At 37.7% G+C, this 72,089-nt stretch overlaps 2 protein-coding genes and 1 long non-coding RNA gene across 3 annotated transcripts; 1 reads left to right on the plus strand and 2 right to left on the minus strand.

Annotated features, from left to right (window-relative positions):
- Positions 1-15,899: 15,899 nt before the first annotated feature.
- On the minus strand, positions 15,900-16,518 carry LOC141632279 (uncharacterized). Its single transcript, XM_074444839.1, has 2 exons — positions 16,092-16,518; positions 15,900-15,961 (listed from the first exon to the last, which is right to left on the minus strand). Exons 1-2 carry the CDS (start codon positions 16,516-16,518, stop codon positions 15,900-15,902), a joined length of 489 nt encoding a protein of 162 aa, XP_074300940.1.
- Positions 16,519-23,230: 6,712 nt separating this feature from the next.
- LOC141626327 (uncharacterized) lies at positions 23,231-24,266 on the minus strand. Its single transcript, XR_012535928.1, has 3 exons — positions 24,193-24,266; positions 23,877-23,941; positions 23,231-23,629 (listed from the first exon to the last, which is right to left on the minus strand). It is a non-coding gene; the product is annotated as an uncharacterized LOC141626327 (long non-coding RNA).
- Positions 24,267-41,154: 16,888 nt separating this feature from the next.
- LOC141632280 (uncharacterized) lies at positions 41,155-42,941 on the plus strand. Its single transcript, XM_074444840.1, has 2 exons — positions 41,155-41,288; positions 42,359-42,941. Exons 1-2 carry the CDS (start codon positions 41,155-41,157, stop codon positions 42,939-42,941), a joined length of 717 nt encoding a protein of 238 aa, XP_074300941.1.
- Positions 42,942-72,089: the final 29,148 nt, after the last annotated feature.

Raw genomic sequence — 72,089 nt, forward strand, 5'->3', positions numbered from 1 at the left:
AATTTCTTCCCTTATAGATGATTTTCGCGACTTAGATGAGGAAAGTGGCTATTGTTTTGGTAGATGCATCCTTTTCACTCGCTTTTGTGTGCTTAAATGATAGGATGCATCGCCATTATGGCAAGCCCTACCTTGCCTTGCAAGAAGGCATCATACTTCATAGATGTCTTGTTGTGAGTTTAAGGGGCGGAGTGACACCCGCTAATTGTCTCACATCGGCTAGTAGTATTAATAAAGGTCATAGTTTAGTCACCTATTTACTCTGGACGAGCAAAGGTTCGGTTTGGGGATATTTGATGTGACTCATATTTGCACATATTTAGTCCCTGAACTAGCCTCGTTCCTATGCTTTCTTGCATGCAACAGGGTCGTTTCTTATCTTTAGCTTCCTACTTTGCATATTCTTTGAGGTTTTGTGTCCTTGATAGGAGAAGAATGCTAACCTTGCACATATGGAGCAAAATGGAGCTAAATGGATCGCATCTAATGACCAAGCAACAACGAGGAGACCAATACTAAAGGCCTAAGTCAATAAAATATGTATTTAGGCAATGATGAAGGACCCCCAAGGCTCCTCAACAATCCCCACAGATCATGAGGCAGCCAATTGAAGAAGAAGCCAAACTGACCTATGAGACGAGCGTCCTGAAGAGTAAGACGGGCGTCCCAAGATTCAGCCCGAGCATCCCATAAGCAGGACGGGCGTATTCCTTTACAGCATGAGCGTCCAATAGGGGCAGGTCGAGCGTCTCGTTGAGGGACTTACAAGGCGTTGATTTTCATTTTAGGGACTTAATCGTCATTTAAGCCCTTAATAATCCTAATACTTGTACTTAGTGTAAATACCCCATTGTATTAGGAGATTAATCATCAAGTTTTACCAAGTTCTTATCATGTTTTATTAGTATTAACCAAGTTTTATTACACAATTCAATCTTAATCACATCTTAATCTTCCCTTAATTATTCAAGTGTTCTTAGATTTAGTTGGGTAATTTGAAGACTATTTGGGTTTATTGGAGAATTGACAACTCTTCATCATTCATCAAGTTTTCTTTTATTATTCTTTGCTTAATATTTGGATCATCCTAAGTTGGTACAATTCCTTTTATCCTTTGCTTAATCCTTGTTTATTGTTTTACTCATCCATCATGTTTAGACTTGTTAATGTGATTGACACCCTTATTAGCATGTTTTCCATGATCATGAGTGCGTAGTCTCCTAGATAGGGTTAATGGGGGATTAGAGGAGTTAATCATGGGGTAGATCTTTACTTAATAAGTTCATATGATTTCCTGGTTGTTGTAGTTTCAACTTATGCACATGTTATGCTTGATTGAAACCTAGCATGAATATCTTATCCATTCAACAAGACTTGTAAGACATAAACTAACTCTAGGCTTGTTAGACCATGCATATAGTTGAATAGGGAGAATTAAGTCGACTTGTAGGGGTTGTAATGTCTTAACCGACTCGGCTCCGAGACCCAAAACTTCCTAGGAATTGTAAGATATAAACTAACTCGATTCCACTACAACAATAATGTGCTTGTATCTATGAAACTTGTTTGTGTGATCTCACCATGATTCCCTTATGATCCCATGATACCCTAGTGCTTTAATCAATTGGTTACAAACCCCATTTACTTGCTTTGCTTTACTTTCATTTATTTACCTTTTCTCAAGTAGTTTAGATTGCAACTCTCAAACCCAAATTGTGACACCAAAGACAAGTTCTCTATAACCGATAAATCAATACAATATCCATCCCTTGGGATCCGACCTTTACTTACCACTCTACTAAGAGTAATTTGTTGAGATTATAAATAGTATTTTGATTGGTAAGCTTAGACGACAAAGTTTCAACCGAATCACCTGTCAGCCAAAGACGGCCCTTTGCTAGCTGCCGAACCCAACCTTTACCAAACACTTGGAGTCTTAGGGTCGGTCCTAAAGTTCTTGTCGGTCTCAGGTCCGGACTCAGAAAAGGTCGAGTATTTCTTTGAAGTAAGACTGGTTCAGCAATATCTTGGTGATACTTCCAATCCACATCATCGCCCTTCCGCAGTTTCCTTCTAACTTAAAAAGTTGGTTCGATAGCCCATTTCAGATAAGAGGGAGAAACCCATGTTGTTTCTAGTGGATCTATCATATGCCAAATAGTCCTACCATTCCAAGCTTGATGCCAGGCTTGGCACTTAGAGTGGGTAACATCGAAGAGTGGCCCACGAGCAGCTTCAACGGCTAGAGGAGTCTGTCGGCGGCTGAATTGACGAAGTACTCGGTCGGGGAAGATATTAATGGACTGATCTAGGCCCAGCAGCATGATGTGCCTTGTTTTATCAATGTCTGAAAGACCCGTGAATGAGTTCAGAGAAATCCAAGGTAAGACCCAATGAATGTGGGACCCTACCCATATAGTCACCATCTCGCACCAATAAGCTGATGTTTAGCCGATTGCGCACACTAGTGGTCGAGAGGTGAAGCTGCTCGATTGATATTTTATGGATGGATGGGCAGATAATCTAAGTCTTTTAAAGAGCCACATCTATTTAGAAGAAGTAGTTGAAAATCTGAAAAAACAGAGAAGAAAAAGAAAAAAAGAAAAAAGAAGAAAGGAAAAGGAAAAAAGGAGGAAAGAAGCCGAAAAAAAAAAGAAAAAAGAAAAACCTTCAGAAGACGGGAGAACCGGTGTATGCAGCAGTTGGGTTGGATTTTCGAGCATCCAAGCCCCTAATAGTTTCAGCTAAGATAACCCAAGTCGGGTTCCGACGACCTTCCATTTGTTTCACGACTTGAATAAGTCGGGCCTCCCTTGACAAGTTGGACCCTCTATACTCCATTCAAATCAGTAAAGATGTATCATGATAAGACCAATGGCTCGACGATGGTAAGTAATCGGGAATGCGGGGTCGTTAGCAGTTTTGAATTTATCCCTCAGCGCGAGTACATTCACTCGCGCTCCAGTGACGATGTCATGAGCCTCACTGCGAGTTAAGCCCAAATACTCGCAGTATTTCTCTCCCAGCTTGATGAAAAATCATGAATTATGGGTTCACGAGTTCATCTCCACCCACCTAAGACGGTAAATTCTCCAGGAAGGGGGCCGACTTCTCTGTCCGGAAAGGCAAAGACGTGATGAATGGGGTCTCACATCTTCAAACACTCGTCTAGAAAGACGATTTGGGGTTTAATTTGGGTGTGAATATTTATTTGGTGAATTCCCGCGTCAAGGAGGTTTTGGGTTTCTCGCTTTCTGAAATCGGTAGCCGAGCCTTTCATGTTTCCGATCAATGACTGCATGATTAAACTTCAGGTTACGCTTGAGAAAAGAGGAAGATTTTTTTTAAAGATGCAGAGTTGTGAATCAAGCAGGTCTCCTTATATAGAAAAAATAAGGAGGCAACACATCTCGGAAGCCCTAGAGTGCCGCCCAAGCAAGGTGCCATGTGGGCCTTGGTTTGTGCGCCCTTGAGGCTGGATGGCGGGCCGCCTCGGGCTTTGTCCCAAGCTCATGATGATTTCGTCGTCTTTTGACTTATTTCGTGCGCCGGAATGGCTAATTTATATTTATACCCCTAGCGAGTCGATAGATGTTCACACACCTTTAGTAGGCTAAGTTTTTTTATTGGTCGTATGAAGTACGAGTCGCATCTCGATAGTTGTATTCCGGGAAGAATCTCGTTGGAAAAATCAATAATCCTCAGCGGAAGCTCTCTATCTCGAAATTCAAACCCGGGAAGAAAATCCCATTTCAAATATAAAACAACAACAATAACAACATCAGAGCCTTAATCCCATAATGATTTGGGGTCGGCTGACATGAATCATCCTTTCGAACCGTCCATGGGTGAACGCACGCCTCAAAATGCGAATTAAAAAGGGAAAATGAAAAACAAAAAGGAAGAACGAAAATGTAATGGAAATTCAAGGTAAACTTAGGGGTTTTAAAATCGAATTCCGGATTTCTTTTATAAAAATTTAAAATTAAGAAAGTGGTTGGTAAAAAAGTGTAATAAATGAGAGAAGAGTAAATAATTTAATTTCTTTAAATAAAATAAAAAAACACTAAATATGTCAAAAAAAACATCAAATACTAAAAATCCAGATGTATCCTTTCCCTCCATTGTGCCCTCTCTGTCACCATACTTTCCTCAAGCCCCAGAAATCTCATATCGTGCTCTATCACTCTTAACCATGTCTGTCTCAGTCTTCCTCTACCTCTAGGGACCTTTTCTGTTCTCCAAGTCTCCAACCTCCTAACTGGTGCGTCCATAAGTGTCCTTCTCACATGGCCAAACCATCTTAGTCGGTTTTCCATCATCTTGTCCTCTATTGGCGCCACTTTTACCTTTTCCCTAATCACCTCATTCCTTAACTGATCTTTCCTTGTATGTCCGCACATCCACCTCACGATGCGCATCTCCGCCACACTCATCTTTTGAATGTGATAATGTTTCACGACCCAACACTCGGAACCGTAAAGTAAGGTAGGCCTAATTGTCGTGCGATAAAATTTTTCCTTTAATCTTTAGGGCATATCTTTATCGCATAGAAACCCTGAAGCACTCTTCCATTTCAACCATCCCGCTTTAATTCTCTGAGCCACATCTCCGTCTAACTCCCCATCTTTTTGAATAATAGATCCTAGATATCTGAAGAAATCAGACCCCTCAACAACATTCCCATCGAAAATAATACTCCCCGCCTCTTTCGATCTCAACCCCGCAACCTTAGTGAACTGACACCTCAAATACTCAGTCTTACTCCTGCTCAGCCTAAACCCACGAGTCTCTAAAGTCCGCCTCCACAATTCCAAATTTCTCTCCACCCCCTCTTTTGTCTTATCAATCAACACAATATCATCAGCAAACATCATACACCAAGGGGTGTCGTCCTGAATATTCCTTGTCAACTCATCCATAACTATAGCAAAGAGAAAAGGACTAAGTGCGTAATCTTGATGCATCCCGATGGTAATGGGAAATTCTTCCATTCTCCCAACATTAGTGCGAACACTTGCACTAGCCCCCTCATACATGTCCTTTATGAGGTCAATATGTTTTCGCGACACACCCTTTCTCGCCAAAGCCCACTATAGTACTTCTCTTGGTACACTATCATATGCCTTTTTCAAGTCAATAAAAACCATATTCTAGTCCTTATTCTTGTCCCGATAGTGTTCCATCAACTGTCTCATGATAAAAATCGCATCCATAGTCGATCTCCCGGGCATAAATCCAAATTGGTTATCCGAGATGTCTACACATCTCCTAAGCCTTTGCTCGATTACCCGCTCCCATAAATTCATCGTATGACTCATAAGTTTAATTCCCCGATAATTGGAACACTCTTGAACATCACCTTTGTTCTTGTACAAAGGGACAAGTGTGCTTCTCCTCCAAGCCGATGGCATCTTGTTGCTCCTCCAAATCTTGTTGAAGAGTATGGTTACCCATTCGATCCCTTTCTCACCGAAGCACCTCCAAACTTCTATGGGTATACCATCCGGTCCCTCTGCTTTCTTTGACCCCCATCTTCCTTAACGCCTTTCTAACTTCACTCTTTTGTATTCTACGCATAAATTCCCGATTAACCATGCTTGGTGTTACCTCTACATCCCCAAAACCTTGTTCCTGATGTCCATTGAATAATGTATCAAAGTAAGAACTCCATCTAGCCTTTATTTCGTTATCCTGAACCAGAACCTTGTCGTCCATATCTTTCACGCACCTAACTGTCCCAATATCTCTCGTCTTTCGGTCTCTTATGCGAGCCAGTTTATAGATATCCTTCTCTCCTTCTCTCATGTCCAACCTGGCATACACTTCTTGGTTAACCTTTTCCCTCGCATCCCGTACGGCCTTTTTAGCGGCTCGTCTAGCCTCCTTGTACTTTTCAAAGTTCTCATCACTCATGCATTTCCCCAAAATCTTATAGCATTCACATTTAGTCTTTATCGCTTGTCTCACCAAATCGTTCCACCAAGATGTGTCCTTAATTGATGGTTTATTCCCTTTAGATTTCCCTAACACCTCCCTCGCCAAATCCTTTACAACATGATCCAATTTATCCCACGTTGCATCAATATCTTTCTCCTCGCAATCCGACCAAATATCGCTACTTCCAACCTTATCCAAAAACACTTCTTGGTTTCCCCCCTGTAGCTTCCACCACTTGATCCGTGGCTCACCGATTATCTTTCTCTTCCTCAAGTCTCTCTTACCCCGAAAATCAAGCACCACTAGTCTATGTTGTGTTGCAGCACTTTCCCCGGGTTTGGGCTTGCAATCGGTGTACTCTTTCCTCCACACATTCCTTACCAAAAGGAAGTCAATTTTACTAGCATTTCCTCCACTTCTATAAGTCACCAAATGAAAATGTATTTTCTCGAACCAAGTGTTCATTACACCCAAGTCATATGCCAAAGAAAAATCTAATATGTCACTTCCTGCTTCATTTCTCTCCCCGAACCCAAAACCCCCATGAATGTTCTCGAAGCCAACTCTACTAGTACCCACATACCCATTGAGGTCAACACCAATGATTGATTTCTCTCCAATGGGGACTCATTCTACAACCTCTTCCAAATCTTCCCAGAAGGCTCATCGAAAAGAAGCATCCAAACCTACTTGAGGTGCGTAAGCACTTATAATTGTCACCACCTCATCCTCGACTACAAGCTTAATGCTCATAATCCTATCACTCTTTCTCGATACTTCTACCACATCATCGATATAATCTTTATCAATGACAATACCCACTCCATTATAACTTTTGTCTTTACCCGTGTGCCAAAGCTTATAACCCCAAGGCGCTATCACCCTTGCTTTATCTCCGACCCACTTTGTCTCTTGTAGACACATTTTATGCACTCTCCTCCTTTTCATAACCTCAGCTAATCTCCCTGTCAAAGAGCCAACATTCCAAGTACCAAAACGTAACCTACTACCCTTCCTAAAGTCATGTCCTGATTTCTTTACCCGCTCTTGACCATGATTCCTAGATCGAAACCTATTTGACACCACACCCATACTTCGAAGTGGTACGCCGCTTTTGGGTGACGACCTAACAACCTTAAGCTGTTTCAAAAATAAAACAAATTTAAAATTTCCAGGTCGAAGACCTAAGCTGTTTTAAATATGAACCAATCTTTTGCAAAACATTGATGATTAAATTAGTAATATATCCTTACCGGATACTCCCGATTTCAAACTCAGAATCCGGGCCTACAGCCCAATTCTTCAAAAGTCGTTCAAATCCATAGTCGAAGACTCAATTATTTTCTGAAGTGATCTAATTTTCAAAGGTCGATGTTCTTGCTATGTTTTTTATGTGAGGTTTATCGCTGTATGTGTTGTTTTCCCATCTCTCGAGTATAGCAGGAAATGCTTGAACTGGGGGCTCTGAAGCCGTTGGCTTCAGAGACCATTCTTAAGATAAATGGATGACATCTACCGATGATTAAATTCAATTCAAGGAATAATTCCGCTGTTGTGCCGAACTACGATGCGGGTTTGATTCCGTCACAAGGGTTATGTAGGCGCCTAAGGATAAGGCTCAACCCACCCTCAATTCAAATGTTGGGTCGAGGACCAAAAATGTTGTGTCGATGGCCAAAAATAATGTCGGCTCGATAACCCATGGTGATTCGATGAACCGAGGTCAATATCAAACCCCAGCAAAGTTCCAGGTATGATCTCTTCTTATGGCCGGTTAGCTTATATACGCACGTCTAATGGACCCTAAACGACCCGCGGTATTCTCAGGCCGAGAGGGGCCTGGGTATACTTTGACTAGCGCCTTGTCCAAGCCTCAATCAAAGTGGGGGCGTTGTAGATACCCGGATTTGTTGATATTGGCATCTATGGAAATCGCGTCAAACACCCAATGATTATAGGATAACATGTATTCGTCAGTTTGCATTGTCGTTGGTTGCAGCTCATTTTACGATGTATGATGGGCGTCGTCGACAGTTTAATTTTAAATGAAATTTAAAATTATTTTCTCGAATTTATCTTATTGAAGATAAAAATAGATTTTTTTGTTGAGAATTTATTTGGATTTGAAAAATTATTTCAAATATGAGTCGTTTTAAATTGATTTGGAAAAATCGATTTAAAGTGGTTTTGGATGCTTGTTTCTATACAAAGCCTTTTCTGTGTGTGATTTGGACAAGAATACCGACAAGCAACACCGGCATAGCACTCACCATACCCCCCACTGATCCCAGGTTCGAACCTCCACAGCATCAGCTCCTCCACCCTTTTTCTTTGTCCTTTTGGCCGAGAATTACCCCTTCTCCAAGCCAAAAACCCGTCTCACTTTTTAGGCTACATTCAACCTAGGATCTAGAGCCTTCCAAACCCTCCAAAATATCTTCATTTTAGCATCCAAAACCGAGCCTTTATCCCCTCCACAAGTCATTTACAAACCCAACATTTCCACTCCTATAAATACCTCCCAACCATAACCATTTCAAAGGGTTGGAAAACATTAGTAGGAAACCCTCAAGCACACACCCCACATATCCATAGAATACCCTAGAATAAAGTAGTAAACCACAACAAAAATCGAATCAAACCTAGGTCGAATCCTTTCGAATAACCGAGTACTAAGTACTCGGCCTTTGCAAGCTTTCTAGCCGGACCACCCATCGGAAATCATCAATTTTTGTGCCCTTCTAGTCAGAAAGACCAGGCCTCACTTACATATTCAATAACTAGACTCTCTCACAATTCGAACATATATTTGAAATCAAAAAATCCTTGAGAAACGAATTCACAAATCAAGTTTCAGAAATAGCCTTTTTTTCCGAAGAAAAACGTTAGTTTCAGCATTCATGTTGTCGAAGACGGCCCCTCGAGATAAGATCTACAATTTGATATGACACGAGACTTTGTCAACGATACATGTTGGGTTGAGGGTAGAATATAATCCCGCCTTTTCCCTTTTATTTAATTTTTTATAGTTTTTATTTCGTATTCATATCATGTAGTTTTAATCGAACTAGAATAGTACGAGTACGAGTTAAAGTACCATTCCCACACCCGCGTTGACTCGATTTTAAAAGGAATAATTCATCTGAAGTGATCGATTTGCCACGCTAATTTACGTATCCTCGTATCAGAAGAGGGCAATTCATAGAAAATGAGTTTTTTTTCGACTTGTAAAACGTTTGTTACTTCTTGTTGTCTATCGCGCGTGGTTCTGCCCTTTGGCCTTATTTTTCTCGACTTGTTTTTATTAATCGGGGCACGATTCTCGAGACAAGACTTGCTAAAAAAACCTGTTTAAATTGAAGATTTAAATTAATTTGACAATTCTCTAGTTCATTAGACATTTTAGGACAGGAATGCTTTAGATGTAAATGAATCGATCAGCATGTAAATGAAATTTAGAACTTATTATAATTCAAAATGAATTCATCTTTCTACCACCTATTTCTCGTTAGTGCGAAAGTGCATGACTATCATCCTTCCAATTACACTCGATGACTAAATTTGACGATTTTTCGACTCGATTTTTACCTCGAAAACCGTGTAGAGTCACACGGTTTTTCTCGTTGTTTTGTTGCTCAATTTTCAATCTTTTAACTATCCTATTTTCATAAATAGTGGTTGTCTATTTTAAAACGAAGTTTTAATTTGTTGTTTTATGTTAATAGCATATTTGTTGTTTGCATAGATGAATTTTTTAGGTATTTTTTTATCAAAAAGAAGCTGTACAACATGATATTCGATCGAGTTGGTCAGTTCTCGGTCAAATATCCACGTTTTGGTTGCTGTTTTGTCTCGGTTTTAAGTTGTTTTTTCTTATGTAATTGGATACTCGATCGAGTGACCCCAATACTCAATCGAGTGTCCTCTGTTACAGTCTATAGTTGTTTTGTTTCATTTGTTTACATTTGCCGGCCTATTTGCTTGTATAATATTATATGCTTTGAACTATTGCATATCACAATAATGAAACCCAACTAGACCTAGGTTAGGCCTTGCATGACCTATATATCAACCGTGGCTAGTGGTTTAGGATGCCTGGATTCGCGTGCCTTGTTGCATTCGTTATTCGTTTGGTTTGTTGCTTTCGTTGTTCGTTGCATTCGTCGTTCGTTGTTTGGTTCGCGCCCTACTACCAGTGGACCCAAGGGGTAAATTCAAGCCAAATTGGACATGCCCATATTTGGTAAAGAAGATTTTGTCGGGGGCTGCCGTTCGGTTGACAGATCTGGATGGAGATGACTTTGCAAATCCTACAAATTTGGATCAGTTGAAGAAGTACTACTCTTGAAAAGGCCTCATTCTCAAATATTATGAAATAATATTCCAATTGCTTTGTGCTTAGAATAAGTCATAAGTTGTTGACATCTATTGACACTGCATGAAATGTTTTCAACGGGAGAACTATGAACCCGGTTTGATTCTGTTACAAAGCGTATACGTAGGCAACTCTTTAAAAGAGTACAATCGGAAAATTTGTAATGAAAAAATGATTTTTAGGCAGAAATCGGAATTTATAATAAATAGTAGTTTTTTTATTTATTCTTGATTTCCGAGCGAAGCTCATTACAAAGTTTATTTTGGGCTAAGCCCATCACACACAAGCAGAAGGAAAGCACCCAACGTAATAGAAGATAATAGATAGTAGAAACAGCTAAGCTAAGTCCTAGCCTAAGCTGAACCCGGGTCGCGAGGCCCATCAAGTCGAGACGATGTCTGACCCATCATCACCCTAGCCCGTTTCTTCAAAGGAGTCATGTTTTCTTCAAACGGGCCCAGTCGGTCTTTCACACTCGGTAGAGGACCAAGCAAGTCAGCCAAAGACGGCCCATTGCTAGCCGTCGAACCCAACCTTTGCCAAACACTTGGAGTCTTAGGGTCAGTCCAAGATTTCTTGTCGGTCTCTGGTCCGGAGTCATAAAGGGTCGAGAATATTTTATCGAAGTAAGATTGGTTGAGCAAGCTGTCTTGGTGATACTTCTAATCCACAGCATCGCCCTTCCGCAGTTTCCTTCTAACTTAAAACGTTAGTTCGGTAGCCCATTTCAGATAAGAGGGAGAAACCCATGTTATTTTTGGTGGATCTATCATATGCCAAATAGTCCTACCATTCCAAGCCTGGAGCAAGTCTTGGCACTTAGAGTGGGTAACATCGAAGATTGGCCCACGAGCAGCTTCAACGGCTAGAGCAGTCTGTCGGCGGCTGAATTAATGAAGTACTCAGTAGGGGTAGATATAGATGGATTGATCTAGGGCCAGCAGCGTGATGTGCGTTGTTTTATCAATGTCTGAAAGACCCGTGAATGAGTCCAGAGAAATCCAAGGTACGACCCAACGAATGTGGGACTCTACCCCAATAGACAACATCTCGCGCCAATAAGCCGACGTTTGGCCGAATGCGCACACAAGTGGTCGAGAGGTGGTGAAGCTGCTCACATGATAATTTTTGGATGGTTGGGCAGATAATCCAAGTCTTTAAAAGAGCCACATCTGTTTAGAAGAAGTAGTTAAAAAGCCGAAAAAAAAGAGAATAAAAAGAAAAAAAGAAAAAGGAAAAAAGGAAAAAAGGAGGAAAAAAAGCCGGAAAAAAAAGAAAAAGGAAAAACCTGCAGAAGAAGGGTAGATCCGGTGTATGCAGCAGTTGGGTTGGATTTCCAAGCATCCAAGCCCTTAATAGTTTAAGCTAAGCTAACCCAAGCCGGGTTCCGACGGCCTTCCATTTGTTCCACGACTTAAATAATTCGGGCCTGACTTTGACAAGTTGGACCCTCTATACTCCCTTCAAAGCACTAAAGATGTAGCATGATAAGAACAAAGGCTCGACGACAATAAGTAATCGGGATTGCGGGGTCGTTAGCAGTTTTGAATTTATCCCTCAGCGCGTGTAGATTCAATCGCCCTCCACTGACGATGTCATGGGCCTCACTGCAAGTTAAGCACAAATATTCGTGCTATTTTCTCTCCTAGCTTGATGAAAAATAAGGAATTACGGGTTCACGAGTTGATCTCCATCCACCTAAGATGGTATATTCTTCAGGAAGGGGGCAGACTTCTCCGTCCGGAAAGGTAAAGTCGTGATGAATGGGGTCCCACATCTTCAAACACTCATCTAGAAAGACGATTTGGGGTTTAATTTGGGTGTGAATATTTATTTGGTGAATTCCCGCGTCAAGGAGGTTTTGGGTTTCTCGCTTTCTGAAATCGGTAGCCCAACCTTTCATGTTTCCGATCAATGACTGCATGATTAAAGTTCAAGTTACGCTTGAGAAAAGAGGAAGATTTTTTTAAAGATGCAGAGTTGTGAATCAAGCTGGTCTCCTTATATAGAAAAAAATAAGAAGGCAACACATCTAGGAAGCCCTAGAGTGCCGCCCAAGCAAAGTGCCGTGTGGGCCTTGGTTTGCGTGCCTCTCTGGCCAGATGGCGGGCTGCCTCGGGCTTTGTGCCCAGCTCATGTTGATTTCGTCGGGATTTGATTTATTTCGCGCGCCGGAATAGCTAATTTACATTTCTACACCTATCGAGTCGATAGATGTTCACACACCTTTAGTAGGCTAAGTTTTTTTATGGGTCATATGAAATACGAGTCGCATCTCAATAGTTGTGTTCCAGGAAGAATCTCGTTGGAAAAATTAATAATCCTTAGCGGAAGCTCTCTATCTCGAAATTCAAACCCGGGACGAAAATCTTATTTAAAAAAAAAAAAATTAATTTTCAGGTCGAAGACCTAAGCTATTTTAAAGATGATCCAATGTTTTGCAAAATATTGATGGTTAAAGTAGTAATATATCCCAGCTGATACTCCAGATTCCAAACTCAGAATTCGGGCATAAGGCCCAATTCTTCAAAAGTCGTTTAAATCCAAAGTCGAAAACTCAATGTTTTTCCGAAGTGATCTAATTTTCAAAGGTCGATGACCTTGCTGTGGTTTTTATGTGTGGTTTATTGTTGTATGTGTTGTTTTCCCATGTCTCGAGTGTAGCAGGAATTGCTTCAACTGAGGGCTCTGAAGCCGTTGGCTTCAGAGACCATTGTTAAGATAAACGGATGACATCTACCGATGATTCAATTCAATTCAAGGATGAATTCCGCAGTTGTGCCGAACTACGATGTGGGTTGGATTCCGTCACAACGGATACGTAGGCGCCTAAGGATAAGGCTCAACCCACCCTCAATTAAAATGTTGGGTCGATGACCAAAAATGTTGGGTCGACGGCCAAATGTGATGTGGAGTCGATGACCCATGGTGATTCGATGTGCCGAGGTGAAGATCAATCCCCAGCGAAGTTCCAGGTATGGTCTCTTCTTATGGTCGGCGAGCTTATATACGCAGGTCTAATGGACCCTAAACGACCCGCGGAATTCTCAGATCGTGAGGCACCTGGGTATACTTTGACTAGCACCTTGTCCAAGCCTCAGTCAAAGTGGGGCTTTATAGATACGCTTATTTGTCGATATTGGCATCTATGAAAATCTCGTTAAACACCCGATGATGATAGGACAACATGTATTCGTCAGTTTGCATTGTCGTTGGTTATAGCTCATTTTGCGATGTAGGATGGGCGTCGTTGACGGTTTAATTTTAAATAAAATTTAAAATTATTTTCTCGAATTTATCTTATTGAGGATAAAAATAGATTTTTGTTGTTGAGAATTTATTTTGATTTGAAAAATCATTTCAAATATGAGTCGTTTTAAAATTGATTTGGAAAAATGGATTTAAAGTAGTTTTGGATGCTTGTTTCTATACAAAGCCTTTTCTTTGTGTGATTTGGACAAGAATACCAGCAAGCAACACCGGCATAGCACCCAAAATACCCCCCCCCCCACACTGATCCTAGGTTCGAACCCCCACAGCAGCATCTCCCCCACCCTTTTTTTTCGTCCTTTTGGCCGAGAATTACCCCATCTCCAAGCCAGGAACCCGTCTCATTTTTTAGCCTACATTTAACATAGGATCTAGAGCATTCCAAACCCTCCAAAATATCTTCATTTTAGCAGCCAAAACCGAGCCCTTACCCCCTCAACAAGTCATTTACAAACCCTTTATTTCCACTCCTATAAATACCTCCCATCCACCACCATTTGAAGGGGTTGGAAAACATTGATAGGAAACCCTCAAGCACATATCCACACATCCTAAGAATACCCTATAATCCAGTAGAAAACCACAAAGAAAAATAGACTCAAAACCTAGCTCGAATCCTTTCGAATAACCGAGTACTAATTACTTGGCCTTCGCAAGCTTTCCATCCGGACCACCCATTGGAAATCATCAATTTTCGTGCCTTTCTGCTCAGAACAAGCAGGCTTCACTTACATATTCCAAAACTAGACTCTACTACGATTCCAAAACATATTTTCAATCAAAAAATCGTTAAGAAACGAATTCGCATATCAAGTTTCAAAAACATCCTTTTTTTTCGAAGAAAAACGTTGGTTTAAGCATTGTTTCGTCGAAGACGGCCCCTCGAGATAAGATCTACAATCGGTACGACACGAGCCTTTGCCAATGATACATGTAGGTTAAGGGTGCAATATAATGCCTCCTTCTCCCTTTTATTTCAGTTTTTATAGTTTTTATTTTGTATTCATATCATGTTGTTTAAATCGAACAAGAATAGTACGAGTACGAGTTAAAGTACCATTCCAACACCCGCGTTGACTCGAGTTTAAAAGGCATAAATCATCTGAAGTGATTGATTTGCCTCGCTTGTTTGCATATCGTCGTGTTGGAAGAGGGCAATTAATTGAAAATGAGTTTTTTTCGACTTGTAAAACGTTTGTTGCTTCTTGTTGTTAGTCGCGCGGGGTTCGGCCCTTTGGCCTTATTTTTCCCGACTTGTTTTTATTAATTTTAGCACGATTCTCGAGGCAATACATGCTAAAAAAAATGTTTAAATTGAAGATTTAAATTAATTCGACAATTCTTAAGTTGATTAGACATTTTACGATAGGAATGCTTAAGATGTAAATGAATCGATCAACATGTAAATGAAATTTACAATTTCTTCTAATTCAAAATAAATCCATCTTTCTACCACCTATTTCTCATTAGTACGAAAGTGCATGCCTATCATCCTTTCATTTACACTCAATGACTAAATTTGACGATTTTTCGAATCGAGTTTTGCCTCGAAAACCGTGTAGAGTCACACGGTATTTCTCGTTGTTTTGTTGCTCAATTTTCAATCTTTTGACGATCCTATTTTCATAAATAGTGGTTGTGTATTTTAAAACTAAGTTTTAATTTGTTGTTTTATGTTAATAGCATGTTTGTTGTTTGCATAGTTGAGTTTTGTTGCGTAGTTTTTTTCATCAAAAAGAAGTTGTACAGCAGGATATTCGATCGAGTTGGTCAATACTCGATCGAGTATCCATGTTTTGGTTGCTGTTTTGTCTCGGTTTTAAGTTCTTTTTGCTTCTGTAGTTGGATACTCGATCGAGTGACCCCAATACTCGATCGAGTGTCCTCTGTTACAGTATATAGTTGTTTCGTTTCATTTGTTTACATTTGCATATTCACTTATGTAATATTGTATGCTTTGAACTATTGCATTCATGTGAATGAAACCCGACTTGACCTAGATTAGGCCTTTCATGACCTATATATAAGTCGTGGCTAGTGGTTTAGGATGCCTAGATTCGCGTGACTTATTGCTTTGTTGCATTCGTTGTTCGTTTGCTTTGTTGCTTTCGTTATTCGTTGCTTTGTTGCATTCGTTGTTCGTTGTTTGGTTGCTTTTTGTTATAGTTGTTTTATGAACTAACCTCTAATGTTTGTTCATATTTCTTATGCTAAGCGTAAGAATTTCAATTGTTTATATTAGGTCCAAAAATAAACGCATTATTATATTCTACCCCCGTAAAAGAAAAGGTTACGTCCCCGTAACCAACATAGCTTAAGCAAATAAATGGGGATACTTCTCTCTCATCTTCGCTTCAGCTTCCCAAGTAGCCTGTTCTACATTATGATTAGACCAAAGAACCTTTACTAATGCAGTCTCACCATTTCTAGTCTTTCTCGCCTTTCTTTCTAATATTTCCTTAGCCACCTCGACATAAGATAATCTCATCCATCTCAACTATCTCACCTGCTAATACATGAGTAGGATCACTCACATATTTCCTCAACTGTGAGACATGAAAAACAATATGAACTCTAGCCAAGGATGGTGGTGGTGCAAGACGGTATGCCACTTCACCAACTCTGTCTAAAATCTCATAAGGCCCAATATATTTCTGACTCAGCTTTCCTCTCTTGCAAAAACGCATCACTCCCTTCATTGGAGACACCTTCAGTAACACTTTGTCCCCTACAGTAAACTCAATATCACTTCTCCTCAAATCAGAATAACTCTTTTGTCGATTATATGCAGCTCTTATCTTCTGTCTGATAACATGTACCTGGTCAATCACTTTCTGGATCAACTCCGACCTCAATTTCACGGCATCTATTATGTCGTCCCTATAAACTGGAGTCCTACACTTCCTTCCATACAAAGCTTCGAAAGGTGCCATGCCAATACTAGCATGATAGCTGTTATTATAAGAAAACTCTATCAAGTCCAATCTCTCGTCCCAAGATCCTCCAAATTCCATCATACATTCCTTTAACATATCCTCTAACGTCTGAATAGTCCTCTTAGTCTGCCCGTCTGTCGCTGGATGGAATGCAGTACTCATCTTCAATGTTGTACCCATACACTCTTGCAGCTCTTGCCAGAACTTGGAAATAAATCTTGAGTCACGATGAGAAACTATATCTTTTAGAATTCCATGCAACTTCACAATATTTCTTACATAAGCTTTATCCAACTCAGCCTTTCTCCAGGTATCTTTCATAGGAATAAAATGTGCAGTCTTAGTTAGACGATCTACTATCACCCAAATCGTATTATTGCCCTTCTGAGTTCGAGGCAAAGCAACTATAAAATCCATAGAAATGCTTTCCCACTTCCATTCGGGCACATCTAAAGACTAAACCTTACTCTGTGGTCTTTTATGCTCACCTTTCACCCTTTGATAAGTCAGGCATCTTGAGACAAATTCAGCAACCTTTTTCTTCATCCCAGGCCACCAGAATGTCTTCTTCAAATCTTTATATAATTTATCTCCACCATGATGCACAGAATACGGTGTAGAAGGTGCTTCAGCCAGAATCTTTCTTTTCAACTCCTCGTCATCCGGTACACACCACCTCCAATCAAACCTCAAACTGTCATCTTCCCACACGGTAAAGCGCGTTGCCATGCCGTCCGCCATGGCATTGCGCCACCTCTCAACTTTCGGGTCTCTTTTTTTCTCTCTAATTTCAGCGTACAATTCCGGCTCAATGGTTAAATCCCCAACTGAATCACCTTTTTATCACACAAATTCCCACTCTATCTCACCTTGCAGCTTCACGCGCGATATAGCTGAGCTTAAAGCATGAATGAACTTCCTACTTAAAGCATCCGCTAAGACATTAGCCTTCCCTTTATGATAGACTATATCCATATCATAATCTCCAATCAACTCTATCCATCTCCTCTGCCTCATATTAAGCTCCTTCTGAGTATATATATACATAATTCTCTCATGATCAGAAAATACCTTAAAAGTAGCCCCGTACAAATAATGCCTCCACAGCTTTAACGAAGAAACAACCGCCCCCAGTTCCAGATCGTGAGTCGGATAATTCTCTTCATACGGTTTCAACTGCCTCGAAGCATAAGCTATCACCTTATCCCTTCGCATTAGAATACACCCTAACCCTTTATTCGAAGCATCAGTATATACTTCAAAATTATCACTCCCTTCAGGTAAAGCTAGGATACGGGCTGTGGTGAAGCGCTACTTTAAGCTTAGAAAAGCTGTCTCACAACTCTTATCCCACCTAAACCTGTTCTCCTTCCTCATCAAAGCTGTCAAAGGCTTAGCTACCTTAGAGAAATCTTTTACGAATCTCCCATTGTAACCAGCCAGTCCCAGAAAACTCCTTGGGTCGGCTACATTCTTCGGCCTCTCACAGTTAGACACCGCCTCAATTTTACCTGGATCAACAGACACTCCCTCCTTCGACACCACATGCCCCAAGAATGCTACCTTATCCAATCAAAATTCACATTTACTCAACTTAGCATACACATTATTCTCCCTCAAAGTCTGCAACACAAGTCTCAAATGTTTCTCATGCTCCTCTTTGTTCTTAGAATACATCATGATATCATCAATAAAGAGAACAACAAACTGGTCATGGTAGGGACTAAATACTCTATTCATCAGATCCATAAATACGGCAGGTGTATTGGTTAACCCAAAAGGCACAACCACAAACTCATAGTGTCCATACCTCATCTTAAAGGCAGTCTTAAGAAAATCCTCCTCCTTAACTCTCAGATGATGGTACCCAGATCTCAAGTCAATTTTAGAGAAAACTCCTACTCCGCTTAGCTCATCAAATAAATCATCAATTCGAGGCAAAGGGTATCTATTCTTAATTGTCACATTATTCGGCTCCCTTTAATCTATACACAATCTCTTAGTCCCATCTTTCTTCTTAACAAATAGAACTGGTGAACCCCATGGTGATATATTTGGCCTCACATAGCCCTTGTCCAACAACTCCTCCAGCTGCTTCTTCAACTCTTCAAACTCCTTAGGCCGCATTATGTAAGGTGCCCTAGAAATAGGTCTCGTCCCAGGTTTCAATTCAATATTAAAATCTACATCCCTCTTTGGTGGTAAACTTAGAATCTCATCCGACAACACATCATGAAACTCACTCACCACCGGGATCTCCCCTACGCCCTTCACCTTCTCACGCATGTCCCTCACATTACACAAGATTAATTCTCCTCCCTTCCGCAAACACGATTTCAGGGTTATTATTGATATAAGTGTCACCTTCGGTTTTAGCACAAATCCTTTATAAGACACCCTTACTCCCTTTGGTCCCTTCAAGGACACTTTCTTTTGGTGACAATCAATAAAGGCTATATTTTTACTCAACCAATCCATCCCCAAAATAATTTCAAAACTACCCGGAGGAAATTCTCTTAAGTCCATTGAAAATAAAACCTCCCCGATAAGAATATTTATGTTTTTATATACTTTGGTGCAAGGTACTGACTCCCCAGAAGGTATTTCTACTTCATCTTTTACTAATACTGGGTTAGCTAATTCCAATATTTTAACATGGTCACGTGATATAAATAAATGGGTTGCTCCCGAATCAAATAAAATATAAGATGGTTTAGAATTCGTTAGAAAAGTACCCGAAACCACATGTGCATCTCCCTCAGCAGCCTCCTTACCCATCATGAATAGTTTATCACTGGACTTGACTCCACCCTGCACGGTTGAAGCTGATGGCGTCCCTAACTTCACAGCACTGGTTTGATTTCCCCCATTGTTCGCTTTTGGTACAACCCGTTTCCATTGCCTTGATTACTGTTGAAGTGATTATGATAGTTTCTGTTATTGTTGTAGCTCCTTTGGTTCTTCCAGGATGCATTAAAACAGTTACTTCCATAGCTAGGTGCTGGTGTCCGGTACCCACTCTTAGTTCCTCTACCAAATCCGTCATTCCTACTATTCATTCTCGCAGCAGTCCTACATTCAAGGATCTTATGACCAAATCTACCACATCTGTAGCATCGCGGTTTGCTCTGTTCACTCGCCCCAACACCACGGCCATACCCACTGGTCAGATCGGTTTTGTTACTCGTCGTCAAAAGTTACCTAGACCAAAACAATATTTATAACTTCACAAACTACTCTACTCTTAGTAAAGAGGTAAGTGAAGGTCGGATCCCAAGGGACGGGTATTGATGTAGGATTTTCGATTGCAAATGGTTGTGTCTAAGGGTGCCACAATTTGGGTTGAGGTAGGATATCAACTAAACTAATCAATGTAAATAGAGTAATGAAAATAAGCAAGATGATTAAAATAAGTTGTAAGAAATTGATTAAAAGCACTAGGGTGTCATGAGTTCATAGGGGATTCATGGGATTTGATCATACAAACATGTTCTCTACTAGATGCAAGCACTTATTGTTATGATGGGATCGAGTTAGTGTATATCTTACAATCCCTAGGAAGGTTTGGGTCCCAGAGCCGAATTGATTAGATTGTACAACACCTACAAGTCGACTTAATCCTCCCTATCCAACTATATGCATGATCTAATGAGACTCGAGTTGGTTTATGTCTTACAAGTCTCATTGAAAAGGTAAGTGATGGGTAAAAAATGCAAGGATTCATAGGCTCGCATTTCATCAAACATAACATGTGCATAAGTTGGATTCGCAACAAGCAAGCAAATTAGTTATGAAAACATATTAGATTAAGCATCAATCAATCCCTGTGTTGGTTTCCCCTAATTCCCCATTAACCCTAGTTAAGGAAACTACTCACTCATTATCAAGTTTAACATGCTAACAAGGTTATCAATCATACTAGCAAGGCAAAACATGATGAACAAATGAAGATGATTAACAATAATTAAAAAGGGATTAAGAGAGAATTATACCTATAAAGATGATTCCAAATAATAAAGCAAGGAATAATAGACGTACTTGATGATTGATGGAAGGTTGTCAATCCTCCAAATAATCCCAAATAATCTTCTAATTATCCAAAATAAATGATGAACAATTGAGAAATTAAGGAAAGATTAAGAAATGAGATTTGTATTAACGCTCAATTAGGAATTGATTACAAGATTAAGAGAGTATTATAACTTGATTAGGATAAGGCTAAGATCCTATTAAGATGACATGCTAATCTAGGTAGTACAATGGGGTATTTATACTAGAGAATAGGTACAAGGATTAGGGTTACTAAGGGCTTAAATGACTATTAAGACCCTTAAGAAAAGTTGAGGAAGTGCTCCTCTCCAAGGAGATGCTCATCTCTATTTTAGTAGTCTCCAGGAAATCTGCTCACCCCGAGCGTCTAGGCAGTAGGAACGGTGGGTTTTGCAACAGAATCCGAGCGGATCAGGGGAGAGGCGCTCGGATTTGTTGGCCTCAAGATGAGCGTCTTGACATCAAGACGCTCGGATTGGTGGGCAGGGAGACGCTCGTCCTAGGCAGGGAGACGCTCGGATCCTGGGTCAGCAATTCTCTTTTCTTCTTTCCTCAACAATACTCGGGGATATTGTTGGGGATGCAAGGATCCTTTCATCATTGCCCAATCTACTTTATTATGTACATAGGCCTTCTATTTTCGTCTTCCCTTTGATGCTTGGTCATTGAATTTGATCAATTTAGCTCCATTTTGCCATGAAAATGCAAGGTTTCCACTCCTTTCCTACCAAGGGAACAAAACCTCAAAGAATATGCAAAACGAGAAACTAAAGATAGTAAATGACCCAATTATGCACTAAAAAGCATAGGAACGATGCTAATTCGGGGACTAAATATGCATAAATATGAGTCACATCACCCACCACCACACACGACCCCTCCTGCGGAATAGGATCTGAACTGGATGTATTTCTGCTTCTTACTTCCTTCAGCTCCCTCACTCGTAGTCTCAGCCTTTCTCATTTCTCCCTTGTCTTTCTTTTTCTCCTTTACCATATTAGCAATTTTTTCAGCATGTCCCGCTCTTTGATATACTTCCTCCACAGTGCTTGGCTCCCCAGGTGAGAGCCTCTTCTTGTATGCATGGTCAACCCCTTCTAAAATCTCAATGCCAACACCTCTTTACCATAGTTCAAGTCCGACACATACTCAGCTAGCTCCATGAATCTGTTATGGTAGTCCTCTATCATCATCTCTTCCGTCATCTTAAATGTATCAAACTCTGACCTTATCCTACTCCGAACGTGGTCAAGTACAAACACAGCTCTCATCGTCTTCTTAAAGCCTCTCTAGGTGAGATAAGGTTCCTTACCCTCCTACCAAGCTTCCCTGATCACTCCCTTATTACGACTCCACCATAGTCCAACCTTCCCATTCAAGTAGTAAGCAGCCTGATCCACCTGTATCTCCTCAGGGCTGTTCAACAGTTCAAAGAGGTTGTCAAACTCCCTGCACTAATCTCCCAATAAGGACGGTTTGCCTAGCCCATTGTACTTTATCGGATTATGACGAGCAATGGCAGCACTCATCTTAGCAGGATTCATCGTAGAAGTTTTCGACTTTAGAGAAGATGTATGTCAAAGCTTCGTTTGTTGCGATCGGCCTATCAATTTCCTCGTGTGACATAGTTATGGGTGTAGCTCTCTTTGGTGACATTTTTGGGTTCTATTAAGAATAAAGTAAGAAACACAAGTTTCGGTTTAAAAGAATTTCTTGGCACAAGGCATATGATAAAATTCCTGTATACAAAAGAATGTGTGATTGGCCGAGCGGGCCTTTGCCCGACCAACCACCATGACACGCCACCATACGGCCCACTCACGGCCTCCTTCCTCATTTGCATAAAATAAATATTCGTCATACATGCTTAGTCTCTAATTCATGAAATCTCATAATTCTATGCCTAATAGTTCAGGGCAACACATACCGCATATCTCTAGACATATGATTCTAAGCATGTAATTCACATATGTGCAACTAAATTCATATAAGATGTAACACGATCATTTAATTCATATTCCTTCAATTCATGCCATACGTCATATGCTAAGAAAGTTTCATGAATAATTATGCCATAAATTAACACATGCTCAAAGCAACTTCAATCCACCATTTTCCCTTTTATTTGTCTTAAAATTTCATACCTTTTGTTCTCGTCCTGCAAATAAAGTTAGTAATTTCGCAACTTCAGACCACAAATAGACCCTTAAGGCAAAGCATCCACACTAACTACCCCACTATCTTAACCTTCCTCGAGGTGTCCGGCTCAAAACTAAGTAGGACCAGATCAAGGACGTCTCCCTAACCTAAGAAGAGGACTCCTAAATAGTTTCTACCCAGGGTTCATTTTATTAGACTCATCCTAAACTCATTGGATTCATTTGCTTTAGGCCTTAGAAACGTTTGATCTGTTACCACTTTGTAACACCCCCATTTATTCAGGAGCCTTTGGCCAGACATTCCAAGATAAATAAAGGTATTACCATCTAAGTTGCCTGAGGTAGTAAGTATAAATACAAACATAACATAAGGTACTTTAAAATAAATACTGTTTAACTGGATAACTCAAGAGGTCTTATTATAACTCAACTGAGTTGTTTAAATAATTTAACTTACAAACCAGCGGAAATAAAATAAGTAGTGTCTGAATATAAACTAGGTGATCTCTAGACTCTAACAAAGGTCATACGTCTGAAGCTCCCTCCAAGCATCCAACACAACTCAAAAGCTAACCTGTCACTCAATCTGCTCCCCAATAATTGGTTCATCACAGGTGTTTACAGAATACACGGTAAACCCAACGGTTGAGTAGGATAACTAAACAACAAATAAATAAACATAACAAAACCCGCAACATAAAAGACAATAACCGAAATCACGCGCCTCATAGCCGTGATACACGACACACCCAACATCACAAACACCACTCAGGTCCACGGTTACTCCAACACCACCGTGCCTGGCCGACCACAATCACGCTAGTCCATGGCACTTCCACATTCCCGTTCCTGGCCGACCAATAATCACAATCGCAATAGCAATCCTCTTCCAAAGATGCCTATAAACAGAGAAACAACCAGCAGTGACAGTAATATAAATTATAAGATGCTCTTAAGACAATAATTGCAACAATAACTCATGGTGGAAAATTCTTACAACAACAATGCAATAATAATTCATCTTAAGCCAACAAAGCAATAATAATTCATCTTACGACAACAATGTTATAATAATAATTCATCTCATAGGAAATTAATCAATTAATTAATTTAACAAGAAAGTAAGTTGAGTAGATATCCTCCTACCTTTAGGAATCCTTCAAAATTCAATCAACAATTCTACTAGAAAGCTTCTTCCACAAATTTACCACCTAACAACAATAAGATTGTATACAATTATAACCTATTCTTTTTTGATTAAATTAAGATGTAAACTACCCATAACAATCGCCCAAAAATCCCGTCTCAACTCGTGAAAATTGCCCATCACACACGGCCAAGCCATGATGGTCAAACTGTGGTCAAGGTCGTGGTCCTCGGGTCAATGACAGTCAATGGGTGCGGGTCAATGGTGTTTAAACTTGAACAATTAACTTATAAGATGGTTTAAGACAACACATACCTTAAGATCTCAAGATTAAAAGATGATTGCTCCCTTCTCCTTTCTCTACCATTTTCTCCCAAGTTATATGTGAGTTTTTATGAGGCAATTAGAAAGTATGTGAAAGATGGTGAGAGTTTATATAGTGTGGGTTGGTGGAAAATTCTAGGAAGCTTACCATATCACTTTATTATTACTTTTATTATTTCTCTCCTAAAAATATCTAAGGTAGATAAAGCCTACACAAGTCAACACCTTCCCCCTTGGTTAACACCCACCCGCTGGTCATACTCCCTCCGTCCGGTTCTTACTTATTATTTATTTTTTAAAACTTCTGTCTTATAAATTAAATCATTAAATCTCGTGTATCACATTCTTAAATAATAGAATCTCATATTTAATAAATAAAATGCACCTACACCGTTGACTCGACCTTTGACCTTCACTAAAAATATGAGGTATTACATATATTACTAACCAGAAGATTAGCATGAGAAATATAGTCAACTAAAATGTGGTACTGTTAGGTTCATATACCTATTATTAGACTACTCTAATAGTAAACTAATTAACTTGTTAATTATTTGTTCTTTAGATCTAGTGCATGCATAACAAAATGAAAGATTTATAAGAAGAACAATGTTCCTTACATTGTTAGGTGTTTCGAAATATGTGGGCACAAGTAAGGTCACCTTCCTTCACTTGTTCTTGAGCTAAATATGATGGATGATCCTCCTAAGACTCCAAGTATAGAAGCCACTCCAATAAATTGCACCCAAGATTAATCCCAAAAATTCCTACTAATATTAACTAGATATTTAGTAGAAATATAACCTTAATAATACTAATGTTCTTGTATTACTACCTCTAGTAATATATGATAAGTGTAATAGTATTCTAGAGAGTTATTTGGTCTTGCATGTGAGGAAAGTTTAGAGAGAAGTATGAGCAAAACAAGCAAAACAAGAAGTGTCAAAAAATGAGCAACAAAATGCCCATTTTAAGACACCAAAACCGGTGGCCTCAAAGGCATGGGAGAATCTTTCCCATTTGTTTTTTAGCTCTTGTTTAGCATGTTTAGTGTATAGGGAACAATAGTGTAAGATATAGCATGATAAAAGTTACATATGACAAGTCACAATCATGCTTTAATCCAAACAAATAAAGACAAAAGAGCATCTTGTGCTCTCTTGTTTTGGCCGAAATAATGGACTTGTTTTGGTCCATTTTTGCCTTTTGTCATTTGTCCCACAAATGCTTATAAGTCATATGTTTAACTATCTTACATTTTTAATTATTAATGTAATCATTTAACACTTAAATATTACAATTAATAATATAGTATACACTCCACTTTTTGAGTAGTATACTACCATTATATCAACATATAATGGGTCCCATAATTCTTAGTTAGTTAAAATTACAACTTCTTGTAACTTTAAATAACTAATTACCTCTACCTCAAAACTTCTATTAATACCTCAACCAATTTAGTAATATAACACTTAATTACTAAATTTAATCTTATTTAATCACATTACAATAAGACGCAAAATTGCACTCCCATAATTAAGGAATTAATTAATTCGTATCGCATACAATTAATTAAATATCTATTTGGGCCTCATCCTATAGGTGTGACCTAAAGGGATCAACTGACCACCACCGTCACACGACAGTAATGTCAAACTCTAGTTAGCCAATCATTACCGATTAATGACGATCGATCATTTCGTATAAAGAATCATCCCTCACGTATTCTTAGTATGAGATTTAATTATGATATTTAAATCATGTGATCGCACTATTGTTGAGGACACATTTCCCAACAATCTCCCACTTGTCCTCGACAAGTGTGAGTCACCAATTCTCTTGTCCTATTACAATCTCCCACTCAATGCAAGGTGTCTTGCAGGTCGTACTTACATTTGATCATATCTTGAGTGGTTTTCTCGATCTGGAGATTAACTGTCTGACCGGAATTATCCATCATAGATACCTTCCGAGCGTGGCCACGCATTTTCAGTTAACTACTCCTCGAGTGGTTTTGAGATTTCAAACAACCCTGACAAGGGGTGGACAATTTCTATCGCCTTATTCCCTTCGTTCAGCCACAGTCCATCATAACCCAAAATATACCCAGTTTGACCTCATTTACGAAATCGTAGAGTATAAATCAAAGCTAATCAGAAGTTGTGCCAACTTGGGCGAATAGTCTCTAGTCAAAAGAATTGACTCATAGGAATACTATAGTAGCTCTTGCCACGACCAGGCTTTATGAATTACCAGAACTCTATAAGCGATCACTCGCCGACGATTGTCCCATACAAATCCGCCTATGTGATCGACTAGTCATCCCATATGACTCTATGGCACTTGAACTTGCCATCAATCGCATCACACTCTAGTCACTTGGAGACGTCACCTCATATAAGTAACTAGGGGCAAATACCATGTCAATCCAGTTCATTTTAATGGGGTTCAATTTGTCTCTACAACCCATTCGGATACGACAAGGTAGCGGGTGAGTTTAATAAAACTCAAACGATAAATGTGATTATCACATATGAACAGTCAATACACTATTACTAATTCATCTTTTATAATCTTTAGTGTATTATAACACTAGTTAAAATGCAATACAAGCTTGGCAAGTGGATATACCCGATATCCATATATTCCAACTTTATTAGTTGCTATTTCCTTCCATTCAATGTTATCTCTAATAACATGAATTTCACTAAGTATATGTCTAGACTTCATACTAGACCTGAGCTCTTTAACTTGAAAGATGCTCCCACTGTTATCACATAACTTGTGATAGAGTCATTTGTAGAGGGATTCACCCTTAATCCCTACATTGACGATTTTATCACAATTTACTTAGAATCCTTTTGTAGAATTTGCAATGCGTGAAACTAAAACACTTTTCTTAGTTTCTTTCTCCTTAGTCAATAACATTAGCTTAGGATTTCATCAAATCCTTTTAAGCTTGGAAACTAAAGTTTGTGCAACCCTTCAACACAAACTTAGTTTATCATCCAAACATGTGTACAAGTCATCAATTGTACTTTAAGGCTTTCACAAGCCCATCTAATGAATTAACTTATTATTGATTCATTATGTACCTAGCATATGGTAAATCACAGCACGTGCGTCTGTTGGCATACATAATAGTTCTAATGACGGAAACATTAGTAATCAATTTCATGTAATCAACAACTTAATGGGTTCAGTGAACGACTATGATTCCATCATAGTAATTCCACTTTCATCATCATGAATAAGCCATTCAACTTTGTTGTTGTACAACAGATGTGAAATATCTTATCCTCATAAGACTCTCAACTCTATGCCAATATTCTCTCACATAGATTCAAAATCTAGAATACTTTGCATCCCTTTCCATGTCTCCCAATTACTCTTACCAGAAGAGAGCATTGGTATATTATTCTCAATATGTAATATGTTATCAACATATAAGACATAGAGAAACAATTCTAGCTCCCACTTAACTTCATGTATATCATGATTCTTCAATCATGTGAATGAAACAATTCACTATAATCACATGAACGAAAAGTGTAATCCTTTAATGCTAGCTTAAGATCATTCTAGTGATCACTTAAGATAGCTACGCATAAGATGTTTAGGATTCTTAGATCTTCATCTAATATTTTGTATTTCAAACACTTCCTTCTCTAAATTCCCATTTTAGAAAAGCGAATTTTTATTTGCCATTCTTCATTAAAATGAAATGCGGCAATTCCTAACACTTTTTATCTTGATTAACATCTTCATGTAAATCTTATGCATTTGAGTACTCTGGAGCTCTATTTACTTTTGAGGAGACCCGCGCCTTAAAGTAAATCTACTCTTGAGTAATAATTTTCGGATTGTAATGCTTCGACTCGTATGTAACAAGGTCATGATACTATCACTTTCACAAAGTAATATTTTTAAACAATAAGACATGTGCGATAAACTCCCACTGAACTACGCTCTCATACTATCTTCATAGATAATAGTTCAATACCAACTCCCACTCTATAATTTAATTACTTTCACAAAGTAACATATCAACTATAAGAGATGTTTGTGATGATTTAATCTACTCCCACTCTATCTCTCGGAAATACATCAATATTTATGAGAGATAGCTTTGTGAGTCACAAATATATACATTTAACGGAGTATTAGAAGTTTATCTAGACTATGTATTAGCTTTCAAAAGGCCATCCTAACATGGCAGCAAGATAATATACGAGTCTTATCCATGTCATCTGTTTAATAGACTCTCTATTCTAGGTATCTCATGGTTGACCATCCGTTTAGAATTACTTGTCCGTTTTGGATTGCAAATTCCCAAAATTAAGTTCATCAACTCAAACCAACTCATATTAGTTTGATCTTATGGGTAGTGACGCTAGGTCATAATCCATCTTTAACAAATCAAATTTATTACTTAGATCTTTGCCACTACGATTGAGTCGTAATGCTTAGAACTTTATTCAATTGGTTCTCTACGTCATTTTAGAAATTTCTCAAATCTCTCAAATGCTTCACCTTTTATTAGATTAAGTAAATATACCCTTATCTACTTGAATCATTGGTAAAAGTGACGAAGTAGTCATAAATTCCTCTTGCGGTGATGCTCATTAAAACACATACATCGACATGTATTAGTCTCAACAAATCACTTGCTTGTGTCCCTTTACCACTAAAGGAAGTACAAATTATATTGCAAAGGAGACAAGATTCGCATATTCCAGATGATTGAAAATCAAATGGTCCAATAATTCTAGTCGACACTAGCGTTTAATGCGTTTCTCATTTACGTAACGTAATTGAAAAATCAAATGTACAAATCATTTGGATTACCAGTTATGAGTCTTTTGGTGCGTATTATGTAGATATCTTTACATGAGTTGGAACTGTCTAAAACTTGTGTATCATAAAGATAAGTGACATGGCTTACATCCATGTCTATTTTCAATAAAATACAACAATTGTCTTTGAGGACAAAATATAGATCCGTTCATGTCTCACATGGAAATAATGATTTAGACTAAGTGGATACATAATAACAACTATGTAAATTATAACTCAAAGCTATTAGCAAAAACAAGTACATAAGTTTCTCTTGAAGTGGCGGCTACCCGAGCTCCATTTCATTGTCGGCGATCCACATCACCCTTGTTTAGCTTTTCCACATTTCCAAGTCCCACTTGGAGTAATAAGCCCAACTTTGATATCTTCCAAATACTTGGGGCAATTTATGCTTCCATTGGCCCATGACATTAAAATAATGATATTCATGGTAGGATTGGATACCCATCTTGGTTTTGTGGTAGTCTCACTATCAACTTCCAATTCACAATCGGATTTGGGTTTCTTACCTTTCTTTGCTTTTCCTTTATTAATACCAATACTTCTTACATTTGCAAGGACACTCTTGCTAGAACTCCCACTTAATTTGATATTTCTCCTTGTTTCATCAAACAAGGATATTTTGGAATCTGCGAGATTCCCCTCATATGATCCTCTTACCTGAGAGGTAAGCTTGAGTATGTGAGTGGGAGGTAAAGAAGTAGTAAAAAGACCAAGATTTCCATCCTTACTAAAGCCAACGCGTAATTCTCTAATCGTATTATTGTCATAATCGGAGCATTTTTCATCGTATGATAGGAGCTATGAATTAAGGTGATTGGTGTAGGAGTATAAGATGAATTCATTGCGAATAATTAACTACAAAATATAAAATGAAGGAATTAATTATCATCTATCGTTTTATAAATACTCGTAATTTTAACTACAAGCATTGCATTTATATAGTGACCTCCACCCAACTATATGAATGATTCTGAGATCCAAATTCATATCAACTCGGGCACGGTGAGCCGATTAAACCCTTATTAATATAACTCGGTGGATTAACTCTTTAATCGATTCTACTTTTAGAACTCTCGGTCGATAAAATTACTCTAATTCTTATCTTTGGCCCGGAACACATGCAACTACGGTCAACAATACTTCCGTTGAGCTCAATCCAAATTTCGATGTAAAAACTTTTTACTACCCCACTTCGCCAACGTAACAAGGTTTGTATTACGGTGAAGCCGGATAAACTCCCTTATGAAGTTGGTACTTCATGGGTTTCTACTATTTGGTAAGGCTTTATCTCAATTATTATATGTGAGAGGTCTTGTCAATTTATTATCTATCACGTTTTAAGTGAACTAAAGCGGTGAACTACGATAATTATAATTGACACGGTCGATGACTCGATATGATATGCATGTGTTATTATGGCGATTTGGCAATGCATGGAACATATTAAAAGAAATGCAAAGCAATAAATAAAATTCCTAGTATGGCCTTCCTAAAATAGAAAACCAAATAATCTATTACATATTCGGAAACCAACTCCTTTGGTCCCTTGAATCTACAAATGGCACGCCTTCCAAGACATCGTCTTTGTCGGATCACCTTTTCGAATGGCACCGTCTTTGAAGATGCTCCATAATTACAAATAATAATAAAAATACAAAACTATTCCTATTATACATTTGTAAAATGGAAAACTTAATGAAATAAAAATAAAAATGATACGAGATCACATTAAATTACAACCGAATCAATATTCCCTTTCATTATGGGTAATATCGATTAAAACTAAGGCCATACTAAGATAAAATTACATAATTTAAAATTACATAAATAAAACACATTCAACAATTGAAATATGCAGCATTATAATATGTACCTATCATGCAAAATCATGTGCCAAATCACCCTATTTAATTTATGTCGTACATATAACCCGGTTTCATGGAAATGCGTGATAATAACCTTTTAAAATCACTAATTAACACTTAAATCACATCTAAGCTCAAGTTAATTATCCTAACACATTTTAGGACTCAAAAATCAGTCATCACTAAATTTTTGACAATAATTCAACTTGATTTAATTTTATGCTCATTTTTTACCTTAAAAACATAATATTTATGAAATAAATCCAAATTAAATCATAAAAGTTTCAAAATTGGAATTTTAAAATTTTGAACATTCTGGAATAATTCCATGACACTCATAATGTCAAAAATCATGGTTAAAATTTTCGAATTAATTTTGAGAAAATATAGTTGCATTTTATAGGTTTTATCTCATAAAATACATAAAGTATCCGAAAATTAATCCAATAATTTTTAAAACTTTAGATCTGAATAGTGGGATATTAATGCAACTTAAAATAATTTTCTCAAGCCATGCAATACGTTTTAGCTAATGTTTGCTAAAATAGTCACTATTTATGCCATTTTTACTCAAAAATCAATAAATCATGCTAAAGAAGATCTTTTAATCTGGAAATTTACATACTCTCTGTAAATTATTCATGTGACATCATATTTAAAAATCATGGCTTAAATCGAAATTTAACTATTTTTAACCATTTTACCTCTTTTAATCCATTTTTATCTCATAAAAATAATAAATTATGCAATATTAATCAAATTCACACGTCCTTTCACACACAACTTGTAAAATATACTTGTGAGATCCTATAAAATTTTCAAGGTCAGAAACGAAGTTTAACTATTTTTAGCATTTTAATTCCCATTTTAGTCATAAAAATGTAATAAAATGACCAAAAATCCTTAAAATGAGCAATAGATTTCCATAAATCATAAAAATGACCTAAAAACATTTTAGGACCAGAATATATAACATGCATGGTGATTTCGTGGCTTATACTAATAAATCACAAATTTTTAAGTTTTATATGTTAACCTTTTAACTCGGAAAAATAATAACCGATTATGCATGCAACATCCTTATGCTCTGATACCACTTGTTAGGTTCATATACCTATTATTATACTCCTCTAATAGTGAACTAATTAACTTGTTAATTATTTGTTCTTTAGATCTAGTGCATGCATAACAAAATGAAAGATTTATAAGAAGAACAATGTTCCTTACATTGTTAGGTGTTTCGAAATATGTGGGCACAAGTAAGGTCACCTTCCTTCACTTGTTCTTGAGCTAAATATGATGGATAATCCTCCTAAGACTCCAAGTATAGAAGCCACTCCAATAAATTGCACCCAAGATTAATCCCAAAAATTCCTACTAATATTAACTAGATATTTAGTAGAAATATAACCTTAATAATACTAATGTTCTTGTATTACTACCTCTAGTAATATATGATATGTGTATTAGTATTCTAGAGAGTTATTTGATCTTGCATGTGAGGAAAGTTTAGAGAGAAGAATGAGCAAAACAAGCAAAACAAGAAGTGTCAAAAAATGAGCAACAAAATGCCCATTTTAAGACACCAAAACCGGTGGTCTCAAAGGCATGGGAGAATCTTTCCCATTTGTTTTTTAGCTCTTGTTTAGCATGTTTAGTGTATAGGGAACAATAGTGTAAGATATAGCATGATAAAAGCTACATATGACAAGTCACAATCATGCTTTAATCCAAACAAATAAAGACAAAAGAGCATCTTGTGCTCTCTTGTTTTGGCCGAAATAATGGACTTGTTTTGGTCCATTTTTGCCTTTTGTCATTTGTCCCACAAATGCTTATAAGTCATATGTTTAACTATCTTACATTTTTAATTATTAATGTAATCATTTAACACTTAAATATTACAATTAATAATATAGTATACACTCCACTTTTTGAGTAGTATACTACCATTATATCAACATATAATGGGTCCCATAATTCTTAGTTAGTTAAAATTACAACTTCTTGTAACTTTAAATAACTAATTACCTCTACCTCAAAACTTCTATTAATACCTCAACCAATTTAGTAATATAACACTTAATTACTAAATTTAATCTTATTTAATCACATTACAATAAGACGCAAAATTGCACTCCCATAATTAAGGAATTAATTAATTCGTATCGCATACAATTAATTAAATATCTATTTGGGCCTCATCCTATAGGTGTGACCTAAAGGGATCAACTGACCACCACCGTCACACGACTGTAATGTCAAGCTCTAGTTAGCCAATCATTACCGATTAATGACGGTCAGTCGACTGTATAAAGAATCATCCCTCACGTATTCTTAGTATGATATTTAGTTATGATATTTAAATCATGTGATCGCAGTATTGTTGAGGACACATTTCCCAACAGGTACATGTTAAGTGTAATACTCCACATTTCTCCACAGTGTCACTCGGTCGAGTATGGTAAGGCACTCGACCGAGTGAGGGTTACTAGCCCGAGTGTTGTTGGGGGTTTAGTGTGACTTCTATTTTGAGTCACTCGGTCGAGTTGGTGAGGCACTCGACCGAGTAGGGCTCACTCGGTTGAGTGGGTGGTGGCACTCGATTGAGTGGCCGGTCTGGGACGTCTTTTGCGCGGTTTGATTTAAGGTAATTAGGGAGTTATTAAATCATTTTGTCAGTTTCTAAAACGTCATTTTCAACCTAATCTAATCTCTAAAACTCTCCTAATCATCCTAATCATCATTCAAGCTCAGATTTGGCGATTTTTGGTGTCTGGTTTATCCTTGCTTGTGTCGATCGCATCGTAGGTTATAGTATTCACTTTTAATTTCATTTTGCATTTGTCTTAACCCTAGGTTGGGTTAATTGAGGGATTTTGATATTATTATTATGGGATCGTCGTAGTATAGTATTGAGTTGATTGTTGTATAGGTGATGACTTTGTAAAGGAACGATTCTAGCTGATTGATTGTTGATATCAGATTACTGCAAGGTAGGGTTTCCCTACTCAGTATGATTATATTATTAATTGAGATGGATGTGGTTTTATCATTATGTGATTGACATTATTGTGATTATTGTTGGTATTAGAGTTGAGGTTGAGATTGTCAAGCCATGTTCTGAGATGGACTTCACCCCCATGTATCGCCTCTTGTGACTCTCGTCACAAGGGGATGTGCACATTAAGTATCTGGTTTCGCTCTTTGCGATGAGTAGGGATTCTGATGTTCAGTGTTGTGATCTGACATTGGCAGGGGTGGGTTATCTGTTGCGATGGGAACTCTGTAACATTACGTTTTGATGGTTGAACTTGTCTGGTGGATTGTCTCGGTAATTGAGGTGCTAGTGAGCTTTATAGTAGTGAGACAGAGTTGGCAACACTTATGTTATGGTTATTCAATGGTATTATGGAGTTAGTGTCGAGAGGCTATGTTGTAGTTGAAACGATATCGTAAGTCGTGTTGTGGAAGTAAGCTTGGTTGGTGGAGTTAGTGTTAGGTATCCATGTTTAATAGGTTGGGTTGGAACTTCGGGGACGAAGTTCTTTTTAAGGGGGGGAAGACTGTAAACTATGGATTTTGTTAAGTTGAATACTCGACCGAGTAGAGCCTACTCGGCCGAGTAGTGCTAAGTGTGTATTCTGTTTGGCTTCTGCCGAGGAATACTCGGCCGAGTATGCTGAATACTCGACCGAGTAGAGGATACTCGGCCGAGTATGCTCTATACTCGACCGAGTATCCGGTCCGTCGAGTGTTATTTTCGCGGTTTGATTTGGAAATGGTTAGGGCGTTATATATTACGATAAGCAGTTTCTAATTACAATTTACAAAACCTAAAACATCCTACGACGCTCTAATCATCTCTGAATCTGTCCTTTGGGTGATCATAGCAATCGTATTCTATCCTTTGATTCATCGTCGGTAAGTCCTCATCCTTATATTCAATGATTGATATTCAGGGTTTGTCTTTGATTATGAATTGGGGGAAATGGGGTTTTGCAGTTAGTGATTGGAATTATATGATTGTTGTTGTAGGTGACGATGTGGTAATTGTTATGCATTTGTATGGTTGATTGCAGCGTAAGCGGATTGCGAAAAGGTAGGGTTTCCCTACTCGGTTTCTGTTAATTGATTTAAGACTGTGCTTGTGTTGTAATCGTTGTTACCCGCTGATCATCGGAGTATGGCTCTATGTTGTGACGGTTGTGGAGTTGGGACAGCTGTGATGCTGTGTGTGTTGTGATTGTGGTGGAGTCACTTGCAGGAGTGGCTTCACACCCTAGTTCGCCCTCCGTGGAACCCGTCACGGGAGGGGATGTGCACATTAAGGGACAGGGATTGTTAGTCGCTCGTTGATGAGCTGGACTAGGTGGGGATGGGCTGCGGTCACCCACTGGCGGCGAAGATTACCTGTTGCGATGGGTAATCTGGCAGAGCTACACACTTCGGTGTGTAGTCGGTTACTGTGTGAGATCGGGAGACCGGGGATGGAGGATGATCAGCCGGTTACATGCTTTGTTTGTCTTATCTTGATTGAACGGTAACTGACCCCGGTTGTTGTTTTGTAAAACCTGCGGTGATCCATTCGGGGATGATGAGCGGTGTGACGATGTAATGCAGATGTTTAGCTATGGGACAGTCATGGGGAGTCACCACTCGAGTCTAGCTTCCGCCGTCAAAAGACTTTGCTTACATTCTCTGTAGTTGTTAGACCTTTCATAGTTAATGTTTGGTTGATTTTGAAAACATGTAATCACTAAGTCTTTATAGTTTAATAAAGTTTGTTTGGAATTGGTAACTTTAATATACTAACCTCGGGAAACCGAGATGGTAACAACCTTTCATGCTAGGGTAGTCCTTGGTAAGGTACCTTGGTATGAGGGGGTGTTACAAACTCGGCTACTCGTTGCGATGGTATCTGCGTTGCGGTTCAGACACGGGTTACAACGGAGTTTCGAGTTGTTGGAGTGGTATTAGTTGGCCATATGAGTTATTGTGTTTGTTTTATTCTTATGATTAATTGTATAGTTGTACTGACCTTCGTATGTTTTCAGTACTGTGGTGAACCATTTGATATTTCCGGCAAATGGGGAGCAGTTAGTCTATCAGGTGTTGATGTTTGAGCTGGCATGCGGGTTTGGATGGGACACCGACGATTCATTACTTTACATAGCTTCTGCTGAGTTGTTAGACATTACTTTATTTTGGTTTGCCAGTTGTATTTTATGTTGGGATTTAGAACTTATAATCTCGTTAAACATTACTCTATTTTAATAAATGTTTCTTTATGGTCAATTTGATATGCACTATCTCGGGCAACCGAGATGTTAATTCTTCCATTTGCTAAGGTATGCCTTGGTAAGGTACTTTGGTAAATGGGGGTGTTATAATAAGTGATTGGGACATATTTTATTCATAGGAAAGATTGCCATGGTCGGGATCCGGTGAGAACCCCTAGTATAATGAGAACCATGAAAACCACCATAATAATAATAATAATAATAATAATAATAATAATAATAATAATAATAATAATAATAATAATAATAATAATAATAATAATAATAATAATAATAATAATAATAATAATAATAATAATAATAATAATAATAATAATAATAATAATAATAATAATAATACGGTCTGTACGAGGATAATAATAATAATTTGTAAAAATTAAATGCGCTTCCCCCAACCTTCTAATCTCCGTCATTTTCCAACTTTCCTTTCTGTCTCATCGTTCTTTCTCTCTCTTTGACTATCAAAACCTTCCACCATCACTCTAGCTCTTCGACTATCAAATTCTTTCTCTTCCCTCGATCGTGACATACGTGACGAACAAACTCTTCGACAATTAATTTTTCAACGATTATTCGATCAATGAATCCTGTTAATTTGAGGTAAAGTTTTGAAATTAATTATCATTTTTCAACTTTTTTATTTTCAATTGATTATTAGGGTTTACATTTTGATGTCTTTGTACAAAAAACTAATTCATCGATTAAATTAGTTAGATTTAGGGTTTGCTATCGTGTTAGAATGTTGGGGAATTTAGGGTTTGATTATCGTGTTAGAATGTTTGTGATTAACTTTCGAAATTGATAAATTATGCTTGTGAAATTAGGGTTCCATGAATTAGATTGGGGAAATTGAGAAATTAGGGTTGCAGAAATTCATAAATTACCTAAATTTGTTGAAAACAAGAAATTGGGAGTCAAATCATTAGTTACGTGCATGTAATTTCTGTTTATGTGCATTGAATTCCTGTTTATGTGCATTAAAATTAGGGTTTCATGAATCAGTTTAACTTTATTGAGAAATTAGGGTTAATAAAATTGAGAAATTACCTAAATTTGTTGAAATCATGAAATTGGGGACTGAATTCTGTGAATTAAATAGTCTTTACAATCGTTAAAATAGTATCTATGTGCATCGAATTCCTGTTTAGACACATCAAAATTAGGGTTTTATTTAATTTTCTAATATAGTTGTTTTATTCATAACTTAATTTTTTAAGTTTGTTGTTGCGTTGCAGCCATGAGCACTGTTCACATACTTCTTCAAATATCATTACAATTGAAGGAGCCATTGTTGAACTAAATACAACTCAGTCTATATCAGAAATATCTGCACTTGCAGTTGAAGTTGATATTCCTGAGGTTGTGACTTCCGAATTTATTCAAGGTACGATTCTACTCATCAATTAAATTTAATCATGAATATTTTTATACTTTTTTTAAATGGACGACGATGTAGACTGTAGACTCGGTATATATTGTGACTAAAAGACATTTTGAAATGTTAAGGTGTTAGCAAAGGACTAAAGGTTCTCTTTTGTTTCATGATTGTCTCTATTGCAAAGGGGAGGAATGAAACCCTTTTTAGGGGGAGAATGAAAATAAAGGGACTGTATATTAACCTCACACAAACTGTTTATTAGGAAACAAGATTTTACCGAATTCATGCATGTAGAAGGTTATTTTATGCACATACAATGCTTTTCTATGCACGTACAAGGCAAGTAATAAGCTGTTGTGTGAGTTTAGACGGTGTTGTTTTATACATGTGGCTCTGTAATTGAATGTAAATGGTGGGGCATTCTACTTGAATTACCAACAAAACAAATTTCCTACTTTAATTTCATCACATATGCAGAGGAAGAGGAGGTAGAGGAGGCAGAAGGTTCTTCAAGCAATACAAATCGGATATTTGAGTGTCCTATTGTAATAACCCAAATATTTAAAGTTGACGACTTTTAATTTTGATTATATTTGAAATATAATTTTTAGAAGAAAAAAAGGAAAATTATAAACCCTTGTGTTTCCCTAATCGGTTTTTAATTCCATATAAATTACACCTTATATTAATTCCCCTAAGTTGTGTCAATTGCTCTGTCAGCTGACTAACCTATTCATCTTGTTTTTCCTTGTTTTCTATTCCTACGCTGCTCATGCCTCTTTACATTGTTGATTTCCTTTTACACTTCTTTTATCAATTCTAAACAATTATAATTTAATTTGCATGAGTCCCTTACGCATCACCATCAGATACTCGCTACCAAGAGCCTTTATGCATTATTTGAGTTGTATTCACTATATTAAAGCTAACACGATTCTACTGATCCTAATACTCTTACTATTATTCGAGGTTGTATGACTATTTAGTAATTATTGCATTATTATTTGATAATTACCTGTTGGAAATTCATTAGAGTGTTCGATTGCAATCTTGCTACATATAGTACTAGTTATTATTATTATTATATCTACAAATTAGTTTATATTTATATAAGTTGACTTGGTGACAGGGCCGGTCCTGAAAGTATTGAGGCCCTTGGCAAAATCGTAAAAAAAGGCCCCTTTTTTTTTTTTTTTTTTTTTTCTCCCCCAGTAATTTCATTGATAGAATCATGTAAACTATCATTTGAGTGAATTAAATTTGCAATGACAATATTTCAAACAAATTTGTAACTCCTTCGTAAGTTCCTCGTCTTTTTTTAAGGCAATATTGATAATTGGAATTCAATAAGAGACTTTAAGACGTAGAAATTCAATAATAAATTCAGAATCACAGTTCACAAACAAAGACAACAAAACAACCATACATGCTGAAAATCCGAACAAAAAAAAAACGATATAGCAGGTCACTAGATCCGCAGCCTAAAGGCTAAAACACCCACAACAGTACAACTTATAAATCAATTAATCAACAATTTAAATTGATAAAATTGAAGATTACGAAGAAAAAGAATGATTTAGAACACCCCTAAATTTCTGAATTCTTGGCTGACTAAGGCCACAAGGCGGATACACAACCAAGGAAGAGGCGAACGGAGGTCGAGGAGTGGTAGAGACACAATCACCCAAGTTTTTTTTTACTCCTTTTCAATATTCCAATTTTGAAGGAATGAAAATGTAAACTGTGGAGCAGATTTTTGAAGAACCCTAGAAAATTTGGGGAAAAATTGATTTTGGTAGATGCAAATGAGAGAGAGTGAGTGATAGATTTAGAAGGGAAGAGTCAGATTAGAAAATGTAAAAGTAAACTTTTACTTTACTTTTTTCCTCTTTGTTTACTGATGAGAAGAATTCGTGGGTTTTGATTTTTGAGTTTTTTTTTTTTTTTTTTTTTTTCTTCATATTGGGCCCCCTCTGTTGTTGGGCCCTTGTCATTTAACCCAGTAAACAACCCTTTGGGCCGGCCCTGCTTGGTGAGTTGGGTATTATATTAGATTGCAAGTTATCTAGCGTAACACATGAAAGATTAGAAAATAAGATGGTTGATGGATCATCTTAATTATGGATTAATGAAAGATTATGTTAAAGAGGGAAAATCTTATAGAGAAATTATATTGCTTGGTGGAGTAATAGATTATGGGCATTTGTAGTATATTCATGGCACGTACCATTGGGGTTATGGCCAAGCTTTTGCATGTCGATAAGTACTGTGGGGATTTGATGTTGGCGTTGAACTTGGATTAGTTTATATTGCAGATGATTTTTGATATATTTGATTTGTCGATTTTTTGGACCTTGATTCGTGGGTGAGTAGCTTGGAGTTTATACTCTAAGTATTGAGTACGATTCTTTGAACCTTTGACAATATCGATATTGAAATTGAGATGGATATTGGTTACTAGTATTGAGTTATGGGGCCTGTGAGCCGAGTTATGTTTACGGTCCAGAGTGACCATGGTTATTGAGTTATATTATTATGAGATGAGATTGAAATCGATATTGAGATGGAAATATTGTTTCGCGGTTTTGTCCGCCAGTCCACTCACCCCTTGTCCTTGGTCTTAGGGTCAACGATGAGAATGCGATACTTGGTTACTTTTGGAGAATATATTATGAGACGGAGTAATGAATAAGACAGAGTAATGAGTGAGATGGAGTAATGAGATGAGTATTGGTTAATTATGGAGGCGAGAAATAAGTATTGTATTAAAGGAATATTATGAAATAGTTTGAGATTGAGATTAGTTTTTATTTTTACATGTCTGTGTTTGCACGCCATGACAAAAAACTATTCTGCTTATATTGAGGTATTATCTGTTACTCAACTTTCCGGCTGACGTTTTTTCTCCCCTCGGGGCTACCCGTCATGGGGGTAGTTCCTTTCTGTCCTCTGGTTTCATTTTCAGGTCTTCTGCTGTGGTTCAAAAGGATTTGTTTTCAAGTCAAGTTTTTATTATAGACTTTGTAAAAGTTCTATTTCATTTTCTATCTTTTTATATTTTACTTTTAAACATTTGTAAGAAGAGATTTTGTATATTAATTATAATATCTCCATATTTTTGGTGACCTTTGTATATAAATGTGAGTTTTAAATTAGCCGAAAATATGGGGTGTTACACCTATCCATCTTAAGCCTAATATTGGTATGGTATTTTCTAATCTCCAGCTCGGTATTAAGTTTTATGAATCATATGCAAAAGAGTGTGGATTTATGACTAGATTAGGATCACAACAAGTTTCAAAGGGCATCGTTACGCATAAAATTTGTTTGTGTAATAAGGCTGGGGAGTGTGAAGCAAAGAGGACACAACAACATAGGCAAAGAACTAGGATAGGATGTCTTGTGTTGAGTAAGTTTAAGTGAATTTATAAGGGTCAATAAGAAATTTATGATTTTTATGAAGGTCACAATCATATGACACAAACACCCTTAACAATGGTGCATTTGACGCAATCGAGAGAATTGAACATAATTCACAAAAAAAATGATAATTGACAACTCGAAGCTTAACCTAGGTCCAGTTAAGTCTCTTAGGATATTGAAGGAGTATGTCATAGGATATAAGAATGTGGGTGCATCATTTGAAGACTTTAAAAGTTTTTCAAGAGACATCAAAAGGTACTTAAGTGAAAGTGATACTCAAATGCTTATTGAGCAATTTATGAAAGTAAAACACATGTGTCCATCGTTTAACTTTGACTTTGACGTAGAGTCCAAAGGCAGATTGTCACATATTTTCTGGGCTGACCCTATTAGTATAAAAAATTATATGTTATTTGGGGACATGACATCTTTTGACACTACCTTTAGGAAAAACAACTATAAAATGATATTTGGCCCTTTCTTGGGGGTAGATCACCATAAGAGATGTGTGATCTTTGGTGCTGGGCTCATTATTAATGAAAGAAAATAGTCATTTGCCTAGTTGTTGAATAAGTTATTAGATGCCATGGGGGGTCGTCATCCAGTTTGTCTGATAACTGATGAAGATGCATGGATAGAAGAAGGAATGAAATTAGCTTGGAAAGATAAGGTCCAACATAGGTATTGTATGTGGCACATATTGAAAAAATTGCCTGAGAAAGTAGGGCCTTCAATATGAAAAGAAAACGAGTTTCTGAAGGAGATAAACTCATGTGTTTGGGGTCAAGATGTGGAACCACATGAATTTGAGGAAAGGTGGACAACAATAGTTGAATCTCATGGGTTGTCGGAGAATGAATGGCTTAAGGAAAAATATGTCATTAGGCATATGTGGGTTCCGGCATACTTTCGCGACCTATTTATAGGAGGTTTGATGAAAACTACCTCAAGGTCTGAATCAGAAAACCACTTTTTTAGCAACTTCACTAATCCTAATCTAACCCTAGTTGAGTTTTTGATGCGATTTGAGAGTGCAATGGATGCGCAACGATGTACCCAATCTAAACTCATTGCACAATAAAAAAACTCTTCTCCCTCGTTATCGACTCCTCTTGCTCTCGAAAAACACGCAGCAAATACTTACACGCCAAAAATCTTTTACGAGTTTCAAGATGAATTAAAAGCTGCTTGTTTTTCATGTGGGGTTGGGGATAAAAAAAAAAAGATGATAACTATTAAATTGACTACATAGACATCATAGATCAAGAAATAAACAAAACGTATGTGGTTGGTTTCAAGATGGATGAAGTGAAACTGGTATGCAGTTGCAAGAAGTTTGAAAGACACGGAATACTATGTCGACATGTTCTGTGTGTCCTTAAAGATCAGGGATTTAAGAAAGTTCCAAGTAAATATCTACTTGGTAGGTGGAGCGAACTAGCAACCTGCAAGCCAATCTTCAGTTATGATGGGCAGTTGCTTGCTAATTGCAGGGCAGTGGATGTACATAAAAACAAAATTAGTGAATTGTGGTCGGAATTATTCACTTGTGTGTCACTAGTTGAACTGACTCCTTTGTATTGTGATGAGTTGTTGGACATTTTACGTGGGTTCAAGGAAAGGGTTATTATAGGAAGAAGTGTCGCTAATGATAGTGGTAATAGTGGTATTGGGCAGAAAAAGGACAAGATTGCTGAAATTGGAATTCTTTTAGGAACAAGTGTCCCTAGTGAAATTAAAGTTTTGCCTCCAAGACAATGCAAAAACAAAGGGTCGGGGAAAAGACCGATCTCGCAAAGAGTAAAAGCCGGGGAAGTCAGCAAGAAACCACTAAGAAGATGTACGGCTTGTGGGAAGATGGCGAACCACGACAGTAGGAATTGTGACAAAAGGACCACCGGAGATTAGTAGAGTAAGTTTTCTCCTATTAGCGTGAATTTCTATTATTAGCCTATGTTTTCCCTCTAAGTTTTAGCCTTGCTGACATTTGGTTTATTATCTATGAGGATTGAAGTGTGAGGCGAGGAATTGCTTGGACTTATGATGCGAAGCAGATCAGAACCAGAAACTGAAATATTCGATTTCAGACAACTTAAGAAAGTAATCTGAATGCTACGTTATTTGTTTTATGTGACACTGTTTGGACTTGTGCAGCATTGCAGTGGACTGTGAAGAATTTTTGGAGCATTCGGAGCATTTTTGGAGCACTTTTTTAGAATTATCATTTGGGAAGCATATTTGAAGCATTTGACAGTAGCATTATTGAAGAATTTGATTGTGTTTGCACTTTTTATTTGATAGATTTTGGACTTGTCCAGATTATGATCAATGTAAATTACTTCTTGTTTTGCAAACACCATTTTTTTTCCTGGATTTAAAGAATGTAAAGTAAGTTCTCTGGTTTTTTAGACTAGTACATATTGTAGATTTTCGGATTGATGACCTGAGCACGGAAGTCCGAAATGTTATATTGGATTTAAAGAATGTAAAACGTGAGTTTTCCTGGCATCATTACGTCGTGCATGTACAAGCTTATTTAATGCACATATAATGCTATTTAGTGCACATATAAGGCAATTAAGGAAACCTGAAAAATCGATTAATTTATTAATGTTCATTACGAGAGCAAGTGTTGAAACTTCAAAGAGCATTTCTGGTTTTGCTAACTTTAACATTGGTTGACACGGTTCTTGGCTCTATTCTCGCTATAAGTTCTCCCAAAATTTGGTATTAAAAAGCTAAAATGAGAGTAGCCCAACACTTAAATGTGAATAATTGAATCATCTTGCCGGTAAAATTTAAATTGACGACCTCAGCCCATTTCTAGAATGTTTGTTTGAACTTGTTACTACATTATCTAGTTCATGTGTTTAACAACGAATTGGACCAACATCACCATATATATATATATATATATATATATATATATATATATATATATATATATATATATATATATATATATATATATATATATATATATATATATATAGCTTCATATGATAAAAAAGAGAATAGCCGAACACTTAAATGTGATTAATTGATGTGGGCTTATTTCAATTTGGGCCCTTCCTAACAGCATATTAGTATGGTAATTTTGGCTCACTTTTGAGTCCAGTCCTGAGTTACTTTTATCAAGTCGTGTTACTAGTCATATTTAGGAGGAAAATCATTAATTTAATATTTGTAATAATCAATATAGTACATGGTTATTTCATGCATGCACATGGTTATTTCATGCATGTACATGATTATTTCATGCACATAGAACGTTTTCAAATGCATGTATAAGACAACTATTATGAAGCCCGAGAAATGTGATCCACCACTACATCCTTCTTTCCTACCACATCCCAGGCCGTCGAATCAAATACTAAAATTCCAAAATCTAAATTAAAATGCAACATTTTAAAAGTTCACTTAATTTAGTATATTTAATTGCTTTAAGAATTGACCTGGGACACATCCATTGTACATATTTCATGCATGCACATTGTTATTTCATGCACATAAAACGTTTTTTAATGCATGTATGATGTTAGAGAAATTTTCCTAGGACGGTTTCATTGTCCAATTTTGAAATATACAGGACAATAGTGCTTAGCTATGGAGACCTTACTTAAGACTTTAAGAGCGAGGCTGCCTCATGACATATTTTTTCCAGAATCTAATATGTTCTCAGAATTAGTCCAGAAACATGAATTCTTGTCTTACATAACTTACATATTACAAAATCTAATATGTACCCAGAATTAGTGTATTACAAAAGGGAAGTCCTTATGACATGTTTTTTTCCAAATAAAAAAAATGGCAAAACAATGCAAAGCTTGGTGTTTGGAATGTAGGATTAGGTTCTCTGCCACTCCCTTTGCTAATCACAAAACTCAAGTGCTTAGAAAATAACACCTAGTCATAAAGATCGCACAAGTTTTCTAGCCACTTCAACCAATAGACTCCACAAGCATACCTTATAAAAGAATGAAATTTGTTTAAACTTTTAATATGTTGTGTTTCCATCAAACAAATTAAAATGAGTCGTATATAATTTAAGCATGTATGGTACTGTAATACTCCGTATTTATAAGTCTTGGGGTACTCTATCGAGTAGGCCTTACTCTGTCGAGTAAGGGTAAGTTGCGTTTTAGAAAAGTTTCTGACATGTAGGGTACTCTATCAAGTAGCCTTAGGTACTCGATAGAGTAAGGGGGTACTCTATCAAGTAGCCTTAGGTACTCGATAGAGTAAGGGGGTACTCTATCAAGTAGCCTTAGGTACTCGATAGAGTAAGGGGGTACTCTATCAAGTAGCCTTAGGCACTCGATCGAGTAAGGGGGTACTCGATCGAGTACCTTGGGTACTCGATCGAGTGTCCGGTTTTTACGGGGAGTTTTCTCGGGTTTTGTTAATTACGCGATTAAAGTATTTAAACCTATTCGTCATTGTTCTAAATCACTTTTTACAAAACCTAAAACCTGTTTAAGAGAGAAAGCAACTAGTCTTCTTCCTAATCGCGTTCTTGACAATTCCCGGAGTTCAGACGGTCAGTTCGTATCGTAGTTCGTGTCGTTGGATTCCTTGCGTCGAGGGTAAGCTTTTAACATAATTTTTATAATGTTTAGTTAAGTTTGGTTAAACCCTAATTTAGGAATTGGGGATTTTTATGTGTAGTATGTGATGTATGGCCTATGTGTGTTATATGATAGGAGGAGGGTTCGTAGAAGAGGCGTTTTGATAGAGCTGTAGATACCGTCTGCTTGTTGTGCTTTCCGGGTAGGATTTCCTACTCGGTTTAGTCCCATAATGGGATATTGGTGATGTCTTTGTAGTTAGTTGTTTGATATGATGATTGTGATTGTGATTGTGATTGTGGTTGTGTTTGTTGATGGTTCTCGAGATGCGTTCTCGGCTGAGTGGGGTCACTTGCGGGAGTGATCTCACGCCCTAGTTTCGCCCTTCGTGGAACCCGCCACGGAAGGGGATGTGCACATTAATGGACAGGGTTATCGCTCGTACGATGAGCGGGGCTTAGGTGGGAACGGCTGCGGTCCCCCACTGGCAAAATGGTCCAAAGGGACGGTCGGTATTGAGATGATGGGGATTGGTTGGTGGTGTGCGTGTGTGTGTGACAGTTCAGCTGTCTGTTTGTCTTATTATGGATATATATATATATAAGTTGTGTGATTAGTACTGACCCCGTTTAAATGTTTTAAAAACTGTGGTGATCCATTCGGGGTGGTGAGCGGTTGCTTAAGCGGTATATCTTGGATACGCGTGGGATCTAGTCAGGGATGGAGTCATCACATATCCGAGTCTTTAGTCTTCCGCTGTGTTTGTTAGGACAGTTCCTTTCAGTTGGTTTATAGTTTGAGAACAGTTGTATTTTGCTTACCGTTGGTTTTGTAATGTAATCACTTAAACTTATTTAATAAAGTATGTTTCTTCATTGTCTTATGATTATCATGCCTCGGGTAACCGAGATGGTGACATCCTCATACCTGGGTGGTCCTGGTAAGGCACTTGGAGTATGGGGGTGTCACAAATGGTATCAGAGCGACGATCCTGAAACCTGTAACCAATGAATCTAATGAATCTAGGGAGTCAATTAAAATTAACCCGGGGTAAAGGTTGTAGGAGCTAATGCAAAGACTTAGGAGACGTCCTAAAGTCGCGAACTCGCCCTACAATTTTGAACCGGTCACCATGGGATATGTGTCGGTATCGTTATGTGCTTATTGTGTGCTGTGTGTATTTATGTAGTAGTATGTTGTATGAATTGATGGATGAAAGATGATAATGACGTGAATTGTATGTTGGTTGATTGTAAAGCATGAAAGTATAATTATTGATACATGTAATTTGACATGTTATAAGTACGCAAGGAAAATTGTTTTGTCTATATATATATATAAAGCGATGTGTAAGTATACATGTTGTTGTTGTCGTGTTGAGTAAAAGTACAGAAGGTTAGGAGTATGAATTGAACATGTGCTGGGTGAATATGTTGAACGCATATGGTGGATAAATATGTGGTATGATGGATGAATTAGTGGAAAAGATGAATCATCGTGGTAGTAACATTTGAATAGGGGACTTGATGTCATGTATTTGTGATTTTGTTTACGAAAAGTGATAGAATAAAAACATGTGGGTAAGTCATAATTGGCAAGTTAGATAAGCTAAGTGCATGATGAATGTTGTTGTTTGGCTTTTGAAAATAGTAACATATGATTATGAATACTAGTTTTATGAGTTTTGGGTTATTTTCGTTTAACTTGGTTGTTGTTTAAGTTGTTTGGAAGTAAAAATCAAATAATTATGTCGTCTGATTACAGCAAAGTTGTCTTTAAACTGTTATAACTTGAGATGCGTAAATGATTTTAATGTGATTCCAATTGGAGGTGATAGCTTGTTCTTTTACGATTCTAACGATAGGTCACACGTCCAAAACGACCAAGAAATGAGTGAGTTATGACTGTTTTACGAAAACTGGACAGTGCTGAGAATTGGGGTACTCGATCGAGTATCCTTGGTACTCGATCGAGTAAGGGGGCACTCGATCGAGTACCTTAGCTACTCGATCGAGTAGCCCTGGTAATTTGTCTTACGTGCTTCTGATCTTCACCTACTCGATCGAGTAAGTCCCTTACTCGATCGAGTGGCCTGTACTCGATCTAGTGACCTCTATTTTGGGTCATATGTTTATCTTTTGACTTCGTTGCATATTATGTTTAATTCAAAGGCGTTATTTTGCTTCTTTATGCATTGTTTTACATGTATGTTGGTCTTGACGCGTAAGTTACCCAATTTTGTGGTGTAAAGAGTGGCACCTATGATGAGTATGAGTTCGGTGGGGAGGACATGATTTATATGTGTTGGGATTAGTAAGACTTAATTGAGGCATAGAGCATGTTGTGTGAGACGAGATGAGTGACATGATTGTATGTTGAGTAATGAAAATGTAAGTGAATGTGGGCAAGGCATGATGTAAGTTTAAGGAACGTGAGAATGAAAAGATTGAAAGAAAGGATGTGGATAGTAGCAACCTGATATGTATAATAAATTATGGAGGGAGATGGCTAGAAATAGTGTTGAGTAAGAACATATGTAATGAAAGGTCGTTGGGGAAATAGTGGTATATAGCGAACTTAATGGGACATGTCGCGACGTGGATTTGCGGTAGTAGTGACCGAGTTTGGAAATTTGTGTTATCGAGAGACGAAACTACACGTGTGACTTCCTTGGGTAATTAACAGTATTAAATGAATTATGATTTCTAGAGATGTAAAAAGGGAGATGCAATTGTTTGAACATTAAACGTTGATTCTATGGATAGATTAGTGGCAAGTGTGAGTGATAGCATAATAAGAGAAGATCCATGGTAAGAAAGAGTGGGATGATGTCGGTAGAAAATAATGGAATTTGAGTTTTGGAGCAACAAAAGGGTAACTGGATTTCTAAAGAGTTAGCTAGAAGGAATAAGGAGTTGAACTATTAATTGGTATTATTGAGTGTAAAGAGAAAAGAAGGATAAAAGTAAGCTGAGGAAAATATTCACCGGAGTTATGTGATATAAAGGTAAGGAATCATCGAAATGTGTGATATTATCATGAGGATGTTAGTTAATGGTTATATGGGAGCTTCAAGACAACATGTTTAATAATGAGTTTCGAGAAATTAAGGAAAGTAAGAAGTTAGTAGAATATCTGCATGATATGAGATTTTGGTGGAAAAATGGATGATGATTCAATTAAGGAAAATATTGGGAAGAATGTTGAGGTAATTTTGTTCATGGATTCGATGTTCGTTGTTTGGGATGTTAACCAAAGATAGAAAAGAAATCATGATGTTTAGAGATGAGTGAAGAGGTTTGATGTCTGGACAGTGGTAGTGTTATGGTCTTTGACTAGTGGTTAAGGTTAAGGGTATATTAGAAAAGTGGCAATTCTAAAGAGGCTGATTTTGTAAAGACTGAATTGATAAAAGTATGGTTGTCAGGAAGTATAAGACATAGTCTTAGGAGGTGGTTTCTCATAATGAGTGTTAGCTGTATGGTTATGTATGGCAGAAGGTGCTGGTGATGCGAATGGAAGAATGTGATGAGGGGCATGCGAGTTAAGCTCGGACAACAGGTAACCTTTGTTGAGTGGTAACTTACGTGGTCAGGATTGACTAGTTGGTTGTGATTACGGGTCTATGATATGTGTAAATGTTTGTGTGAGGTTCTGACCTCACAAGAAGTGGTATGGTGTGATAATTATAAAGTCATTTTTATGAATGTTCTGTAATATATATATATGTTGGACACGGTAGTTTAATTGAATGATATCCAAAAAGGTAATAATTTGATTAATTTGACATGGCTAGTTATAATTTTATGTGTATTAATAACACATGTGTATTTCGTGAAATGGTAGAGATGATGTTCATGAGATGCTTATCTGTTTAATTCATATAATATGTTGCGTTGTAATTGAGTAAAGTGGATTTGAGTAAGTTTTCTTGTCCGAAAGGTTATTTCCGAGTCAGTATTTATGGAATTGTATGTAGCTGTGATGTCTATCGATGTGGTTGTGGTGCCTCCGGTGGTGATCCGGGCACGGTATTTAGTATTGTGATGCGGGTATTTTCGCATTGTGGTGTGGCTGTTGGTGGCGGTGTTGTGATGCCGTCACCGGTTGTGGTGGAGTAGGCGGGATGATTATGATACGAGTTTTCGAAAGTGCATACCAGTTATACATAGATCGTTGTTTTGTTTGCTGTTGTTCTTTGTGAGTTTTGGTTGAACATGTAGACAGTTGTCTTGCTTATTGATGTTTTCTTTACCAGGTTAAGTTAAGAATGAGGTAGAGTATGATATGAAATAGAGTTGAATATATTTTCGTTGTTGTCATGGTATAGTGATGTTCTATTGATGGGACACGGTTGTGGGAGGTTATTCTGATAATTTTGATCTTGTTCTAGATAAGGCTTTAGTAGACATGGTAATGGAAAATGATTCGTGGAACACGTGTTGTAATAATCTGAAAGCGGCAGGTAGTTCATAATCTTTTGTTGGGACAGTCAGTGTAGGGTGTTGGGGGAATTAGTGTCATATTAAGTTATGTATGAGTTTTGCGGTAATGAAGGAAAAAACTTGAGGATCTAGTGTGAGTATAAGTAACGAGTGTGGATCGGGAGTTATGCTTCTGGAAGATAAGTGCTTTACATAGCGAGGTATGTTGGTTTGCAGTGATAATGGAGAGTTAGGATGGTGATTTTTCTACGAGCCTTATGGTATAGGTTAGGGGTGTGCAGATTGATTTGAAGTATGAGAACTGTTGAAGTAAGAGAGCCTTGAGAAATAGGAGTGATTATGGAAATGAGGTTATAGGCAGTTATCTTTGACATATGGTGGTGATGAGGATAATGAGATAATATAGCTAAGGGTTTAGTATTAGTGAGTTACGAGGACGTAACATTTGTCTTAAGAGGAGTAGGATGCAATAAAAGAGAGTTTCATGGTGGTGCATGCGGTAATATAATTGGAAGTAGAGTGTTAGCGTAGCGTAAAGGAGGGATTTGTTTTGTGGACAATACTTATAAAAGGCCATGGCCGTGCTTGTAGTAGTGTGTTGCTTCAGAGTGTGGGAATATTTTATATAATGTTGACAGTTGGAGGATGATGTTATGAGTCTGAGTAAACTTCGAGGACGAAGTTCCTTTTAAGGGTGGTAGAATGTAACATTCCGTTTGATGTCTAGGAGTGTCTTGATTTTGGATTTGATAATGGATGATATTATGGAGCTAGCAGTGTTAGTGGATGGTGGTTGGTTATGTATGAAGTTGGTGTCGTGAGAGATATATATGTGGGGGATACGATATCGTGAGTCATGTTAAGGAAGTAAACATAGTTGGTGGAGTGGGTGTTAAGAGTTCATGTTTTATGTTTGGTCGAGTTGTTGAGTTCTTAGTTATGTTGTTGTGTCCGGTCGAGTTAGTATGGTTGTTTTTGAGTATGGGTTGAACTTCGGGGACGAAGTTCTTTTTAAGGAGGGAAGACCGTAATACTCCCGTATTTATAAGTCTTGGGGTACTCTATCGAGTAGGCCTTACTCGTCGAGTAAGGGTAAGTTGCGTTTTAGAAAAGTTTCGACTGTAGGGGTACTCTATCAAGTAGCCTTAGGTACTCGATAGAGTAAGGGGTACTCTATCAAGTAGCCTTAGGTACTCGATAGAGTAAGGGGGTACTCTATCAAGTAGCCTTAGGTACTCGATAAAGTAAGGGGGTACTCTATCAAGTAGCCTTAGGCACTCGATCGAGTAAGGGGTACTCGATCGAGTACCTTGGGTACTCGATCGAGTGTCCGGTTTTTACGGGGAGTTTTCTCGGGTTTTGTTAATTACGCGATTAAAGTATTTAAACCTATTCGTCATTGTTCTAAATCACTTTTTACAAAACCTAAAACCTGTTTAAGAGAGAAAGCAACTAGTCTTCTTCCTAATCGCGTTCTTGACAATTCCCGGAGTTCAGACGGTCAGTTCGTATCGTAGTTCGTGTCGTTGGATTCCTTGCGTCGAGGGTAAGCTTTTAACATAATTTTTATAATGTTTAGTTAAGTTTGGTTAAACCCTAATTTAGGAATTGGGGATTTTTATGTGTAGTATGTGATGTATGGCCTATGTGTGTTATATGATAGGAGGAGGGTTCGTAGAAGAGGCGTTTTGATAGAGCTGTAGATACCGTCTGCTTGTTGTGCTTTCCAGGTAGGATTTCCTACTCAGTATTAGTCCCATAATGGGATATTGGTGATGTGCTGTAGTTAGTTGTTTGATATGATGATTGTGATTGTGATTGTGATTGTGGTTGTGTTTGTTGATGGTTCTCGAGATGCGTTCTCGGCTGAGTGGGGTCACTTGCGGGAGTGATCTCACGCCCTAGTTTCGCCCTTCGTGGAACCCGCCACGGAAGGGGATGTGCACATTAATGGACAGGGTTATCGCTCGTACGATGAGCGGGGCTTAGGTGGGAACGGCTGCGGTCCCCCATCGGCGGGCTGGTCCAAAGGGACGATCGATTGAGATGATGGGGATTGGTTGGTGGTGTGCGTGTGTGTGTGACAGTTCAGCTGTGTGTTTGTCTTATTATTGATATATATATATATAAGTTGTGTGATTAGTACTGACCCCGTTTAAATGTTTTAAAAACTGTGTTGATCCATTTGGGGGTGGTGAGCAGTTGCTTGGCAGGTATATCTTGGATACGCGTGGGATCTAGCTGGGGATGGAGTCATCACATATCAGAGTCTTTAGTCTTCCGCTGTGTTTATTAGAACAGTTCCTTTCAGTTGGTTTATAGTTTGAGGACAGATGTATTTTGCTTACAGTTGGTTTTGTAATGTAATCACTTAAACTTATTTAATAAAGTATGTTTCTTCATTGTCTTATGATTATCATGCCTCGGGTAACCGAGATGGTGACATCCTCATACCTGGGTGGTCCTGGTAAGGCACTTGGAGTATGGGGGTGTCACAGGTACCCGTTCTTTTATCGAGGCACATTCACAACCTCCCACTGAAAAGTTTTTATCTCCAACAACCTTTTGTATCTCGGAGAGTCATTATCTCCTAATGAATGCTTTAAATAGCTAGAACTTAACGAACAATATGCATGATGATACTATCTACGATACAATCTAGTAATCGACTGATGAACAGCCTAGTAGAAAGTCCAGTAGTCCAGTAGTTGAATCTTTGTGTAACACCCCCATCTACCAAGGAGCCTTAAGAAGACATTCCCTCGTAGATACGGGAGTTACCATCTCGGTTGCCCGAAGAATAGTATATCACAACGTCAATAAAAGAACTATCATGGTTAATTACGAGGTTTAGCTCATTAAAGGAACAATTGATGAAACAAAACAACTACGGTGAGACTACTCCATGTCAAGACTCGGTGAAAGACACGTCCCTCCAACACACCCAGATAAGCTCCATATATCAACACATGATAAGACTGACACCTCACCATAATGGATCACCGCAGACACATAACAAGAAGGAAACACAAACAAAACCACAGTAGGTCAGTAACTGATGAACGTCAAATGAAACATGGTATAACACAAACACAAACCTCAAACTCCAGTAACTTACCAATCACATGAATAACACAAAGGTATAGTCTTGCCAGATTCCAATCGCAACCAGTAATCCACACCGTCAGTGGGGACACAACCTTACCACCTAAGCCCCGCTCAAAACCATAGAGTGAATAACCCATTGACCATAAATGTGCATATCCCCCTTGTGACGGGAACCACAAGGGGCAGAACAAGGGTGTGAATCCATGCCCGAAGATGACTCCACTCAGCCAAGGACGCACCCCGAACATACACAATCATACTACCACACAATCAGAATTACCACGCTATACACACAACCACTAATCAACAGTACTGAGTAGGAAAACCTACCTTTAGCAATCAGCAGACAACATCGCATACATCCATATGAAGGCAAGGCAACCTCCACCAACACCTATCACAACCAGTAGGAAAACCTTATTACTAACAACCATAAACACAACGAAACCTAAGGATGATGATGATGACTTACCTATTCTTGGCATTCCGGCAACAAGACCGTGACCCAACTCAAGCCTCCATACCCATGGTGTCTCCAAGTGTGAGGGATCCCAAAAGATTGAAAGATGGTGAGGGAGAAGAAGTGTCGTCGATTAGGTTTTGGGAGAAATGAAAACGAAAACTGATTTGGGACACGATTTATATCTTAACGTTGAACCTGCCATACTCGATCGAGTATGGAACCTACTCGATTGAGTAGCCTCTACTCAATCGAGTCACTAAGCTGCTCGATCGAGTGGCCTGCGCTAGATCGAGTTCCCATTCCCCAAGATCACCTAGTTCCAAGTCCGTTTGTATTAAAGGTTCCAAGGGGTCAACCACGTATCTAAGGCCAGTCAACAGGCAGTCAACGGGTCTCTAACAGGGCGAGTATTACACTCTGGACTGTTACGACTTATTATGGTGTCTACCAAGAGCAAGTCGCGACTGTACCCGCTATGCTGGCACTTCTTCTTTAACAGCACTTCTTCTTTAACACCGTTGAATAAACTCTCAGCTATTCAAATATAAATGCCAATGTTATTCCAAGTTATGATAACAGCACTTCTTCTTTAACTAAAGGCCATGTGGCATATAAGCATATAAAATCATACCTTTTCAACTAAAAATTGATGTCTGACATCAGATCTCATGGGCTGGTTGGAGTCGAGTAAGAAGTTCATCCTATTCCCAAAGTCAACAACACAGGCAAACTAATGTGATTTGTCCATACAATAAGGAAAGAAAGGCTTAAATATTACAAACATGCAAAAACGTAGTTTGTACATGAAAAATAGGATCATGAAACTTCATACAATGATAGTCAGTAAGAGAATGTTTATTTACCAATTGGGTTGTGTTTAGATTTAGGGGCAAGTAGTCATGTTTGATGTATTGACTTCGAAACCGGTTTTTACCGACAATTTCCTAAAAATTGAGAACATTTCTCAAAAATTCTTGGTAATTTCAAAACCAAAAACAACCATAAGGACTCAATAAGAAATATGAATACCTTAATTATTGTCGGAAAATACACAACACTTGTGTTTCCCAGTGTCGTAAGAACACCAACGGCATCAACAACCATATCCATCAACCAAGTTCCTGGCAGCAAAGTTTTCAATGCGTCTTGGGTTACTTGCAACCAGTCTGTTTCTACAACTACATCCCTTTATAATGCACATATAGTAATTACATAAAAACATAACAACAAAGTGGACAAAGTGGACAAAAATTGAAACTTAAAAAATGTTTTATGGTCGGTTATAAGTTACTCCTTATTTGCCCGATATTTCCTAATAAAATTGATCAAGTGTGCATTTGTATAGCAATTTGAAAAAGGGAAAGGGAAAACAAAGCTCCTTAAGATTTCCATTTTATTTGACTTCCATTTTATTTTGTCAATTTGTCATTTGTCACACAATATGTCACATGTAGTATGTAACATGTTATTAATTAATATAATGCATATTTATCAAATAAATATCATTATATACATTATTCAAATTACATATAACAAATTATCTAGTAATACTTGATCACATAAATAAAATGGATCATTACAATATAATTCACAACATTTTGTAATTATATTTAACCATTCATTCTTATCGTAATTGTTTCATAAACAATAATCACTTTTAGTAATAAAATCTCTTAATTACTAAAATAAATCTTACAATAAGATATAAAAATTCTCACTCACAAATGAATTGTTCAAATTTAAGGAATTGATTAACTTGTATTGACATACGATTAATCAACTTTTCTATTAAGGGAATTGTCTTATAGGTGTGACCTTAAGAGATCAACTGACCACCACTGTCTAACGACAGTAATATCAAACTCTAGTTAGCCAATCATTACTGATTAATGTTGATCAGTTGACTTATAATTGAATCAGCCCTAATGTATTCTTAATATGAGATTTAAACATGTGATCACACTATTGTTGAGGACACACAGTCCAACAATCTCCCACTTGTCCGAGACAAGTGTGCGTCACCAATTCTCTTATTCTATTACAATCTCCCACTCAATGCAAGGTGTCTTACAGGTCCTACTTGCATTTGATCATATCTTGAGTGGTTTCCTCGATCTGGAGAGTAACTGTCTGACCGGAATTATCTACCGTAGATAACTTCCGAGCGTGACCACGCATTTTCAGTTCACTTCTCCTCGAGTGGCCCTGAGATTTTCAACAACCCTGACACGGGGGTGGACAATTCCTATTGCACTATTCCCTTCGTATAGCCACAGTTCATCATGACCCAAAATATACTCATTTGACTTCAGTTACGACAGTCATAGAGTATAAATCAAAGCCATTCAGAAATTTGTGCCAACTTGGGCGAATAGTCTTTAGTCAAAAGAATTGACTCGTAAGAATACTATAGTAGCTCTTGCCACGACCAGGCTTTATGAATTTCCAGAACTCTATAAGCGGTCACTGCTCGACAGAGTGTCCCATATAGTCTGTCTATGTGATCGACTGGTCATCCCATATGACCTTATGGTACTTGAACTTGCCATCAATCGCATCACACTCTAGTCAATTCGAGACGTCACCTCGTACAAGTAACTAGGGGCAAATACTATGTTAATCCTGTTCACTTTAATAGGGTTCAAAATTGTCTCAACAACCTATTTGGATATAACAAAGTAATAAATAAATGAGTTTTCATAAAGAAACTCAAACGATAAATGCGATTATCATATATAAACCAAAAACAAAGTTTTTCATTTCATATCTTATAATCTAATACAAACTTGGCATGCGTTTCAAACCCATAGAAATAACATGTTGGTCATGCTTAGCCTGCGGTAAAGGCTTGGTTAAAGGATCAGCAATGCTATCATCCGTCCCAACCTTACAAATCGTTATTCCCTTTCTTTCAATGAAATCTCTAATTACATGAAATTTTCTAAGTACGTGTCTAGACTTGTTACTAGACTTGGGCTCTTTAGCTTGAAAGATTGCCCCACTATTATCACAGAAGAATGTTATAAGATCTTTGGCGGTAGGAACTATCCTTAGCCCCTCCAAAAATTGCCTAATCCACACGGCTTCTTTGGCAGCTTCAGATGTTGCAATGTACTCAGCGTCCGTCGTAGAATCCGCAATGACCGACTCTTTGAAGCTCCCCCAGCTAACCGCCCCACCATTAATCATGAAAACAAAGCCAGCCTAGGATTTTAAATCATCCATATCAGTTTGAAAGCTCGAGTCAGTGTAACCCTTCACACTTAGCTCGGAATCTCCTCCAAACACCAAGAATGAATCCTTAGTTCTTCTCATGTACTTAAGGATATGTTTTAGGGCTATCCAGTGACTCTCACCTGGATTGGCTTGATATCTACTTGTCATGCTCAAAGTATACGAAATATCGGGACGAGTGCATATCATGGCATACATGATTGATCCCACAGCAGAAGCATAAGGGATCAATTTTATGCGTTTAATATCTTCAGGTTCTATGGGTGACTGAGACTTGCTAAAGGTAACCCCACTACCCATTGAAATAAAACCCCTCTTGGAGTTGTCCATGTTAAAACGTCGAAGGGCCTTATCAATATAAGACTCTTGACTTAGTGCCAATATCCTCTTAGATCTATCTCTATAGATCCGGATACCCAATATGCGTTGTGCCTCTCCTAAATCTTTCAGTTGGAAATGATTCCCTAGCCACCTCTTAACAGAGGTAAGCGTTGGTATATCATTGCCAATGAGAAGTATGTCGTCTACATACAAGATTAAAAATATGACTTTGCTCCCACTAAACTTCATGAATAAACATGGTTCTTCGACACTTCAAGTGAAACCATTCTCTTTTATTACATGATCAAAACGATGATTTCAACTTCTCGATGCTTGCTTAAGACCATAGATGGATCTCTTAAGTTTGCATACCATGTTAGGATTTTTAGGATATACAAAATCCTCAGGTTGTGTCATATAAACTTCCTCCTCTAAATACCCATTTAAAAAAGCGGTTTTGACATCCATTTGCCATATTTCATAATCATGAAATGCGGCAATCGCTAACATAATCTGAATTGATCTAAGCATGGCTATGGTAGCAAAGGTTTCGTCATAGTGTAAACCATGAACTTGGGTGAAACCTTTTGCAATTAGCCTCACTTTATAGATATCATCATGTCCTTCTATACCATTCTTTACCTTAAAGATCCATTTGCATTAAAGGGGTCTCACTCCTTTAGGCAAATCAACCAAGTCCCATACTTTGTTCTGATGCATAGATTTTATTTCGGATTGCATGGCCTCTTGCCATAAAGTTGAATTTGGACTATAAATTGTAGCTTTGTAGGTCGCGGGTTCGTCACTTTCCAAAAGTAAGACATCCAATTCGTCGTCCCACTCGATGATGCCTACGTATCGATCGGGTTAGCGACTAACCCTACCTGACCTCCTAGGCTCGAAAGGAACAATAACTTGATTAGACGATGAAGGAACATCTTCTTGCACCTCTTATCTAGTTTGTGGTTCTTGGACTTCGTTAAGAACAAATTTTCTCCCACTCTGTCTTCTAGAAATGTAATCCAATTCTAGAAAGACAGCCTCATAAGCCACAAACACTTTGTTCTCATGAGGGTTGTAGAAGTAATATCCACGTGTATTCTTTGGATAGCCTACAAAGTAACACTTGTCAGATTTGGGCGCTAGCTTATCGGTAGATTTATTCTTAACATAAGCATCACAACCCCAAATTTTCATGTATGACAAGTTTGGGACTTTTCCCTTCCATATCTCATACGGAGTCTTATCTGCAGCTTTGGTTGGACATTGGTTTAAAGATTTTATGGCCGTTAGAATTGCAAAACCACAAAATGAATCCGGTAGATCCGTTTGACTCATCATAGATCGAACCATATCTAGAAGGGTTCGATTCCTCGTTTCGGCAACACCATTAAGTTGAGCTGTGCCCGGTGGAGTGAGTTTTGATACAATACCACAATCTTTTAAGTGAGAATCGAATTCATTGCTAAGATATTCTCCACCACGATCGGATCGTAGTGCTTTAATCTTCTTTTTCAATTGGTTCTCTACTTCCTTTTGAAATTCTGTAAATTTCTCAAAAGATTTAATTTTATATTTGATTAAGTAAACATACCCATATCTACTTAAATCGTCGGTAAAAGTGACGAAGTAGTCATAATTTCCCCTAGCGGTGATACTCATTGGACCACATACATCGGTATGTATTTGTCCCAATAAATCACTTCCTCGTGTCCCTTTACCACTAAATGGAGCACAAATCATTTTGCCAAGGAGACAAGATTTGCATATTCCACATGATTGAAAATCAAATGGCCCAATAATTCCAATCGACACTAGCCTTTTGATGCATTTCTCGTTTATGTGACCTAATCGACAATGCCAAATGTATGATTTATTTGGATCACTTGTTTTGAGTCTTTTGGATTGTATGTTATAGATATCTTTGCTCGAGTTTAAAGTTTCCATAACATAAATGCAATTAATTAAAGTGCCTTGGCCTATGGCCAAGTTATTCTTAGAAATTTCACAACAATTATTCTTAATAGCAAAAGAAAATCCTTCCATGTCTAACATGGCAATGGAAACGATGTTCATTGATAAAGAAGGTACAAAATAACAATTATGTAAGTACAACTCAAAGCCATTAGCTAAAACAAGTACATAAGTCCCTCTTGAAGTGGCGGCTACCCTAGCTCCATTTCCTAGTTGGAGATCTACATCACCCTTGTTTAGCTTTTCCACATTTCTAAGTCCATGTAAATGATTACAAAGGTGAGAACCACAACCGGTATCTAATACCCATGTTGAGGTGGAAGTACAATTTATATCAATAACAAAGATTTCGGAAGAAATATTACCAAGTGGAGCTTCAAGTCCAACATTGATATCTCCCAAAAAGACGGGGCAATTCCTCACCCAATGGCAATAAAGGCATACATTATTGGTAGTCCCATTAGCCAATAAATCCCTATGGTTTGAATTAGACCTCTTATTTCTCTTCCTCATCATGAGTTTTCTCTTCTTGATGGCAAGCCTTTTGCGAAAACTCCAACTAGCTTTCTCATTTCTCCTTGCTTCCAAAGACAAGGATCCCATGGTGTTAGTGAAGTTGTCTTCACAAGACCAAATTTCTAGTTGTGTTAGGAGGTGATGAAGAACTAATGAAGTTAAGAGGACCATCGGAACCAATGCCAAAATGAATTTCTCTAGTCGTATCTAGGTTGTTTTGAGAGAGAATTTCGTCGAGCGATTTGTGACATGATTCAATAGTGATCGCTGTTAATGAGTTCGATGAATCCATTATGAAAAAGATAACTACAAAACGGATATAAAGGAAAATAATTAACATTTATCGTTTTAACAAAACTTGTAAATATTTTAAAAACAAGTTTTGGCATTTATACAGTGACCTTTACCTAACTATATTAAATGATTCTGATACCCAAAATTCATATTAACTTGGATGTGAGCCAACGGGCCCTCTACACCTTTACTAATTTAACCTGGTGGGTTAACCTTCTTAACCGATTCTACAATTAGAACTCTCGGTCGATGAATTTACATTAGATTCATCTTTAGCCCGAACTTATTGCGGCTACGGTCGCATAATACCTTCGTTGAGATCAACCAAATTTTCAAAGTTTAATAACTACTTATTACCCCACTTACCCAACGTCAATACAAGCACCCCGAAAAATCGTATTGTACCCCTTATGAAATTGAGATTCATAGGCTCCTACTATTTGGTAAGGCTAAGTCTCAATCTTTTAAAAGTAAAGGTCTTGTCAATTCATTATCTATCAACTTTAAGTGAGCTAAAAGTCAAATTATCGATAATTACAATTGACACGATCGAAGACTCGATATGATATGCATGTCTTGTTATGGCGATTTGGCGATGCATGCAACATATTAAAATAAATGAAAAACAAATAATAAATTCCTAGTATGGCCTTCCTAAAATAGAAAATCAAATAATCTATTTCAAATTCGGCAACCAACTCCTTTGGTCCCTTGAATCTTCAAGTGGCACGCCTCCCAAGAACACCGTGTTTGTCGGAACGCCTTTCCGAATTACACCGTCTTGAAGGAACTCCGGAATTACAAATAATAATAAAATACAAAGCTATTCCTATTATACATTTGTAATATGAAAAACTAGTAAAAATAAAGTGATACGAGATCTCATTAAATTACAACCGAACCAATATCCCCTTACATTAAGGGTAATATCTGTAACACCCTCTCATACCAAGGTACCTTACCAAGGACTACCCTAGCATGAAAGGCTGTTACCATCTTGGTTGCCCGAGGTAAGTATATATCAAAAGCAACAATCCAAAAACACATTTATTAAAGTATAAAGAGTTAGCGATTACATTATCTCAGACCAACTCAAATATAAAAGTATAAGGTCTCAATACAACTGAAATCAAAGACAACTAAACTTGTAACAGCGGAAGCTAGACTCGAAGAAGTGACAACTAAACTTGTGGGAAGAGAATTGTGGAGCATGTGTGGCATTGAACTGAAACTACAGGTGGTTTAACACCTTTTCTTGGGACAGCGAGTACAGAGTTTTGGGACTTAGCATCATGTCAAGTTAAGAGTGAGTTTTGTGGTAATAAAGGAGATGAACTTGAGAAGCTAATGTAAGTATGTGTAACACTTGAGTATTGTGAGATAAGATCGTGGAGATGAGTGTATATGTATATAGGAGTATGTCATTTTGTGGTAATGTAGACGAGATGGAGTAGTGGTTATACTGAGGATTTTATGATATATGTTATGGGAGTATAGAATAATTGGAGGCACGAGAACTGTTAGAGAAAGAGAGTCCTAGATATAGGAATTTTTGTAGGTGTTGAGGTTATAGTGGGTTATCGTTGTCATGCGGTAGTAATGAGGATTATGGGAGGCATAGCAAAGGACCTAATATTAGTGAGTTACGAGGACGTAACATTTATCTTAAGAGGATTAGGATGCGACAAGAGAGTTTGATGGTCATACAGGTGGCAATTGGAAGTTGAGTGCTGGTGTAGAATAGGGATGAATTTGTGTGATGGTCGATTTTATTACAGGTAATGGCAGTGCTCGTAGTAGTATGATGTTTAGGAGTATGAGTAACGGATTATGTGAGGATGTTTATGTCTGTGAGTAAACTTCGAGGACGAAGTTCGTTTTAAGGATGGTAGAATGTAACATTCCGTTTTGATGGTTGATCTTATTTTGTGGATTGTCTTGGTATTGAGTTGCTAGTGAGTGTTATGGAAGTGAGACAAGGTTGGCAACATTATATTATGGTTATTCGGTAATATTATGGAGTCAGTATTATGAGGTTATGTTGTAGTTGAGATGTTATCGTGAGCCGTTTTTGTTGGAGCTTGTGTCCTACACAAATTAGTGTGATAGCATTTGTAAATCTCTTACAGGTTCACAAGGGTATACTTCGTATATTTAATCAGTTGATTAACGTTTACCTAATAACGGTTGGCTTGCTAGAAAGTTTGATGTTATTATCATACAGATGGCGGTGATCAACTGGTCCCTAAAGGTCACACCTATAGGATGTGTTTGAGAGATGTGGTTATAGAAATATGATTACATTGATGCCTAATATGACTAAACAGTTAGTCAATGTGTTGATGAGACGATTATATAATGAAGATTAAATAATATTAGTTGAGACGAATTAACTGTCAATTCGTAAATTGAATATAATAAGTTATATTTAATTAAATGTATGTAATGTTAGCTTGGACGAATTAATCTGTTAATTCGTAATTAAATATAATCAGTTATATTTAATATCAAGATGAATGTGTCATAGTGGTAATAGTGAGGGTACACAAACCAAGAGGTCATAGGTTCGATCCTCACTAGATGACAATTTACACATTTTATACATTTTTTTGTGTTAACCGAAAATAAGAGAAATTATCTCTTTATTTTCGGCAAATGGGCCGAATTAGAGGAAAAGAAAGAAAAATATCTTCCTAAACATACTCCTCCATTCGGTTATATGAGGCAGTAAGGAGTTTATTTTTCCTTCTTCTTTTGAACCTAATTCTACCCGAGCCTCCTCCCTCATCAGAAAAACACAAAACAACCTAAATTTTTAACAGAAAATTTAGATCAATTCTAGCATTATCAAAGGGCATATCTCATATCGTCTTGGGTGCAACTAATAGGCGGATATCTACTTTGATATTGTTCTTAGGCCATATTTGCTAGGACCGAAGGTTATTTCTGAATCCTTTATTTTGTTTATGTATTTTATTTATGACTAGTGATCGTCTTAATTAAATTCGTTATAATCCTTCAATTTTAAGGGAAGTATACAGATTATTTCACACAAGTGGTATCAGAGCAAAGGCCACGAATTTTAATTTTGATGATTTTCATAAAATTGTATGTAAACAATGACGAATTTCGAAAAAAAATTAGGGTTTTTTTTTCGCCTGAAAAATTTTTGCCGAGAGAATTTTTTTTTTCTCGAACTGTTTTTTTTCGTTTTTTTTTTCTTTTGCTTGATGATTTATTTCTAATTTCATTTTCATATCATTGTTTTAATCAGTTAAAATTATCATATGAAGAATTGGTAGATTTTGATTTAATGCAAATTAAGTTAAAAATGCAAATAGAATCGTCATGTCGATGATACAAAAACTTGTTTTTGCTATATAGTTTTAGCATATACGATTAATCATGTGTATTAATTCATTTGCTAAATCATGTTCTATTAGCAACTGTAAACATTTTTCTTCATCGAATTTTTAGTATTAGGGCTTTTTGCCGCAAAAGAAAAAAAATTGATGGCTCAATTTTTAGGGTTTGCCGTGAGAAAATAAAAAAAAAACTGTTTTTTGTTGTTTTTTTTTGAAATGCCGAAACAGAAAAAAAAGGGTAAGTTTTTTTTGTTTTTGCCTATATGCCGAATAAAAAAAAATTTGGGCTGTTTTTTTTATTATTCCAGCCGTGAGCTGGGAATTTATAAAAAAAAAAAATTGTTTATTTGGTTCAGCCGAGACCAAACAAAGAAAAAAAGGGATTTTTTGATTTTGGCCAATTAGATATTGTGAAACGCTTCACAATTTAAAGATATCATATTATTTTTAAGCAGTTTAAAATTTTGACGGATTGAATTCATATTACAAGTTTAATATGGATTAAGATTGAAATTAATGTGATTAATTGAGGAATTGTCACTTAATTTGATTTAAATAGGTGGTTTGGATAAATTAATCAACATAATTAAGGAATTGTGTCATGTATGTTTAATTTATTTTTAGTTGATGCATTTTACTTTAATTTTGTTGAATGAATCGATTGAATGAATTTATTAACGTATTTATTTTTGCAATCGGTTGTAAATTGTAATACTTAGTGTGGCCTTAGTCAAATTATGTTTTCGTAATGAAGGAAACATGATTTTTATGTAATTATGAGATCTCGAATCTCCTTTATTTTTAGTTTTGGGTTTTGAAATTAGATTGTAATAAATAGGTTTATTATGTAATTTTAATTATTGTAATTTCAAAGAAGACTAAAGATGGAGATTGGAGCTCACTCCCGCTACATGGATCAAGATGGAACATCAAGACAAGCTTCTCGGGTCCAAGGATGGATTACAAACTTGTATTTATTGTTCATTTTGACAGGATAGGCCACACTAGGACTTTTACTGTTTTTACGTTTTCATTCTTATTGCTTTTCATTCACATGTTAGTTTATGCATCATATTCCGCCTAAAATCAAACCACCTACTACTAAAATGCATGAAAATTGACTCATATAGGTTGTGTGTTAGTTTTCATGGACATACAGATGTCACAGACTTTTTAAGCCATCACCTTAGTTTATTCATTCTCGCATGCTAGATATTAGTTCACTTAAAATGAATTAAAATAAAGATGATGGGATCTTCCTCTAAAAACGAAATTGAGATTAGTCTTTATAAGGGCAAACAACTATGAATCCCTTCTTCGTCGGTAGGCATAATATGACCCCTTCTACGTTGGGTAAGTAGTTGTGTTGACTTAGTTTAACTCAACATCATAGTCCGAAGAGTTTCTCGTGATTATGATGGACTAGAGATAGAATTTACAGAAATTTATCGACCAAGAATTCTAACGGTAGAATTAGCTAAAAGGTTAGCTTATCAATTTACAGAGAATTGAGTCTTGGGATCATAAATATAATTCTAGAGGGAGGTCAATTGTATAAATGTTTTGAGTCTTCGCGTTATGACAATAGTTCATTAGACTTAAAAATATAAACGATGCACATGCTTATTATTTTTATTCTTCTTCTCGCAGTGTAGAACACGTTTATTTTCATAATACTGTTACAACGAAATGGCTAGAAATAACGCAATCCTAATTCCTAGTGCCACACTTGATCTCGCATCCTGGCTTAAAATTTTCATGGACCAAATGAATCAGTTCACACGTCTGAAAAACGACGGGTCCAACTTTGCGGATTGGGAGGCGGCACTACGGAATGCTGCCATTGCTGAAGGTAAGCTCAAGTACTTAACTTAGCCAATACCGGTCAACCCAGGCCCCAATGCAGGAGTCAACGAGACACACGCTTATAGTGATTTCGTTATAGAAGCGGGTGCGATAAAGAACGTACTCATATTTGCAATGGAAACCAATTTGCAGAGACGCTTCATTGCCCAAAGTGCAAACAAGATTTTTACTACGCTCACTAACGAGTTCTCAAAAGCACCGAGAATCGTTACATATGAGCATACCTGTCGCTTCTTTGATGCGAAACTCCAGAGGGCCAACCGGTTAGCCCACACATTCTTCACATGATTGAGAATGTCGAGAAGCTGGAGGCACTGAATTGTAAAATCAGTGAGAGCATTGTCATTGACCGAATGCTTCATTCTCTTCACGATGGTTTTACCCTTTTCAGGGCGAACTATTACATGAATGACTTGAAAAAGAGCCCTCATGAGCTACACTCCCTTCTCGTACAGACCGAGAAGGATATGAAATTGAGTGAGAGCATGAAGCAGGATGTTCTCATAATTTCAAACAAGTTCAAAGGTAAGGGCAAGGCTCATGGCGACCTAGCTGTAGGTAAGCCAAAGTTTAAAAAAGCCAGGAAATGGTAAGAGTGCGCCTGGTGAGACTAGTGGCTCACAGGGCAAGGCAAAGAGCAAGGGCGATGACATAGAGTGCCACCATTGTCACAAGACTGGACATTGGAGGAGGAACTGTCCCGTCTACCGTGAGGACATCAAATCAGGTCGCGTCGTTCCTGTTGGTATGTCATCTTATATTCATATGATTGAGATTAACCTTGCAAGTTTCGGAACTTGGGTACTTGATACTGGTTGTGGTTCTCATCTGTGTAATCATTTGCAGGGCCTAAAGAACATCATAGCTCTCGAAAAAGGTGATGTGGACGTGCGTGTCGGGAATGGAGCACGAGTTGCTGCTGTCTCGAAGGGAACATATGTAATCCAACTCTCTAGTGGTTTTGAGTTATTTTTAAATAACTGTTACTATGTACCCAGTTTGTCTAAGAACATTATTTCTGTTTCCGTACTTGCTAAAGACGGTTTTGCATTTTCAATAAAGGATAATACCTGTATTTTCTCTTTCAATGAAATGATTTATGGCAAAGCAGTTTCCATGAATGAAATTTATATCTTAGACCAAACCACAGAAGTATTACACGTGAATAATAAGAAAATAAAGGTTGGTGACAAAGATCAAACCTATCTATGGCATTGTCTAATGGGACACATAAATGAGAAACGCGTGAAGAAACTCGTCGATAATGGGACTATTCCCGCATTCGATTTTTCTACATATGGCACGTGTGAATCATGTCTCATTGGCAAGATGACTCGAATTTCCTTCAAAGGTGTTGGAATGCGCGCTAGTGACCTATTAGGACTCATACATACTGATGTTTGTGGACCTATATCAATTACCGCTAGAGATGGCTATAGATATTTTATCACTTTCACGGACGATTTGAGTAGATACGGATACGTCTACTTAATGAAGCATAAAAGTGAGTCCTTTGAGAAATTCAAGGAATACCAGAACAGGGTACAGAACCAACTGGGTAGTATGGTTAAAGCACTCCGTTCAGATCGGGGTGGCGAATATCTTTCAAATGAGTTTGATCAACACCAAAGACGTGGAATCGTTTTGCGCTTAACTCCACCGGAAATGTACTCAATTGAATGGTGTGTCCGAACGGAGAAATCGAACCTTACTTGATATGGTTCGATCCATGATGAGTCACATGGTAGTTCCTGATTCATTATGGGGTTTTGCTCTTTTGTCAGCTGCTCTTATACTTAACCGAAGTCCATCTAAAGCTGTCGATAAGACTCCATATGAAATGTGGAAGGGAACGGTACCTAACTTGTCCTTTATTCGGGTTTGGGGCTGTGAGGCTTATGTCAAGTGGAGACACGAGGATAAGCTCAGCCCGCGATCGTTCAAGACATACTTTATAGGTTATCGAAAAGGAACATTTGGTCATTACTTCTATTCGCCTACCGAACATCGAGTTTTTGTTGCGGCTAGTGCGATGTTCTTAGAGAAAGAATTTCTCGTGAACAAGACGAGTAATAGAACCTTCGAGCTGTCGGAGATTCCAGAACCAACAACCGAAGAACTGATGGAGGAAGCTATTCCTCCAACTGATGATACGGGTAATATTCCTGAGGAACCTAGGAGGTCGGGTAGAGTCTCTCATCATCCGGACAGATACATTGGTATGGTCAAGGAGAATGACGTTTTACTCCTAGAGAGTAATGAACCCATTACCACTAAAGGTGTTGTGACCTGTTCCGACTCAAAGTTATGGCTCGAAGCCATGCAATCCGAGATGGACTCCATGTATGAGAATGACGTATGGGATCTAGTTGATTTACCTAATAAGGTAAAACCTCTACATTGCAAATGGCTTTACAAAATAAAGCGTTTTGTAGACGCGCAACCAGATACCTATTAGGCACGACTTGTGGCAAAAGGTTTCACTCAAGTGCACGGATTGCATTATGATTAGATTTTTGCACCTGTAGTCATGCTACATTCCATTCGAATAATCTTAGCGATAGCCGCATTTCATGATTATAAAATTTGGCAAATGGATGTGAAAACCGCCTTCTTAAACGGTTATTTGGAGGAAGAGTTGTACATGGTGCAACCCGAAGGTTTCATAGATCCTGAACATCCTAAGAAAGTATGCAAGCTTAAGCGTTCCATTTATGGACTTAAGCAAGCTTCTCGGAGTTGGAATCATCGTTTCGACCAGGTGATAAAAGAGTATGGTTTCACTCGATCGGTCGAAGAACCATGCTTATATATCAAGCGAGTGGGAGCAAGATTGTATTATTGATATTGTATGTCGATGATATACTCCTGATTGGGAATGACATTCCTCTCCTATCTTCGGTTAAAGAATGGTTGAAGAACCATTTCCAGATGAAAGATCTGGGTGAGGCACAACGTATTATGGGAATCCGTATCTACCGAGATAGATCACGACGGACGTTATCACTTATTCAGGAGTCTTATTTGGATAAGATTCTTAAGAAGTTTAGCATGACCAACTCTATGAAGGGGAACCTTCCAATGACGACCGGGATGCAGTTGAGTAAGTCTCAGTCACCCACGACGCCTGAAGGGATTGAGCGCATGAGTCGTGTTCCTTATGCATCTGCAATAGGATCGATCATGTATGCCATGATATGCACATGTCCAGACGTGGCATATGCATTGAGTATGACGAGTCGGTACCAAAAGACTCTAGGTGAAACACACTGGATAGCTATTAAAAACATCCTCAAGTACCTACGGAGGACTAAGGATTGGGTATTGACTTATGGAGGCGATACTAAGCTATGCGCAATCGGTTACGCAGATGCTAACTTCCAAACGGATCTAGATGACTCAAAATATCAGTCCGGGTTCGTCTTCAATCTTAATGGTGCTGCGGTCAGCTGGAAGAGTTCCAAACAGAGTGTTGTAGCAGATTCTACTACTGAATCCGAGTACTATACCGCTTCGGAGGCAGCAAAGGAAGCGATATGGATGCGTCAATTCTTACAAGGACTTACAGTAGTTCCTAGTTCGAATGACCCGATCACCATCTATTGTGACAATAGAGGTGCCATCTTCCAGGCTAAGGAGCCAAAGTCTAGTAACAAATCTAGACATGTACATCGGAAAGCTCACCTGATCCGTGATTATGTGGAGCAAGAGGAGATAGTGATAGACAAGATTGCGACGGATGATAACATCGCGGATCCTCTCACTAAACCGTTGAATTATGATAAGCATGTAGGGAATGTTAATTCCATGGGAATTAAACGTGTTCCTGAGTTGTAGTACTTGATTATGGATTTGATATATTATATTTTTCATATACTATTTATAACTTCATCGTTTTATTCATAATATTTTGTTTTTCATGTGGATTGTACTGACAACATTGAACGCCACAAAGTGAACTGAATTACATTATATTTGTTTTGGTTCGTAATCGCCAATGTGAGCTGATAACTCCGGCTATTATATTGTGCAGTCGATTGATGGTGGGTTCCATGAGCCATAAGTCAAGCGGTTGACTGATCGATCACAGATGCGAGATTATAACGATACCTCGTAGGACAACTTTTTGTGACAACGTAATGGAGTCCTAAATGTTTAAAAACATTCGGTGCCAGGTCGTGGATAGGACATCCATTGTGTTCCTAGAGTCGATTCTTTTGACTATCGACTGTCTCTTGAGATTAAGGCAGTTTTTGGGTGACTTTGGTTTCTTTCTCACGGTCTGCCGTAACTGGAGGCTAAGTAGATTTTTTCTTGGTCATTTCATACTTGTGCTTACATCTGCAGGGATTCGAGTTGAGGAAAATATCCAACCCTTATCAGGTATAGTTATTTCTCAGGACCACTCGAGGAGTTGTAACTGAAATGCATGGCCATGCTCGAATGTTGATTCGTTTATCAGTTAAGTTACTCTCTAGTCGGAAAAACCACTCTTGATGATGATCGCTTGTAAAATACGACCTTTGTGAATATGGATTTGCAAATTGTTTTACATTGAGTGGGAAAATTTTAGGATATGAAAATCGGTTATCGCACATACACTTGTGAGGACAAGTGGGAGTTTGTTGGAGCTTGTGTCCTCCACAAATTAGTGTGATAACATTTGTAAATCTCTTACAGGTTCACAAGGGTATACTTCGTATATTTAATCAGTTGATTAACGTTTACCTAATAACGGTTGGCTTGCTAGAAAGCTTGACGTTATTATCATACAGATGGCGGTGATCAACTGGTCCCTAAAGGTCACACCTATAGGATGTGTTTGAGAGATGTGGTTATAGAAATATGATCACATTGATGCCTAATATGACTAAACAGTTAGTCAATGTGTTGATGAGATGATTATTTAATGAAGATTAAATAATATTAGTTGAGACGAATTAACTGTCAATTCGTAAATTGAATATAATAAGTTATATTTAATTAAATGTATGTAATGTTAGCTTGGACGAATTAATCTGTTAATTCGTAATTAAATATAATCATTTATATTTAATATCAACAAGATGAATGTGTCATAGTGGTAATAGTGAGGGTACACAAACCAAGAGGTCATGGGTTCGATCCTCACTAGATGACAATTTACACATTTTATACATTTTTTTTGGTTAACCGAAAATAAGAGAAATTATCTCTTTATTTTCGGCAAATGGGCCGAATTAGAGGAAAAGAAAGAAAAATATCTTCCTAAACATACTCCTCCATTCGGTTATATGAGGCAGTAAGGAGTTTATTTTTCCTTCTTCTTTTGAACCTAATTCTACCCGAGCCTCCTCCCTCATCAGAAAAACACAAAACAACCTAAATTTTTTACAGAAAATTTAGATCGATTCTAGCATTATCAAAGGGCATATCTCATATCGTCTTGGGTGCAACTAATAGGCGGATATCTACTTTGATATTGTTCTTAGGCCATATTTTCTAGGACCGAAGGTTATTTCTGAATCCTTTATTTTGTTTATGTATTTTATTTATGACTAGTGATCGTCTTAATTAAATTCATTATAAACCTTCAATTTTAAGGGAAGTATACAGATTATTTCACACAGTCTGTTTGGCTACTGCCGAGTAACACTCGGCCGAGTATGATGAATACTCGACCGAGTAGAGGATACCCGACCGAGTATAGTCTATACTCGACCGAGTATCCGGCCTGACGGGTATTATTTCCGCGGTTTTGATTAAAATGATTAGAGGTTATATATAATTGTTCGTCAGTTTCTAAAGCCATTTTTCTTCCAAAACATAAACTACATTTCATTCTCTTCTAATCATCTTCATCAATTCCAAGGCAAAGGTCGTTGATTGTGGGTTCTAGCATCTTATTCCGTGTCGATCGTCGTAGTAAGTGTCTTATCCTTATTGATCTATCGTCGTGCTTATAAGTTAGTAAACCCTAGTTGATTATCATTGTTGTAGGTGACGATGTGGTATTTGATATGCATATTGTGTGATTGATTGCAGCATAGCGGATTGCGAAAAGGTAGGGTTTTCCCTACTCAGTTACTGTTAATTGATTTAAGATTTGTGTTGTTTTGTAATTGTTGTTATCTGCTGATCATTGAAGTATGGGTGTTGTGGTGACGGTGGTGATGTGGTTGTGTTGTGCCGGTTGTGGTGTTGTGACAACTGTGATGTTGTGGTGTGATGATGATTGTGTTGATTGTGGTGGAGTCACTTGCGGGAGTGGCTTCACACCCTAGTTCGCCCTCCGGGGAACCCGTCACAGGAGGGGATGTGCACATTAAGGGACAGGGATTGTTAGTCGCTCGTTGATGAGCTGGACTAGGTGGGATCGGCTGCGGTCACCCACTGGCGGCGAGGATTACCTGTTGCGATGGGTAATCTGGCAGGGCTACACACTTCGGTGTGTAGTCGGTTATTGTGTGAGATCGGGAGACTGGGGTTGGAGGATGATCAGCTGGTACCTCGTTGTTTGTCTTATATTGATTGAGTAATACTGACCCCGTTGTTGTTTGTGGAATCTGCGGTGATCCATTCTGGGATGGTGAGCAGACTTGACAGGTATTGCTATTGGTGAGCTTGGGGCAGTCATGGGATATTTGTCATCACCAATCGTAGTATCACCGTACGAGTCTTAGTTTTGATTTCTTAGTTGTCAGACATTTGGTTTACTTTATTGTAATAGTTTGGGTTTTGGTTGATGTAAACTTTTATACTTTACGGTACCTTAATAAATGTGCTCAGTTCAGACGCTTTTCATATATACTAACCTCGGGAAACCGAGATGGTAACACACTTTCATGGTGCGGTGGTCCTAGTAAGGCACCTTGGTATGAGGGGGTGTTACAATATCGATTAAAAACTAAGGCCATACTAAG

The sequence above is a fragment of the Silene latifolia genome, chromosome Y, assembly GCF_048544455.1.
Source record: "Silene latifolia isolate original U9 population chromosome Y, ASM4854445v1, whole genome shotgun sequence".
NCBI classification, from domain to species: Eukaryota; Viridiplantae; Streptophyta; class Magnoliopsida; order Caryophyllales; family Caryophyllaceae; genus Silene; species Silene latifolia.

Bases quoted from the DNA above. Each gene is read 5' to 3' on its own strand.
- LOC141632279 (XM_074444839.1), bottom strand. From the start codon at position 16,518: ATGGCACCTTTCGAAGCTTTGTATGGAAGGAAGTGTAGGACTCCAGTT. The intron at 15,962-16,091 runs GTGAGATAGTTG...ATCATAATGTAG, and splicing joins TCCTACTCATGTATTAGCAG to AACAGGCTACTTGGGAAGCT.
- LOC141632280 (XM_074444840.1), top strand. From the start codon at position 41,155: ATGATAATTGACAACTCGAAGCTTAACCTAGGTCCAGTTAAGTCTCTT. The intron at 41,289-42,358 runs GTACTTAAGTGA...ACTGGTATGCAG, and splicing joins TTTTCAAGAGACATCAAAAG to TTGCAAGAAGTTTGAAAGAC.